The sequence below is a fragment of the Piliocolobus tephrosceles genome, chromosome 16 (genome assembly GCF_002776525.5).
Source record: "Piliocolobus tephrosceles isolate RC106 chromosome 16, ASM277652v3, whole genome shotgun sequence".
Classification (NCBI taxonomy): domain Eukaryota; kingdom Metazoa; phylum Chordata; class Mammalia; order Primates; family Cercopithecidae; genus Piliocolobus; species Piliocolobus tephrosceles.
Window position 1 is genome coordinate 26,712,487 of NC_045449.1, and position 70,718 is coordinate 26,783,204.

General features: G+C 47.3%; 2 protein-coding genes across 5 annotated transcripts in view; one reads left to right on the top strand and one right to left on the bottom strand.

The window, feature by feature from the left end:
- TEFM (transcription elongation factor, mitochondrial) overlaps positions 1-1,917 on the bottom strand; it is a 7,291-nt gene extending 5,374 nt beyond the window's left edge. Inside the window, exon 1 of the mRNA XM_023182858.2 lies at positions 1,270-1,917. Within this exon, the coding sequence (XP_023038626.1) occupies positions 1,270-1,300 (31 nt within the window). The 5' untranslated portion in view covers positions 1,301-1,917. The remainder of the gene's footprint in view (positions 1-1,269) is intronic.
- Positions 1,918-17,706: 15,789 nt separating this feature from the next.
- On the top strand, positions 17,707-54,952 carry ADAP2 (ArfGAP with dual PH domains 2). Of its 4 annotated transcripts, none has more exons than XM_023182859.1 (11): positions 17,707-17,930; positions 18,777-18,907; positions 22,942-23,033; positions 28,054-28,133; positions 30,362-30,474; positions 41,941-42,087; positions 45,935-46,018; positions 49,915-49,977; positions 51,110-51,187; positions 52,880-53,108; positions 54,474-54,952. In XM_023182859.1, the coding sequence occupies exons 1-11, from the start codon at positions 17,837-17,839 to the stop codon at positions 54,506-54,508; spliced, it is 1,146 nt and encodes a 381-aa protein (XP_023038627.1). In that variant the 5' UTR covers positions 17,707-17,836; the 3' UTR covers positions 54,509-54,952. The 4 variants fall into 4 exon arrangements, with proteins under 4 accessions (XP_023038627.1, XP_023038628.1, XP_023038629.1 ...); XM_023182862.1 differs by lacking the exon at positions 17,707-17,930 and adding an exon at positions 22,370-22,497 and having other exon boundaries at positions 18,779-18,907; XM_023182860.1 differs by lacking the exon at positions 51,110-51,187.
- The last annotated feature ends 15,766 nt before the right edge of the window (positions 54,953-70,718 follow it).

A 70,718-nucleotide genomic window follows, 5' to 3' on the forward strand; every position in this document is an offset into this window, starting at 1 on the left:
ATGCAGCAATATAAGTTGGATGTCCTACTTCCTTTAGTGTTAGTTGCAAGCTTGACTAGATCCTTTGCAAAGTCACAAAACTTTCCCGGAATTTAAGAACTAGTAGAGGACAATATTAAATTGTCCTGGAGAATCATCTTTAAAAGAGGATTAGTTTTTAAACTATATTACATAGTTTTAAATACAGCTTTTGTTGTTTTCAAGTTACGAGAGATGTCCGGATTTTTATGGATCAGTCCGAAGTTTTACTACCTAGAAAACTGTATTTTATACCCATTAGGAAGAAGGCAGTTGAAATAATTATTCCAACTGCTTAACGTTTTTGATATTTTTAATTTAGAGGAATCTTTTTGTAACTAATATTTCCTGTTAAGGTTTGTCTTAGGCCGGGCATGGTGGCTCACGCCTATAATCCCAGCACTTTGGGAGGCCGAGGTGGGAGGATCACCTGAGGTCGGGAGTTTGAGACCAGCCTGACCAACATGGAGAAACCCTGACTCTACTAAACATACAAAATTAGCCGGGCGTGGTGGCACATGCCTGTAATCCCAGCTACTCGAGAGGCTGAGGCAGGAGAATCGCTTTAACCCGGAAGGCAGAGGTTATGGTGAGCTGAGATCGCACCATTGCACTCCAGTTTGGGCAATATAAGTGAAATTCTTGTTTCAAAAAAAAAAAAAAAAAAGGTTTGTCTTCACTTCCATTTTCACATTTTAGTATCTCATCTGGTGGAACTGAATAAAATTAAATTTTATACGTTTATAAGAAATGTTTCAGCTAAGTGGTGGATTTAAGGGCAGTTTTATTTTTCTTCAGTACACTTTTCAAGATTTCTACCATGACATTTTTGCAAGTATGAGAAACACCATACAATGCATAACTTTGTAAAACCAGTGGGAAGTCACTCTAACATCGCAGCCACAGGAAAGTAATGCAGCCAGAGGTAAGCAAGCGGCTGTGAGAATCTGAACCATCCGCCCACACTGAGGAGCCACCCGTGGACCCTGAGGCCAGGGAAGCACAAGTGTTCTGAAAACCGCCCCGTCAACTAGGCTGGGGCTCCAAGGGAGGGGCCTGAACAAGGGACATGAGGAAGGAAACACGCTAGGACATGAGGGACATGAGGAAGGAAACACTCTAGGACACGAGGGACATGAGGAAGGAAACACTCCAGGTTCATCCAGAATACCTCCAGCCCTATTCCATTAGCCTCTAGGGTCAGAGGCTAGTGACAGACAGGAAACTACCCCAGTGTTCCAAGCACCCTACCTCCCGCCATGAAGAGGGTCGGGCCGCACATCCCCAAATCGAGTCAGTAGGTCCGGTCTTCCTCCATTGACTTCCGGTTCCTGCGTGCTGCGCCCAAAAGCGCTCGGCCTGCACTCGGCGGAAAGGTTGTTGTCCAAGCGGCGTTCCGGGGCAAGGCCGGAGGTCTGTCCCGCTGAGCAGTGGGTCGTCCGCTTCTGGGCTGCCGGCTTCCGAGCGGGCGCCTGCCGAGGCCCTGGCCCCGGATGCCGAGGCCCTGGCTGGCCCGCAGTCTTCTTCCACTGCACCGGGGAAACGTTCTTGCCCCTACCGACTCTTGAGAGCCGCTGGGCCGAATCTCCAGGAAGGCGATTCGGAGGCCAGTGTTAGTCTGTAGTGGGCAAAGTCCCTCCTTCGTGGAGACTCCCTGGGTTTCTCTTAGACACTTAGATTGAGGAGCTTCTGTTGGAGCCCAGCCTGTGGCGCCGGGAGCGGGATCTGGTGAGGGCAGCGTAGACAAGGTCCTCAAATAACCTTTTCACCAGGTAGGCTGGAATAATGGGGAGAGATGCGAAGTGTTTCAGGAGCTCAACAGGGAAACAGGGCAGGCAAGGGATTAGGGAAGGGCGAGGGAGGAGGAGATTGCGTTGGCGCTGGAGCGGTATTCCACTTAGAAGGGATAAAGGGAGATAGATGAATGTGGCGCCGAATTGAGTTGGTTCTTGTATGCTGGGGTGGAGCAGTTGAATACTCCACCAGGGAGGAAGAAGCCTGAAGTCCCCGAGGTTTATGATTTGCAGAGTCAGACTGGAGATGTGTTTCTAGAAAATTGGCCATATACTGTATACCGAATGTGAGGCTGGATTGGAGGTGAAGAGCCCGGGAGCAAAGAGAAGTTGGCTCTCCTCTTCCCAGGGGAGAGGCAACTGTAAGGATTTGTTTCTTTTTTTGGACAGTCTTGCTCTGTCGCCCAGGCTGGAGTGCAGTGGTGCGATCTCGACTCGCTGCAACCTCCGCCTCCCGATTTCAAGCGATTCTCGTGCCTCAGCCTCCCGCGTAGCTGGGATTACAGGCGCGCGCCATCACGCCAGGCTAATTTTTGTATTTTTAGTAGAGACGGGTTTCACCATGTTGACCAGGCTGGTCTTGACCTCCTGACCTCAAGTGATCCGCCCACGTCGGCCTCCCAAAGTGCTGGGATTACAGGCGTGAGCCACTGCGCCTGGCCAACTGTAAGGAATTGAACCTGGGAGATGTAAGGAGAGTGGAAAGAAAAGGATTATTTCTGGAAGATGGGGAGCCAGTTTTGTGAAAAACAGGGAATTCAGGAGGGAGGGAAGGGTGATGAATTTGTGTTTTTATGAGGCAGCAATGGATTGATTGTTTTGTGTCTGGAAGGCAGTGGGGATGTGGGGGAATCATAAGTATTAATAAAATGTGCTGGTTGGGAGCAGTGGCTCGAGTCTGTAATTCCAGCACTTTGGGAGGCCGAGACGGGCTGATCCCTTGAGCTCTCGAGTTCCAGACCACTCTGGGCAACATGGCGAAACCCCGTCTCTACTAAAAAATTAGCCGGGTGTGGTGGAGCACGCCTGTTATCCCAGCTACTGAGGAGGCTGAGGTGGGAGAATCACCTGAGCCTGGGAGGTAGAGGTTGCAGTGAGTGGAGATCGTGTCACCACACTCTAGCCTGGGGGACAGGGACCTTGTCTCAGAAAAAAAAAAAGAAAAGAAAAGAAAAAAATTGGGCCGGGCGCGGTGGCTCAAGCCTGTAATCCCAGCACTTTGGGAGGCCGAGACGGGCGGATCACGAGGTCAGGAGATCGAGACCATCCTGGCTAACACGGTGAAACCCCGTCTCTACTAAAAAATACAAAAAACTAGCCGGGCGAGGTGGCGGGCACCTGTAGTCCCAGCTACTCGGGAGGCTGAGGCAGGAGAATGGCGGGAACCCGGGAGGCGGAGCTTGCAGTGAGCTGAGATCTGGCCACTGCACTCCAGCCTGGGCGACAGAACGAGACTCTGTCTCAACAACAAAAAAAAAAAAAAAAAAAAAGAAAAGAAAGAAAAAAATTTTTCTCATAGGAAGTCTAGGTACCTTGGCAGTTTCTGGGGAACTTACGAATCTAACAAGAAATTACATCAACTTTTTCTGCAAAATCCTGCAAATCAGGAGGAAATAATTTCCTCAGCTGTACTTACTGAGATGTTATGATTGAATTGCATCCCTCAAAACAGATTTGTTGAAGTCTTAATCCCCACTACCTTATTTTTCCAAATAAGGTCATTGTAGATGTAACTAATTAAAATGAGGACACGCTGGACTGGGGCAGGGACTAATCCAACATGACTGCTGTTCTTATGAGAAGATGGTCCTGTGAATGCCATGTGAAGATGGAAGTGGAGATTGGAATGATGCATCTACAAGCCCAGGAAGGCCGAGTGTTGCCAGCAGTCACTAGAAACTAGGAGAGAGGCATGGGCCAGAGTCCCCTCAGAGTCCTTTGAAGGAACCAGCCCGGATAACACCTTGATTTTGGGCTTCCAGCTTCCTGAACTGGAGAGAGTAAATGTCTGTTGTTTTAAGCCACCCAGTTTGTGGTCATTTGTTACAGCAGCCCTAAGAAACTAATACATGAGGCCATAAGAAGTCCTGGTGATGCTTTCAAAGACAGTCTGATTTGCTAGCAAGACATAGTTTATCACTTACTAACTGCATCACCTTAGGCAGTTTCTTATCCTCTCTGAACCTCACCTTCCTCATTTGTAAAATAGAGTTAATGGTACCTACCTCACAGGGCTGCTTGGAGGATGAATGAGAAACTGGATGCAAAGGACCCAGCACAAGATAAGACTTCAATCAATGTGGTTTTCCCCAGTAAAGCATCCCACCTCTTCTTGAGAAATAATTATGAATGACCTATAGGGGAATCACCCTCCTTCCTGAAAGCATTTATTCAGAAATATGCTTTGACTAGAGCCAGAAATACAAAGGAAAGAGACAACTATTGCCTGATTTACTGTAAACCAGAACTGATGCCTCCAAAATGAAAGTCACCGTCTTCCCCCAGAAACTGGCTCCTTCTCGCGTCCCTGTTTTTGTCAAACAGATGCAGGTGTCTCTGGCTCCTCCTACTCCTTCCACCATTATGTCTAGCCTGTCATCTAGTTTCTGTGTTTTTAAAACTTTTGACTGTGATCCAGGATACACGTATGAAACAAAAGTTTGATTAAAAAAAAAAAAAGGCCAGGCGTGGTGGCTCACCATTTGTAATACCAGCACTTTGGGAGGGCAAGGCGGGCAGATTGATTGAGCCCAGGACCAGACTGGGAAACATAGCAAGACCCCATCTTTACCAAAAATTACAAAAAAGTTAGCATGGTGGTATGCACCTGTAGTTCCAGCTACAGGGAGGCTGAGGTGGGAGAATTCCTTGAGTCCGGGAGGTGGAGATCCTAGTAAGCAGAGATTACACCAGTGCACTCCAGCCTGGGTGGCAAAGCAAGACCTTGACTCAACGAAAAACAAAAACAACCTTTGTATTTTTGCATGTGATACACCCTGATACTTTCTATTTCCTTCTTTATTTTTTTTAAGTTGGGAGTGCAAAAGGTTTATTGAAAAAAAAAAACAAACACAAATCTGTTTTGAAGCCTGTAGGACTTTAGGGAGAGATCTCCAATAGATAGAGATGCATGTCTGAAGCTAAGGAGGAGCACTGAGCTGGGGTCTAGGTTTGGAGGCCGTCAGCCTGTAGAGATGGTACTTTACTCATGAGAACAGATGCGATGAGCCAGGGAGAGGGGGTAGGTGTGAGAAAAGCACAGTGAAATAAGGAGAGAACTCCTTGGGAACACCAGCATTAGATGTGGTTAGAGGATTCGGACTCCTAAGAAGATTGAGAAACAATGTTCAGATTTAAAAGGAAACAGGAGGCCAGGCCCTGTGGCACACGTCTGTAATCCCAGCACTTTGGGAGGCCAACGCAGGCGGATCACCTGAGGTCAGAAGTTTGAAATCAGCCTGGCCAACATGGTGAAACCCCATCTCTACTAAAAATACAAAAATTAGCCGGGCGTGGCGGTGGGCGCCTGTAATCGCAGCTACTTGAGAGGCTGAGGCAGGAGAATGGCCTGAACCCAGAGCCAGAGGTTGCGGTGAGCCGAGATTGCACCACTGCATTCCAGCCTGGGTGATAAGAGCGAGACTCTGTCTCAAAGAAAACCAAAAAACACCACCACATTGCAATACCACTACACACCCATGAGAATAGCTACTGGAAATCTCATACATTGCTGATGGGAGTGTGGGTTGGTTGAATCACTTTGAAAAACTGTTTGGCAATATCTACTAAAGCCGAAGATTTGTATATCCTATGGCCCTGCAGTCCAACCCCTGGGTGTATATCCAACAAAATGCAAACAGATGTGCACTAAAGGACATGCAACTGGTGGAGGTATATGTATAAAATGGCCAGTATTTGCCAGTTGTCTGTTTGCAAAAATGGCAATTTCACATGGTTAAACTTGATTACAAGAATGTTCATAGCAGCACTATTTGTATTAGCCAAAACCTGGAGTATCTCAATGGCAGATTATTGTGTATATATTGAATAAATGTTTTACCCAGTAACATGGGTAGATCTCACAAACATAGTGTTGAGTGAAAGAAGCCACACAGCTATATATAAAGTACAAAAACAAACCAGGTGCGGTGGCTCACGCCTGTAATCCTAGCACTTTGAGAGGCCAAGGCAGGCAGGTTGCCTGAGCTCAGGAGTTCAAGATCAGCCTGGGCAACATGGTGAAACCTGGACTCTACTAAAAATACAAAAAAATTAGCCAGGTATGGTGGTAGTCCCAGTTACTCGGGAGGCTGAGGCAGAAGAATTGCTTGAACCCAGGAGGTGGGGGTGGCAGTGAGCCAAGATTGAGATTGTGCCACTGCACTCCAGCCTGGGCGACAAAGTGAGACTCCGTCTCCAGGGAAAAAAAAAACCGACTAAACGAATCTGTCATGACAAACACGAGATTACCTTTGGGACTAGTCACTGAAGAGAGAATGGGAAAGTTTTGGGATGCTGGTTATCCTCTTTTTTTAGAAGCTCTGTATGCTAGTTAAACATGTGTGTGCACTTTATAAAATTCATGAAGCTGCATGCTTGTGATTTGTGCACTTTTCTGTATTTGTTATACTTCAGAAAAAGATTACTTAAAAGTTTAATTCTTGGATGAGCATGGTGGCTTACACCTGTAATCCTTGCACTTTGGGAGGCTGAGGTGGGAAAATTGCTTGAGACTAGGAGTTCGAGACCAGCCTGGGCAACATAGTGAGACACCGTCTCTACAGAAAAATTTAAAAATAGCCAGGTGTGGGCTGGGCATGGTGGCTCACACCTGTAATCCCAGTACTTTGGGAGACCAAGGCGGGCAGATCACGAGGTCAGGAGATCAAGACCATCCTGGCTGACATGGTGAAACCCCATCTCTATTAAAAATACAAAAAATTAGCCAGGCGTGGTGGCGGGCACCTGTAGTCCCAGCTACTCAGGAGTCTGAGGCAGGAGAATGGCATGAACCCGGGAGGCGGAGCTTGCAGTGAGCCAAGATTGCATTGCTGCACTTCAGCTTGGGTGATAAGAGCGATACTCCGTCTAAAAAAAAAAAAGCCAGGTGTGGTAGCATATGCCTGTAGTCCTACCTACTTGGGAGGCTGAGGTGAGAGGATACCTAAGCCCAGGATTTGAGGTTATAGTGAGCCATGACTATGCCACTGCACTCTAGCCTGGGTGACAGAGTGAGACCCTGTTTCCAAAAATAAAAAGTAAAAAAGTTGTCTGGGGATTGGTACAGTGGGTCACACCTGTAATCCCAGCACTTTGGGAGGCCGAGGTGGGCGGATCATTTGAGGCCAGGGTTTGAGACCAACCTGGTCAACATGGTGAAACACCGTCTCTACTAAAAATACAAAAATTACCCAGGCATGATGGTGCTCGCCTGTAGTCCCAGCTACTCAGGAGGCTGAGGTGGGAGGATTGCTTGAGCCCAGGAGATCAAGGCTGTAGTGAACCGAGACTGCGCCACTGCACTCCAGCTTGGGTAACGGAGCAAGACCCTATCTCAAAGAAATAAAAATAAAATAAAATAAAAAAGTTGTCTTCAAATTATTTTGAATTAGATATGCATCAGATAAGGTTTGAATGTTTATTTAGTGACATAGTCTATTTAGTTCTCAAAGTCATTAATCACCTTATATACAGACTCTCGAGAAAAGGGCTGCTGATTCTTGAATGGATAATTTGGAGTAGGCAGCACGTGATGTATTTCTCTGACTGTGCCACCTGCAAATCTCAGGGATATTTTGTAAAGGAAAGATAATTGTCCTACTAATCTTCGTCTGGGAAAAGTTTTGGATTTTTTCCCTGCTTTTATGTTACATTTTTAAATTATTTTTTCAGTATTATACACAACTAAAATTATTAGGCAAATGATCAAAATAAAAGACCTCTCTCACAATTTGAGACCCAGAATCAGAGACCCAGAATCAGAAAACTTGGCTCATGCTCCAATGTTGCTACATATTTCCTACGTATCTCAGTTTGTTTCTATAAGAGTAATTTTCTCTTTTGCAAGACAAAATTCAAAAGTACCACTCTTACCAGGTTGTTGTGGAAATAAAATGATGTAAAATAGAAACTCTTATACAATGAGAGATTTTTTTTTTTTTTTTTGACACAGAGTCTCACTCTGTCACCCAGGCTGGAGTGCAGTGACACCATCTCAGCTTATTGCAACCTCTGCCTCCCAGGTTCAAGCGATTCTTCTGCCTCAGCCTCCCAGGTAGCTGGGACTACAGGCACCTGCCACAATGCCCTGGCTAATTTTTGTATTTTTAGTAGAGACAGGATTTTACCATATTGGCCAGGCTGGTCTTGAACTCCTAACCTTGTGATCTGCCCTCCTCGGCCTCCCAAAGTGCTGGGATTATAGGCATGAACCATGGTTCCTGGGCAAGACATATTGTTAATTGGCAAATTGATTCTATATATTAAAATGAGGTGTGATTGGCCAGGTGCGGTGGCTTATGCCTGTAATCCCAGTACTTTGGAAGGCCGAGGTGGGTGCATCATCTGAGGTCAGGAGTTCGAGATCAGCCTGGCCAACATGGTGAAACCCTGTCTCTACTAAAAATACAAAAATAGGCCAGGCATGGTGGTGCATGCCTGCAATTCCAGCTACTCCCGGAAGTTGAGGCAGGAGAATTGCTTGAATCCGGGAGGCGGAGATTGCAGTGAGCTGAGATCACGCCATTGCACTACAGCCTGGACCCCAGAGCAAGACTTTGTCTTTAAAAAAAAAAAAAAAAAAAAAAAATGTGATTGTCTAGGAGGAAAATACCCAGATGCTTGATAAGACAATCCCTTAGATGATTACTTTTAGGTATAACTAAAGAACTTTTGGATTTTTTGTTTTTATTTTTATTTATTTATTTATTTAATTTTTTTTGAGACGGAGTCTCGCTCTGTCGCCGGGCCTGGAGTGCAGTGGCCGGATCTCAGCTCACTGCAAGCTCCACCTCCCAGGTTCCCGCCATTCTCCTGCCTCAGCCTCCCGAGTAGCTGGGACTACAGGCGCCCGCTACCTCGCCTGGCTAGATTTTTGTATTTTTTAGTAGAGACGGGGTTTCACCGTGTTAGCCAGGATGGTCTCGATCTCCTGACCTCGTGATCCGCCCGTCTCGGCCTCCCAAAGTGCTGGGATTACAGGCTTGAGCCACCGCGCCCGGCTATTTATTTATTTTTAATAGAAACAGAGTTTTGCCATGTTGCCCAGGCTGGTCTGGAACTCCTGGGATCAAGAGATCCTCCCTCCCTGGTCTCCCAAAGTGCTGAGATCATAGGTATGAGCCACCATGCCCAGTCAAATTTTTGTATTTTTAAACCCAGTTTTAAAATTCTACTTCCATAAAGGAGCACCCCAGTGTTCAAATCCAATTTCCAACAGGTGTCACTCTAACCCCTTCAATTATAGTTGTGCCTAAACCTCTATAACTAACTTCTCATTTAGTGTTGCAGGTAATGATGTAAAATGCAAATAATTATCTTGGGTCTGTTTAGGACCTCTTTTCTGGCTCTTCAGGTTTCACAAATGGATACTTCATCTCTCTGGATCTCTATTGGGTAATTGCATTTTATTCAGAATGCAAACTCCTACAAACTCCTGGACTGCCTGTGTAATGGGGTCTCAACTCCACTCAGTTCACCACCATTTAAAACATTGTTACAAAATCCACATAACAAAAAATTCATAATTTTAGAGTTCAATTCAGTGACATTTAGTACATTCACAATGTTGTGCAACTATCACCATTATCTAGTTCCAGATCTTTGCTTTTTTTTTTTTTTGAGACAGGGTCTCACTCAGTCGCCCAAGCTGGAGTGCAGTGTGGCATGATCCACCTTGTGGGTACAAGTGATTCTCCTGCTTCAGCCACCCGAGTAGCTGGGATTATAGGCATGCGCTACCATGCCTTGCTAATTTTTGTGTTTTTAGTAGAGATGGGGTTTCGCCATGTTGCCCAGGCAGGTCTCAAACTCCTGACCTCAAGTGATCTGCCTGCCTCGGCCTCCCAAAGTGTTGGGATTACAGGTGTGAGTCACCATGCCCAGCCCTAGTTCCAGAACATTTTTAACACCCTAAAAGGAAACCTCACCCATTACAGTCTCTCTCTAGTTCCTCTGCCCGCAACCCCACTCCCTCCAGCCCCTGGCAACCGCTAATCTACTTTCTGTCTGTATGGATTTGTCTGTTCTGGACATTTCATAAAACTGGATCAACCAAAATTTTTCAGGCCCAGCATTTGCTAGGCACCAAGGATACAAGGATGAATATGACAATCTGCTGTTAACCAAATCACTGCTGACTGGGATAAAACAAGTTAAAAAAAAAAAAACCATAGTCCAAGGTGATGATTATTGTAATGGAAATATGAACATTTTGGGAACATAGTTCGGGGGGACAAGGGCAAGCTGGAAGAAGTAAGATTTGTTTGAGGAGTCTCACTCTGTCACCCGGGCTGGAATGCAGTGAAGTAATCGCAGCCTACTGCAACCTCCACCTCCCGTGTTCAAGTGATTCTCATGCCTCAACCTCTCAAGTGGCTGGGACTACAGGCACCCGCCACCATGCCCAGCTAATTTTTCTATTTTTAGTAGAGACAGGGTCTCGCAATGTTGGCCACGCTGGTCTCGAACTTCTGACCTCAGGTGATCAGTCCACTTTAACCTCCCAAAGTGTTGGGATTACAGGCGTGAGCCACTGCACCCGGTCAAAAGTAAGACTTGAATTTAGGCTTGGAGGCAGGAGTTTGTTCCACCAACCAATGGAGGCTGGGCTGGAGGATGGTGTAGAGGAGAGAGCTGGGGTAGGAGCGGGGGCAGCGTGAGCGAGATACAATGGCATGGAGTTGGATAGCTCTGTGTTCAAAGGATGTGGACAGAGCACACACCAAGCACATCGCAGGGCCTTTGCCCTGGTTGTTCCCTTCCCCTAGGACACTCCTCTCTCAGATCGCTGCTGATTGGCTTGATCCCTTCCTGCAGATCTTTGCTTAAATGTTACCCGCTCAGAGAGGACTTCCTTGACCTCTCTATCGAAATAGCAACTTTCATTCCTCTCTATCCCCTCACTCTGTTTCTTTTTCTTTATAGCACGTATCACTCTTGCATTATATTGTATATATGTATGTTTGTTTCTCTGTTCATTTCCTGTCTCCCTAACTTGAAGGTAAGCTCCACAAAGGCAGCTATTTCCTCAGCTATGTGGCCATATCTCAGCACCCATAACAGTATCTGGCACATAGTAGGTGCCCCACAAATAATGAATGAATGAGCAAACCCTGAGGTGGTACTGCAGTGGAGAGTCCCTTTGAGATCTGAGTGGTTCCAGTTGCTGAAGACAGGTGATATTAAACACATAAGTATGTTGGTCAACTCAATCACCTTATTTACTCTGCATGGCTGTTTGTCAGCTGTTTCACTTGCCTTCAAAAGGAATTATTGCTTTCCTTCAAAAAGGAAAATACTTTGTGATCCCAAGTCCTCTCACTTTATTGATTATTATTTTTTTTTACCGATCCTCATTTCTTTATTTATTTAGCAAACACTTGTTGAATCCCTGCTATGTGGCATGCAGGGATATAACAGAGAATACAACTGACCCAAGCCCTGTCCTCATGAAGTGTAGAAGTGTGACAGACCAGTAAACCAGCAAGCAATTACAGTAGAGTAGTAGAGTATAATGCTTGAAAATACAGTTTTTTTGTTTTAGTTTGTTTTGGTTTTTGAGACAGAGTCTCACTCTGTTGCCTAGGGTGGAGTGCAGTGGCGTGACCTCGGCTCACTGCAACCTCTGCCTCCCAGGTTCAAGAGATTCTCCTGCCTCAGCCTCCCAAGTAGCTGGGATTACAGGCACACGCCAACATGCCCAGCTAATTTTCTTTGTTTTTTTTTTTTTTTTCAGTGGAGACCAGGTTTCACCATGTTGGCCAGGCTGATCTCGAACTCCTAGCCTCAGGTGATCTGCCTGCCTCAAACTCCCAAATTTCTGAGATTACAGGCATAAGCCACCATGCCTGGCCTTGTTTTTTTTGTTTTGTTTTGTTTTGTTTTTGAGACCCCCATCTCTACTAAAAACACAAAAATTAGCCGGGTGTGGTGGCGTGCGCCTGTAGTCCCAGCTACTTGGGAGGCGGAGGCAAGAGAATCACTTGAACCAGGGAGGCAGAGGTTGCAGTGAGCCGAGATCATGCCACTGCACTATAGCCTGGGAGACACAGCAAGACTCAGTCTCAAAAAAAAAAAAAAAGAGCCGGGCACGGTGGCTCAAGCCTGTAATCCCAGCACTTTGGGAGGCCGAGACGGGCGGATCACGAGGTCAGGAGATCGAGACCATCCTGGCTAACACGGTGAAACCCCGTCTCTACTAAAAATACAAAAAAACTAGCCGGGCGAGGTGGCGGGCGCCTGTAGTCCCAGCTACTCGGGAGGCTGAGGCAGAAGAATGGCGTAAACTCGGGAGGCGGAGCTTGCAGTGAGCTGAGATCTGGCCACTGCACTCCAGCCCGGGTGACAGAGCAAGACTCTGTCTCAAAAAAAAAAAAAAAAACAAACAAAAAAAAAAAAGGAAAGCAAAAAATGGGTATAAAGAGTTGTATGAAAAATGTAGTTCCAATCATATTTAAATATGCATAAACGAGCTGAAGGATATTCACAAAAATGTTCATGATAGTCAGCAGCAGTATTATTAAAAAGCGCAATGTTAGGGCCAGGCACGGTGTCTTACACCTATAATCCCAGCGCTTTGGGAGGCTGAGGCCAGCAGATCACTTGAGGCCAAGAATTTGAGACCAGCCTGACCAACATGGTAAAACCTCATCTCTACTAAAAATACAAAAATTAGCTGGGTGTGGTGGCACATGCCTGTAATCCCAGCTATTTGGGAGGCTGAGGCACGAGAATTGCTTGAACCTGGGAAGCAGAGGCTGCAGTGAACCAAGATCGTACCACTGCACTCCAGTCTGGGAGACTCTCTCTCTCAAAAAAAAAAAAGAAACATAATGTTAGGTTGAACTTTATGACATTTCCATCGCCATTTTTGTAAGTTAATTTCATATTGTTCAACCTAATATATTGGTGAAAAGAGTCCGAGGCAAACTTGGATTCAAATCCCAGCTTCAGTATGCATGATTCAGTATACAACATCTCAGTTGTGTAACCTTGGACAAATGTACTTACCCTCTCTCTGAGCCACAGTAGTCTCATCTGTAAAATGGACATAAACATAGTCTGTAACTCAGGGTTATGGCTAAAATTAAATGGAATAATGCAAGTAAGGGGTCTGGCACACTGCAATCCCAGAATAAATGGTGGCCATAATTGTGGGTGGTGGTTTTTTCTTTCTTTACTGTATTTTTCAAATTTCCTATAATATAGTTTTTTTTTTAATTCTAAAGCTAATAAACATAATTATTTAATTTTTTTGTTTGTTTTTTGAGATAGAGTCTCGCTCTGTCACCTAGGTTGGAGTGCAATGGCACAATCTCGGTTCACTGCCACCTCTACCTCCTGGGCTCAAGCAATTCTCCTGCCTCAGCCTCTGAAGTAGCTGGGATTATAGGCACCCACCACCACGCCTGGCTGATATTTGTATTTTTAGTAGAGATGGAGTTTCACTACGTTGGCCATGCTGGTCTTGAACTCCTAACCTCAGGTGATCTGCCCACCTCAGCTTCCCAAAGTGCTGGGATTACAGGCGTGAACCACCATGCCCAGGCAATTATTTAATTTTCAAAGGAATTGTGCTCTATTCCCTGAAGATCTTGAGTGGGGATCTTGAGGCTGTTCCTGGGAATGTGGTTGAGGGCTTTTTTCCAGCCCTGCTGTGGCTTGGCTTGGCTGGACAAAGACACTGACCTGAGAACAGGGCTAGAAGTTTCTGCTTGGTGGGACCCTGGGAGCTTTATTTACAGAGGACACTCTGTCCCACGGCCCAAACTGCTCCCTCACTCCAGCATCTGCTGTATTGACTGAACCCTTCAGAGAGGTTGCTTTGACCCATACTGTTCCTCAAACCCTGGTTCACAGTGCTCAGTGTCCGCCTTGGTCATGACAGCCTTTGGCATGGTCCTCTTTACTTAGAAGCAGCTTCTGGGTCCTGAGCACAGAAGCTGAGCTCAATTTTCATAATGTCCAGTACCCAGGAGTGGGCTACAGAATTTTGTTTTGTTTTTGAGACAGAGTCTTGCTTTGTCGCGCAGGCTGGAGTGCAATGGCGCGACATTGTGGATTGTGGCTCACTGCAACCTCTGCCTCCTGGACTCAAGCGATCATTCCACCTTAGCCTTCTGAGCAGCTGGGACTACAGGCATGCACCACCACAGCCAGCTAATTTTGGTAATTTTTGTAGAGACAAGGTTTCACCGTGTTGCCCAGACTGGGACTACAGTTTCTATGTGGAGGATGCAAAAGTTTTGGAAATAAATAGTGGAGGAAATATAGGGTACAAAGTTTCAGTTATAAGAATTCTGGGGATCTAAGGTGCAGTACGGATGGCGACGGATGTGTTCATTAATGTGATTGTGGGAATCATTGCACAATGTGCACATATGTCAAACCATGTACACACTGAATATATACAATCTTTTCTTTGTCAATTAAATATTTGTTAAAATAGTGGGGATACTTGCACAACATTGTGAATGTAATTGAATGCAATCGATGACATAGTATTGTATACTTAGAAATGATGAAGATGGGTGGGGCATGGTGGCTCATGCTTGTAATCCCAAAGCTTTGGGAGACTGAGGTTGGAGGATTGTTTGAAGCCAGAAGTTGGAGTCCAGCTTGGGCAACAAAGCAAGCCTCTATCTCTGTGAAAATAGAAAAATTAAAATTAGCCGGGTTTGGTGGTACGCTCCCATAGTCCCAGCTACTCAGGAGGCTGAAGCAGGAGGATCACTTGAGCCCAGGCATTCAAGGCTGCAGTGAGCTCTGATTGCACCACTGCACTTAAGTCTGAGTGACAAAGTGACACCCTTGTCCCTAAAGAAAAAAAATGGTTAAAATGGCAACTTTTGTGTTAAGATTTTTTCACAACGTTTTAATTTATATTTTTCTTTCTTTTTTCAATGTTTTAATTTATATTTTTCTTTCTTTTTCCTTTTCTTTCTTTCTTTCTTTCGTTTTTTTTTGGAGCAACCTTATTAACTGAACCACAATTTAAGTAAAAAAAGAAAAAAAAGGCCGGGCGCGGTGGCTCAAGCCTGTAATCCCAGCACTTTGGGAGGTCGAGATGGGCGGATCACGAGGTCAGGAGATCGAGACCATCCTGGCTAACATGGTGAAACCCCGTCTCTACTAAAAAATACAAAACAACTAGCCGGGCGAGGTGGTGGGCGCCTGTACTCCCAGCTACTCGGGAGGCTGAGGCAGGAGAATGGCGTGAACCCGGGAGGCGGAGCTTGCAGTGAGCTGAGATCCGGCCACCGCACTCCAGTCTGGGTGACAGAGCAAGACTCCATCTCAAAAAAAGAAAAAAAAAAAAAGTCCAGAATGCACTAAAGGGAGAAGGTTTCAAATCACCTGGGGCTGACTGAGCCACAGTAGGAGATCTGGATTTAGGCCCTGTTCCGCTTCTTATTTGGTTCCATGACCTTGGGTAACTTAACTCTTCTGAGGCTCAGCTTTCTCTTCTGCAAAGTGGCCTGATATGATGCTGCCCTCTGAGGGTGTCATGGAGCTCATACATGATCAAATGTGTGAAACTCTTTTGTTCATTAGCATTGTCCTACCACCACCATCAAAGAGAAAAAAAAAGAAAAAAGAAAAGAAAAGAAAGAAAGGAAAAGAAAAGAAAGCATTATAAACAAAATACCAGAGTACATTGTGTTGCTCTGAGGATGCCTGAAATGCCACATTAAGGCTGTTCGATGGGAACTTCCAGAAAGAAGGGAAGGAAGAGGGGAAACTAAAGGAATCCGTCAATCTCTGGCTCCTCACCATGAATGAGATACTATATTTTCTCTTGGATTGGCTATTTTTTTCTTTTTCTTTTTTATTTTTTTTAATTTCTAAAATTCAACCAGAGCTTACTTAGAACTGGGTTGGCTTTTGTGGGACCTGCAGGGAGGTGACAGTGAGACTTAAGGTGTCAGAGGAGCGAAGGAGCACAGACTGGGGAAGGCTGGGGTGCCGAGGAAGCACCCCCAACATCACAATTTTGCCCCAGTGTTGGGCGGAGGAGAAATGTCCTTAGCTCGTCTCCTCTTCTCCCTCTCTCCCTCTTTCCTCTGCCTTCATACCTTAAGTTGCCTTTCCCATCTTTCTCCTGGGAGTTTTATTTCTGTCCCTTTTTTCATCTAAAGCAACGGAAATGAATCATCTTTCAGCCTGTTTAATAAACAGCTCCATGCCCCCTGACCCCAGCTGACTCTCTCACTGGTTCCTCTGTGGCTGCTCCTGGGCTAGGCCTCACCCCCTCACAGGCAAGACCCCCTCATGGCTGGCTATTCTTGGTAATGTTCTCCACCCTCCCTTCCCACTCAGTCCTGGCAGCTTGACCTCCTCCACCCCAGGGATGATGGGAATCACACACAGCATTCCAAGTGACAATTGCACAAGCTGCCCATAGGGGCAGGGGAAGCAAGGAGGCCACCATGTTTGAAGGGTTTCTTTGTGCCATCTCAGTGACCCTATTAGTGGATCTTACAGTCTCCATTTTACAGTTGAGGGTTCGGAGGCTCAGAGAAGTGAAGGAACTTGCCCAGAGACGAACAGTTGGGAAACGTGGAAATGAAGGAGTCAACGTTTAAAGCCTGAATTTCTGGATTCCTGAATTCATTCCATTACACCATACTGCTGTGCATGTGTGTGCACGTGTGTGCTTGTGCCTGCATGTATGTTGAATGGGAGTGTGGGCAGGTCAGCTAGAACATCAGCTGCAATTCACCAGGATGGAAACCTGATTTTATGCTGAAGGTTAACACCTGTCTATCATAGGCATATGGCTTAATGCACACAGATGCATTAAGCCATATGCCTATGATAGACAGGTATTAACCTACAGAGGAGATGGCAAGTATGTGCAGTATGTATTTCACCAGGAGGCCCATGAGTCACTGAAGATGATGTCAAGGATTAACAAAGATGGGGGAGAGGGAAACAGGATTAATGAAATGCCGGGATTTAAGACCACCTATAACCTGCCTTCGTCTCACGGTGATGGAACTTCACAGGTTAAAGTGCTTGGCTGTGTCCACCTTGGTGAAACTACACTTTTCTGGTGAACAAAATCATGCGACTATTAGTTGGACTTCTAAAAATGTGCAGGTATCATTTATAGGAGCCATATGGAATACAGACATAAAACTGCTGACGTCAAGCTCCCTGGTGTGGGCATGTGTATGTGTCTGGGGTCAGAGAGTGGAATTAACACAAGTATATAAATAACCGTGATGCAAGGTAGATAGAAAGTGCTCAGGGCCAAAAGAAATTGACAGATACTACAACAGTTTTCTTGGAGGCCCAGAGGCTGGAGAGATTACTCCAGGCTGGGTTATCACAGAGGGCTTCCTGAGGAGGTGGCATTTGCGTATAAATACGTCTCCAAATAGACGTAAGATCTTACATTAACAGAACGTTTTAACAGAAGTTAGATTCTGGTTGATTTTCCAAGAAGCGCTGAGATGCAGACATATGCCCTTGTTCCTCTTTCCTAGACGTGGAAACTGAGACCCAGAGAGGTTGAATAGGTTTCCACAGTCTCGCAGCTACCAAGTGACAGGCCACGATTTGATCTCGGGCCAGTGTGTTAGACTCCAAGTTGCGTGCTCCTGTCCCTCCCCGCGCGTCGGCGGAGCTCGGGGCCGGACTGGACCCGCTGAGGGAGGGGCGGACAGTCCTGACGGGGCGGGGCGGGGCGGGGCTGGCGGCCTCCCGGGCCTGGCTGAGGCGCTGCGGCCGGGTCTCTCTCCACCTGCCGGGCAGAGCGCACGGGCCATGGGCTGAGCCCCGCTGAGCCCGCCGGGCCGGCCATGGGCGACCGCGAGCCCAACAAGAAGCGGCTGCTGGAGCTGCTGCGGGCGCCGGACACAGGCAACGCGCACTGCGCCGACTGCGGGGCGGCAGGTAACGGCGCGGCAGCGCGGGCAGCGCGAGACCCCCGACCGGACCCCTGGCCCATCCGACTCCTCCCCTCGGCACCACCGGGTCCCGCCCTCGGCCCCCGCTGGACCCAGACGTGGGACCTGCGGGCCCAGACCCCTCACACCCACATCGTGAACCTCTCACGCGAGCCCCGAGGGCCGTCTCCGCACCCGGCCCCGGCCCCTCCGAGCCTAGGCTCTGCTCCACTCGCGGGACCAGACGCGGATCTTCCCACGTGCTTGGACCCCGACACGAAAGCTGACAGCCGGGAGCCCTGGCGGTCCCACTCTCTTCCATGGCCAGGCACGCGACCACCCGGGTCCGGGCGCTCGGTGTCTGCGCACCCAGGCGCGCCCCCAGCCCTCGGACTCAGACATCCCAGCTAGGGCTAGAGGTCGGGCCCAGGCCCCCTACCGTCCTGTGCCCCCTGCCCGCTCCCGGACGCCCCCCGAAGGACTCCCCAGCGCCCCACCCCGCTGACGCCGAGGGCCCCTGACAGCCTCCCAACAGCAGCCCCTGCAGCCTCCCTGCAGCTCCGCGCTGAGCCGCTTGGTGCGTCCCCCGCTCTCTCCTCTCCGTTCCCTCTGAGTCCCGTCACTTCCACGTCGCGCCACCTCAGACTCTCTCCCCGGGCCCTGGACTGCTTCCAGGATCTTCACCCCGGTCGCCGCGCAGCGGCCGGCGGGCTAACCAGAAAGTGCAGGCTGGCCGCTTAGTTCTCCTTAGGTGGGAGAAGGGGCGCCCCGCCTGCCCCAAGCGCCCCGATCCCAGCCCTGGTTTTTTCGCCGCGCTTTCCGCTCAGCTCCTCTCCTACCTCTCCCCCTGCAGATCCCGACTGGGCCTCTTACAAGCTGGGGATCTTCATCTGTCTCAACTGCTGCGGTGTCCACCGTAACTTCCCTGACATCAGCAGAGTTAAATCCGTGCGACTTGACTTCTGGGACGACAGTATTGTGGAGGTAGAAAGGCATGCCCGTGGAGAGCCGTGGAACTGCGGAGCTGGAGTGGAGCCAATGGGCAGGGGGCTCCCGTTCTACCAAGCGGGAAACTGAGATCCAGAGAGGGGCAAATCTAGCCAGAGGAAACACAGCCTATAAGATGGCAGCTTAGACAGAGGCCTTGAGTTCAAATTCTGGTTCCATCATGTGCTTACTTTTTTTTTCTTTTTTTTTTGAGACAGAGTCTTACTGTGTTGTCCAGGCTGGAGTGCAGTGGAGCAATCTTGGCTCCCTGCAACTGCCGCCTCCTGGGTTCAAGTAATTCTCCTGCCACAGCTTCTCAAACAGCTGGGATTACAGGCGCGTGCCACCATGCCCGGCTAATTTTTTTGTATTTAGTAGAGATGGTGTTTCACCATGTTGGTCATGCTGGTCTCGAACTCCTGACCTCAGGTGATCCACCACCTCAGCCTCCCAAAGTGCAGGGATTACAGGCCTGAGCCACTGCTCCTGGCCATCATTTGCTTACCTGTAAACTGAGAGACCCTGAGCTAGACACTTAGACCTAGCTGTGGACCCTCAGTTTCCACATCTGTATTCAAGGGATACCACCACCATTTCTCTTTTTTTCTTTCTTCCTTTTTTTTTTTTTTTTTTTTGAGACGGAGTTTCGCTCTTGTCGCCCAGGCTGGAGTGGTGCAATGGCGCAATCTCAGCTCAATGCATCCTCTGCCTCTGGGGTTCAAGCGATTCTCCTGCCTCAGCCTTCTGAGTAGCTGGGATTACAGGCACCCACCACCATGCCCAGCTAATTTTTGTATTAATTTTTAGTAGAGACGGGGGGTTTTGCCATGTTGGTCAGGCTGGTCTCGAACTCCTGACCTTGGGTAATCCACCCACTCGGCCTCCCAAAGTGCTGGGATTACAGGCATGAGCCACTGCGCCTGGCCACCACCACCAATTTCACAGCACTGCTGTGAAGATGATTGTAGGCTCAGTCCAGACACAGAGAAAGTAGTCAGTTAACAGTTGCTGTTGGACGGGTGTGGTGGCTCACACCTATAATCCCAGCATTTTGGAGGCTGAGGCTGGTTGATGGCTTGAGCCTAGAAGTTCAAGGGCAGCCTGGGCAACATGGTGAAGCCTTGTCTTTACAAAAAATATAAAAATTAGCTGGGTGTGGTGGCATGTGCCTGTCATCCCAGATACTTGGGAGGCTGGGGTGGGAAAATCACCTGAGCCTATGAGGGTGTGGCTGCAGTGAGCCAAGATCGCACCACTGCACTCCAGCCTGGGTGAGAGTGAGACCCTGCCTCAAAAAACAAACAAACAAACAAACAAAAAAGTTATGATTAGTGAAGTCTTGCACTGGGGGAAGGGAAATAACCTGATTCGTGGTCTAAAGTCCTCCTCCTTTCCCCCTAGGCAGAAAGAGGACCACTTTGCTCTTCTGCCCTCTGGGGGTGGAAGATACCCTCAGCCTGCATGGGAATTCCATTTTGGTCAGAAAACCTCCAGAGAGCAGGCAGTTTTGCACTGTGCGGGTTGGCTGAGGGTTTCCAGGACTTTTGGGGAAGCAGGCTGACATTTACTGAGTGCCCACTCTGTGCCAGGTACTGTGCTAGACAGCACTGGACTGGAGGCTTTAGTGTGACCTTACTATGTACTGGGTCTTGGGAGAGAACAATGAACAAGAGAAGGTCCTTGGCCATACAGAGCTTACATTCTAGTGCGGGAGAAAGGCTGGAAGCCAGTAAACCAGCACATAAACCTGAAGGATTTTATTTGCACCTTATAACTCCCATATTATATTTTCTCCTTCCTTCCTTCCTTCCTTCCTTCCTTCCTTCCTTCCTTCCTTCCTTCCTTCCTTCCTTCCTTCCTTCCTTCCTTTCTTTCTTTCTTTCTTTCTTTCTTTCTTTCTTTCTTTCTTTCTTTCTTTCTTTCTTTCTTTCTTTCTTTCTTTCTTTCTTTCTTTCTTTCTTTCTTTCCTTTTTTGAGACGGAGTTTCACTCTTGTTGCCCAGGCTGGAGTGCAATGGTGCGATCTTGGATCACTGCAACCTCTGCCTCTGGGGTTCAAGTGATTCTTGTGCCTCAGCCTCCTGAGTAGCTAGGATTATAGGCATGCACCACCATGCTTGGCTAATTTTGCATTTTTAGTAGAATTTTTACTAGAGACAGGGTTTCACTCTGTTGGTCAGGCTGGTCTCAAACTCCTGACCTTAGGTGATCCGCCTGCTTTGGCCTCCCAAAGTGCTGGGATTACAGGCGTGAGCCACCGCGCCCAGCATTTTGTTTTGTTTTGTTTTGTTTTTTGAGATGGCGTCTCACTCTGTCACCCAGGCTGGAGTGCAGTGAGTGGCGCAATCTCAGCTCACTGCAATCTCCACCTCCCGGGTTCAAGTGATTCTCCTGCCTCAGCCTCCTGAGTAGCTGGGATTACAGGCGCCTGCCACCATGCCTGGCTAATTTTTTGTATTTTTAGTAGAGATGGGGTTTCACCATGTTGGCCAGGCTGGTCTCGAACTCCTGACCTGAGGTGATCCACCTGCCTCAGCCTCCCAAAGTGCTGGGATTACAGGCATGAGCCACAGCGCCCAACTCCCTGTTATTTTTTCTCCTCCTCCTCCTCTTCCTCCTTCCTCCTCCTCGTCTTCTTCTTCCCCTCCTCCTCCTCCTCCTTCTTCTTCTTTTTCTTCTTCTTCTTCTTTCTCCTCCTTCTCCTCCTTCTCCTCCTCCTCCTTCTTCTTCTTCTTCTTATTCCTCCTCCTCCTCCTCTTCTTTTCTTTTCTTTCTTTCTTTTTTCTTTCTTTTCTTTTCTTTTTTTTTTTGAGACAGAGTCTTACTCACTCTGTTGCCCAGGTTGGAGTGCAGTGGTGTGATCTTGGCTTACTGCAACCTCCTCCTCCCAGGTTCAAGCAATTCTTGTGCCTCAGCCTCCCGAATAGTTAGGATTACAGGTGTGCACCACCACACCTGGATAATTTATTTATTTATTTGAGACAGAGTCTTGGCTTGAGGGCAGTGACATGCCTAGGCTTGAGGGCAGTGCCACGGTTTTGGCTCATTGCAACCTCTGCCTCCCGGGTTCAAGCAATTATCCTGCCTCACCCTTCTGTGTCCTGGCTAATTTTTGTATTTTTTTAGTAGAGACAAGGTTTCACCATGTTGGTCAGGCTAGTCTCAAACTGCTGACCTCAAGTGATCCCCAGCCTGGGCCTCCCACAGTGCTGGGATTATAGATGTGAGCCACTGTACCTGGCCGTTTTCTTCATTTTTATAGGTGAGATTCTCAGGGTCGCTTATCAAATAAATGGCAGTCAGGATTTGAATCCTGCTCTGTTGGGATCCAAAGCTGGCGATACAGCCTAGCAGCCCCTGCAGAGGAAAAGAGGAGCAATGCTCCTCTCCTGCAAAGGAGATGCCCAAGCCATGTGAATTAAACACCTGGTGTTTCTTCCCACTTCTGCCCTCATATTAGCTATGCCACTGCTGCCAGGGTCACTTTTGGTGCATCAGCCTCTGGGTCTCTTGGGTGCCAAAGGGCCCTACTAATCATCCTGACCTACGCACTCCATGAAGCCAGCACCCACTTCTTCTGTCCTCCAGGTACATTTATCTCCTGTAGACTTTCAGGGCTGCTATGGGTCCTGGCCATCTGTGGAAGGCATGATAGGAAGAATGTGAGCTTTGGAGTCAGGTCTGGGTTCAAATCCCAGTTCTCCACTTATAGTTGTGTTTCCTTGAACAAGTAACCAAACCTGTTTGAGCCTCAGTTGACTCGTCTGTAAAATGGGTACAGTGATATGAAAATGGCTGAGAGGACCCAGTGAGCTGATGTGTGAGTACTGTGGAGTCCTGTGCCCATAGGAGGCATGGTTATATCTGCCTGTGATTGTTACAGGCTGGGGCTTCCCAGCAGTATGGATGACCAAGCTCAGTGGGACATCTTGGAGGCAGTTTCTTCTGACTCAGCCTAAGTCAGCGGCCTCATAGTTTCATTTCACGTTTTGTCAAGGTCTAATATTACCTCAAGTTGCTGTTGTCTTGCAGTTTATGACCCACAATGGAAACCTCCGTGTGAAGGCCAAGTTCGAAGCCAGAGTCCCAGCTTTCTACTACATCCCCCAGGCCAACGACTGCCTGTGAGTGGGTGATTCCTTAGGGACTGGGTAAGGGGGCTGTCCTGGTTCCACCTCCTCCCCCTCTCCATCTTTGATGTCTTTATCTGTGGTGGTCTCTTCTATGGGCCTGGTGTGCAGGTAGATGCAGGAAAGCACTGGATACCATCACACAGAGCACATGGGAAGACTAGTATAAGCCTCTTTCTGCCTCTATTGCTTGGGCGTGTCTCTTCCTTTCTCTGGCTCTCAGTTTCCACAGCTCTTAAATGGAGGATTTTTCTCTATGAGTTCTATGATTTTTCTCTATAATCTCTGCCTGTGACATTCTTGTAGCTTACAGATGGTGACTAACTTGATAGAGGGGATAAACACTAGTATCTTACTAGACCAAGTGTGTTTCAGCTACTTTCTTTAGAGAAATATATCTAGGGCTGGTCAGGCACGGTGGCTCAAGCCTGTAATCCCAGCACTTTGGGAGGCCGAGGCAGGCGGATCACGAGGTCAGGAGATAGAGACCATCCTAGCTAACACGGTGAAACCCTGTCTCTACTAAAAATACAAAAAAAAATTTAGCTGGGTGTGGTGGCAGGCGCCTATAGTCCCAGCTACTGGGAGGCTAAGGCAGGAGAATGGTGTGAACCCAGGAGGCAGAGCTTGCAGTGAGCCGAGATGGCACCACTGCACTCCAGTCTGGGCAACACAGCGAGACTCTGTCTCAAAAAAAAAAAAAAAAAAGTGAGAAATATGTCCAGGGCTCTGCCACCTCAGCTCAGGTTGGCTCTGAACAACTTGCCTGAGCTGTAGATCCCTAAATAATAACCATAAAAATAAGAATAATAGCCATACACAATGGCCAGTGCCTGTAATCCTAGCACTTTGGGAGGCTGAGGTGGGAGGATCGCTTGAAGACAGGAGTTCAATGCCAGCCTGAGTAATATAACAAGACCCTTTCTCTACAAAAAATAAAATAAAATAAACTTAGCCAGGGCATAGTGGCACATGGCTATAGTCTGAGCTACTAAGAAGATTGAGGTAGGGGGATTGCTTGAGCCCAGAGCAGTGAGCTAGGATCACATGTGTCACTGCCCTCTAGTGTGAGTGACAGAGTGAGACCTAGCATTTAAAAAAAAAAAAAAAAAAAGTAGCTACTGGCTGGATGCAGTGGCTCATGCCTGTCATGCCTGTAGTTCCAGCTACTCGGGAGGCTAAGGCACGAGAATTGTTTGAACCTGGAGGCGGAGGGTGCATTGAGCCAAGATCGCTCCACTGCACTCCAGCCTGGGCAACAGAACGAGACTCTGTCTCAAAAAAAAAAAAAAAAAAAAAAAGGCCGGGTGTGGTGGCTCACACCTGTAATCCCAGCACTTTGGGAGGCCAAGGCGGGCAGATCGCTTGAGGCCAGGAGTTCAAGACCAGCCTGGCCAACATAGTGAAACCCCGTCTCTACTAAAAATAAAAAAATTAACTGGGCATGGTGGCGTGTGCCTATAGTCCCAGCTACTCGGGAGGCTAAGGCAGGAGAATCGCTTGAATCCGGGAGGTGGAGGTTGCAGTGAGCAGAGATCACTCTACTGCACTCCAGCTTGGGCAACAGAGTGAGACTTTGTCTCAAAAGAAAAAAAAGCTACTAATATTATTGAGCTTTGCTTAAGTACTAGGTCCTATGCAAAATGCTTATGTGCATGTGTTTGTTTAATTCTCTCAACAACCCTACAAATACTGCTATTATCCTTATGCTATAGATGAAAAAATCTGAGGTTTGTGGAGGCAGAACTGGTCTAGCCTGTCTGACAGCAGGGCCTGTGTGACTGTGTCATGGCATTGGGAGAATTCAATATAAGAGGGGCACTTTGAAGCAGCAGGAGGGTTCAGGTCTCCTGGAGGTGAGGGTTAGTGTGGCACTGGTACCTAGTGGCCCTGGACTTCTGCAGATCTGACTGCCTAAGCCTCAGACTCCTTCCCAGGGACTTAGACTCGCCCCCAGGGCTGCTAGACAGTGCCTTGTGTAAATGGGGAGAAGGAATCCCTTTAGGCTGACCCAGCCTCATAGGGGGTATGTCTGGCAAACAGAAAGCAGCTGCATTTCAGCTGCCAAGCCTCAGCAAGGTAATTTTGGGCAGCACACAGACTATATAACCATATCTAGTGGTCTTGTAATTCCTCAGTGCTTAGACAATTAAGAGCTAGTAACGTACTCTGGAGTGGCTGGAGAAGAACAGCTTTCTACTTGGAAGACCTCAGTTTTGTTTCCCAGCTCTACTGTGACCTAGCTGTGAGGACGTGGGCAAGTCAGCAAATCTCTCTGTCAACATCCTCATCTCTGAAATGTAGACAATGATGCCTGCATCATAGCATAGTTGTAGAGATTACATGAGATAACTTACGTCGAACCTTTCACATGCCACCCGACACGCTGGTTTGAATCCGTTTCACCGTGTCTGCTTCAGAATGCTACCTGTCCATGGCCAGTTGTGGGGTGTGCTGGCTCAACTTGAGAGGGCCTGTCTCATCTTGGCTCGCTGCTGCCACTCTGCCCTTTGCTCCAACCGCTCAGTAAACAGCTGCTCTGTGCTAGGCTTCCTGCCGGCACTACACAGACATTACTCGCCATGACTCCAGCAGCAGCCCTGCACTTTAACCCTTTTTATCTGAGTACTAATGGCTACCTCCAGGACCAAAATGGGTGGCCCTTGGTCTCCATTCCTTCTCTCAGCTCTGATCTTGTGTCCAGGTTTCCACCCTCATGGTGGGCCAGGTGATTCTCCTCAATGATCTGTGGGCTGTGCACTAGGAAGGACTCTCTCTTTCTTTCCTTCTTTCCCTCTTTCCCTCCTTCCCTCTTTCCCTCCTTCCCTCCTTCCCTTCTTCCCTTCTTCCCTCCTTCCTTCCTTCTTTCTTTTATATAGAGACACAGTTTCACTCTGTTGCCCAGGCTGGAGTTCAGTGGCACAATCATGGCTCACTGCAGCCCCGACCTCCTCGGCTCAAGTGCTCCTCCCACCTCAGCCACCCAAGTAGCTGGGACTACAGGTGCATGCCACCACGCCCGGTTAATTTTTGTATTTTTGTGTTTTTATTTTTGTAGAGATGAGGTTTCATCATGTTGCCCAGGCTGGTCTCAAACTCCTGAGCTGAGCTGAAGCCATCTGCCTGCCTTGGCCTCCCAAAGTGCTGGGATTACAGGCATGAGTTACCATGCCCAGCCTGGACTCTTGATTATAAGTATTAGAAACTTTATTTATTTGTGTATTTATTTATTTTTGAGACAAAGTTGTGCTCTTCCACCCAGGCTGGAGTGCAGTGGCATAGTCTCAGCTTACTGCAACCTCTGCCTTGTGGGTTCAAGCAATTCTCCTGTGTCAGCTTCCCAAGTAGCTGGGATTACAGGCACGTGCCACCACGCCCAGCTAATTTCTGTATTTTTGGTAGAGCCGGAGTTTCACTATGTTGGCCGGGCTGGTCTTGAACTGCTGACCTCAAGTGATCTGCCCGCCTTGGCCTCCCAAAGTGCTGGGATTACAAGTGTGAGCCACTGCGCCTGGGCAGAAACCCAATTTAAACCAGCATAAGAAAAAGATGATTTTGTGGGTTCTGGGGATCAGACTACCAGAAGGACAGTGGTGGAGCTGGCCTCAGGAAGGACCGAGTCAGGAGCTCCAACACCTTCAGGTCTCTTACACTCTCTCTGGCTCTCCTTCTCTCAGCCAGGCTTCCTTCACACAGCTGGCAGCAAGGCCACAAGCAGGTGCCAGGCTATACCTTCCAGCGTGGCTCTGGAGAAAGCTCCATCATTGTCTCCTTCACTTTTGACCCTCTCGGTCCACACAGCCCAGAGCAGCAAAGAGCTCTGACCTACCAGGTTGGGCCAGATGCCCAGCTCTAGGTCATTCTTGTGGTTATGGGGTAAGGTCATATACACCTTGGAACATTTCCCTGGAAAAAGTGAGCGGGAACCAAACAATTAAAATAACTTCACTCTCGGCTGCATGGTTTTTCTGCAGGACTCATGGATGACAATTTCTGATTGAGGTCACATTAAACACCTACTATGTGCTGAGTAGGTGCTAGGCCCTTTATATACATTTAAACCTCTCAACAACCCTGAGGGCTAAGTGATTATAACAATAGTGGCCCGTTCCCCAAATTCAGAGAAGTTGGGTAACTTGCTCATGGTCACATGGTGGATAAATGATAGAGTGAGACCAGGTCCCAGGTGGTCGGATCCTAAGACGACTGCTCTGTCCAGTGTAGCCTGCTCAGACTTCATGGGAGCAGGAAGAGGCGCCTGGACTCTCCTGCCTAAGCTCATGAACACGCAGTGGGAGCAGGTGGTGTCGATGGTCCAGGGGAGCCAGTATCTGTTTCATTGACCTAGAGAGCTGATACTGGGATTGGAACAGCTCAGTGGTTCTCATATGGCCCACTGGGAGAAATAATTCCCCCAGAGGACATTTGGCAATGCCTGGAGACATTTTTGGGTACCACAGCTGGGGAGGGGTTCTACTGGCATCTAATGGGTAGAGGCCAGAAATGCTGCTAAACATTCTACGGAGCATGGGACAACCCACAGGACAGCACAACAAGGAATTCTCCAACCCCGAATGTTAATAGTACGGAGGCTGAGGAATCCTAGGTAGCTGGAGCAGGCAGTGAGGCACTGCTGTGATGTACCCACCCTCAACTGCAAGGTCTTGGAAAAGAATGCATCAGTCCAGGCATGGTGGTAATCCCAGCACTTTGGGAGGCTGAGGCAGAAGGATCGCTTGAGCCCTGGAGTACAAGACCAACTTAGGCAGTATAGGGAGACCCCCATCTCTACAAAAATTTAAAAATTAGCCGGGTGTGGTGGCACATGCTTGTGGTCCCAGCTACTTAAGAGGCTGAGGTGGGAGGATCACCTGGGTCTAGGAGATCTAGGCTGCAGTGAGCCATGATCACACCACTGCACTCCAGCCTGGGCAACAGAGTGAGACCCTGTCTCAAAAAAAAAAAAAAAAGAGAATGCATCAAACGCAGCTGACCACAGGCTCTCTCTTTTTAGGGTCTTAAAGGAACAATGGATTCGAGCTAAGTACGAGAGACGGGAATTTACGGCTGACGGGGAAACCATCTCACTCCTAGGTAAAGTTATTTCCACCATCTTTTGAAATCTATGTTTTAATGAGCTCTAGAAAGACAAAGTGCCTAAATATTAGGAGCAGGATCCATCCAAGAGATGCCTGCTGTCCTCACTCTGGCCACAGAGGCCAAGGTGTGGGTTCTTCTGACTTTGAAATAATAACACATCAGCTCATGGGGCTTTATGCTCTGAGTAGCAGAGAAACATGTTTGTCTCAGGTCTTTGCAGGATCACAAGTGTGTACAGACTCTTTTTTTTTTTTTGAGACAGGGTCTTACTCTGTTGTCCAGCCTGGAGTGCAGTGGCACGATCACAGCTCACTGCAGCTTCAATCTCCCAGGCTCACATGATCCTCCCACCTCAGCCTCCCAAATAGCTGGGACTACAGGCGCATGCCAGCAGACCTGGCAAATTTTTGTGAGTTTTTTTTTTTTTTTTTTTGGTAGAGATGGGGTTTCACCATGTTGCCCAGGCTGGTCTTGAACTCCCGAACTCAAGTGATCCTCCCACTTTGGCCTCCCAAAGTGCTGAGATTACAGGCGTGAGCCACTGTGCCCAGCCAGACTCTTTTTCTTTTCTTTCTTTCTTTTTTTTTTTTTTTTTTGAGATGGAGTCATGCTCTTGTTGCCCAGGGTGGAGTGCAGTGGCATGATCTTAGCTCACTGCAGCCTCTGCCTCCCGGATTCAAATGATTCTCCTGCCTCAACCTCCTGAGTAGCTGGAATTACAGCATCATGCTTGACTAGTTTTTGTATTTTTAGTAGAAATGGGGTTTCACCATGTTGGCCAGGCTGGTCTTGAACTCCTGACCTCATGATCTGCCCACCTCAGCCTCCCAAAGTTCTGGGATTACAGGTGTGAGCCACCGCGCCCAGTGTCAGACTCTTAATATAAATTGCAGGAAGACTCCTCCACTGGATAAACCAATTAGGAAAAGATGTCCCTGCTCCTGGTGAACTTTGTTCCTAGTGCAGCTCAAGCCTTGGTGAGGAGCATGGGCTTAAATCCAGCCTCCCTTTCGACCATTGTGCAGGGAACAACCTCTTCTGTGGCCTTGGATCTGTGGCAGTTTCACCCCTCCTGTCCTGAGTCCAAGCTGACTCTGACCCAGACAGTAAAGTATACAAAACCGTTCTTAGAGGGCCAGAGGCAGTGCTCAGCTCTCCTGGCTACCAGGACCACAGATGATTCTATTTATTATGTATTTATTTATTGAGTCAGAGTCTCACTCCGTTACCCAGGCTGGAGTGCAGTGGCATGATCTCGGCTCACTGCAACTTCCACATCCCAGGTTCAAGTGATTCTCGTACCTCAGTCTCCCGAGTAGCTGGGAACAGGCACGCACCACCACACCTGGCTAATTTTTATATTTTTAGGAGAGACAGGGTTTTGCCATGTTGGCCAGGCTGATCTCGAATTCCGACTTCAAATGATCTGTCTGTCTTGGCCTCCCAAAGTGTCAAGATTACAGGCGTGAGCCGTTGCACCCAGCCCATAAATTATTCTTCAAACCAGCAGATGCCTGGAGGGCACTCATTGTTTCTTTCTTTTCTTTTTTTTTTTCCGAGATGGAGTCTCACTCTGTCACCCAGACTGGAGTGCAGTGGCGCAATCTTGGCTCACTGCAATCTCCCCCTCCCGGGTTCAAGTGATTCTCCTGCCTCAGTCTCCTGAGTAGCTGGGATTACAGGCATGTACCACCAAGCCCAGCTAATTTTTGTATTTTTAGTAGAGACGGGGTTTCATCATGTTGGTCAGGCTGGTCTTGAACTCCTGACTTCGTGATCCGTCCGCCTCGGCCTCCCAAAGTGCTGGGATTACAGGGGTGAGCCACCGCCCGGCCTTATTTCTAAAGTCTCATTAGGTTGATGTCAACGAGAAGTTAGGCAGGACCATATGTATTGAGTATGTATTTAGGTGTCTTTCAGAATCAGTCCAGTAACTCAGGACTTTGTCTTCTTAAGGGTCTTCTTATGAGACAGCCTGATACACAGAAGTTCAAGGAAGGAAGGTTTTAGGCAGGGGAAGTGCCCCTGAAGTGAGAAGACATCACAAAATTGGCCCCAGATGGGATCCTCGTGTACTGCAGCTGAAATAGGGAAGTTTGAGTGGAGATATTTTGGCAGCAGATGGAAGGCTCATTCCACCCTTGAGAACCTCAGAGATTCCTGAGCTGCTTGTGCATCTTAAGGTCACATGTGTTCACTCTTTGTCATCCTTGCTGCTTAAGGTAACCGAGAAGGATTCCTGTGGAAGCGAGGAAGGGACAACTCACAGTTTCTGAGAAGGAGGTTTGTACTTCTGGCAAGAGAAGGCCTCCTGAAGTACTACACAAAAGAAGGGGTAAGATGCCAGACCAACGAGAGCAGGTGCCTTCCTGAGCACTCTCACTCAACTAAGGTCTACATTCTAATCAGTGGTGCCTTTTCTTGTAGATAATCTCAGCCCCTGAGAGTTAGGCACAACATTTGGCTACTTTTCCTTGGTTATACAGTAAACCAGCCCACTAAAAATCACAATTTCTGTCCACCTAGAATTGGCTTAGACAGGTCCATGTTTAAGCCTTTGATGACCACTTGGTTTTGCTTCATTTATTCATTCACTTAAGAAACATTCATTGAGTATTTACTGTGTGCTAGACATTATTCTAGGCACTGAGGATACAGCAGGGAACTGAACAAAACTCTTGTTCTCAGGGAGCTTTCAGTCTAGTGAAAGGAAAGAACTCCATAATCAAAACATCAATATATAATATACCAGGAGGCAATAGTTTTATAAAGTAAAATAGAAGTGGCTGCACACAGTAGCTCACACCTGTAATCCTAGCACTTTAGGAAGAGGTTGAGGCAGGGGGATTTCTTGAGTTCAGGAGTTTGAGATCAGCCTGGGCAACATGGTGAAACCCCATCTCTACAAAAAATACAAACATTAGCTGGGTCAAGCACATGCACTTTTGTATGGTGGCGCATGCCTGTAGTCCCAGCTACTAGGGAGTCTGAGGTGGGAGAATTGCTTGAGCATGGGAGGTCGAGGCTGCATTGAGCTGAGACTGTGCCACTGTACTCTAGCTTGGGTGACAGAGTGAGACCGTGTCTCAAAAAAAAAAAAAAAAAAAAAAAGGTAAAAAAGCAGAGAGTGAGAAGATAGAGAACAATGAAAGTGTGTCAGGGAGTCAGGGAGTGCTGCCGCAGAGTGATCACGGAAGGCCTCTCTGGTGACATTTGAACAGATAACTGAACAAATGTGAGCATTGAGTGACATGGCTCTGTGGAGGAAGAGTAGAAGTGGGAGCAACAGTATGTGCAGAAGCCCTGAGCACATGTATGGTCAAACACCTACACCTTTGTACCGATTTGAGAAAGATGATCCCTGCAAGAGGGTGCAGCCCCTGGGGCCCAGTCTCAAAAATCAGAAGCCTGGTTTGCAGTTACCAGTCAGCTAGGAGCTTTTTACACAGTGCACAAACTACTTAACCATAAGCTGCAGCCCCGGCGCTGAGCTAGAAGTGTGTTTGTTGGGTATAGGGCATCAAGGAGGGCAGAGTAACTTGTGTAGAGTGAGCAAGGAAAAGGGTGGAGGGAGATGAAGTCACATGGTGGAGGGCCTTGTAGGTCACAGCAAGACGGGATTTCTTTTGGTGACAGTTTATTGAGATATAATTCACATACCATATAATTCACCCATTTAAAGTATGCAGTCAATTGACTTTTAGTATATTCACAGAGTAGTACAACTATCACCACAATTCAGTTAAAAACTTTAAACCCCTTATCCCTTAGCTATAATCCCCTGCCTCACCCCACCACTAGCTCTAGGCAACCAACAACCTACTTTCTATCTCTATGGATTTGCCTAATCTGGTTTATTTTATTTTATTTTATTATTTTATTTTATTTATTTTTTTAGAGACAGGGTCTTCCTCTGTTGACCAGGAACATTCATAGTGGTACATTCATAGCTCACTGCAACCTTAAATTATTGGCTTCAAGTTCTCCTCCTGCTCCGGGCTCTCAAAGCACTGGGATTGCAGATGCATACCACTCCACCCAGCTAATTTTTATTTACTTATTTATTTTTGTAGAGATAGGGTTTTGCTTTGTTGCCTAGGCTGTTCTCAAACTCCTGGCTTCAAGCAATCCTCCGCCTCAGCCTCCCAAAGTACTAGGATTATAGGTGTGAGCCGCTGCACCAGGCCCATATCTGTTTTTTTATTATAGCCATCTTCGTTGGTATGAAGTCGTATCTCACTGTGGTTTTGACTGGTGTTTCCCACATGGAAAATGATGTTGAGCATCTTTTTAATGTGCTTATTGGCCATTTGTATATCTTATTTGTAGAAATGTCTATTCAGGTCCTTTCCCCATATTGGTCGGGCGCGGTGGCTCATGCCTGTAATTCCAGCACTTTTGGAGGCTGAAGTGGGTAGATCACGAGGTCAGGAGATCGAGACTGTCCTAGCCACCACAGATCTTTTCCCCATATTTTAATTAGGTTATTTGCCTTTTTATTATTAAATTGTAATAGTTCTTTATATATTCTAGATGCAAGTCACTTACACACGTATGATTTGCAAAAATTTGGGCTTTTGGATTTTACTGAGTGAGATGGGAAACAATTGGAGGATTTTGAGCTGAGAAGTGATATTATTTGACTTAAGCTTTTGATTGATTAATTGATTGATTTGAGATGGAGTCTCGCTCTGTCGCCTAGTGCAGAGTGCAGTGGCGCGATCTCGGCTCATTGCAACCTCTGCCTCCCGGGTTCAAGCAATTCTTTGCCTCAGCCTCTTGAGTAGCTGGGATTACAGGCGCCCGCCACCATGCCCGGCTAGTTTTTGTATTTTTAGTACACAGGGTTCCACCATCTTGGCCAGGCTGGTCTTGAATTCTTGACCTTGTGATCCACCCGCCTTACCCTCCCAAAGTGCTGGGATTACAGGCGTGAGCCACCGTGCCCGGCCTATTTATTTATTTTTTGAGATGGGATTTCACTCTGTCGCTCAGATTGGAGTGCAATGGTGTGATCTCTGCTCACTGTGACCTCCGCCTTCTGGGTTCAAGTGATTCTCCTGCCTCAACCTCCCCAGTAGCTGGGACTACAGGCGTGCACCACCACACCTGGCTAATTTTTGTATTTTTAGTAGAGACAGGGTTTCACCATGTTTACCAGGCTGATTTAGAACTCCTGACCTCATGTGATCTGCCTGCCTCAGCCTCCCAAAATGCTGGGATTACAGGCATGAGCCACTGTGCCCAGCCTGACTTAAGCTTTTTATTTATTTTATTTTATTTTATTTTTTTTGAGACGGAGTCTTGCTCTGTCGCCCGGGCTGGAGTGCAGTGGCCGGATCTCAGCTCACTGCAAGCTCTGCCTCCCAGGTTTACGCCATTCTCCTGCCTCAGCCTCCCGAGTAGCTGGGACTACAGGCGCCCACCACCTTGCCCGGCTAGTTTTTTTTTTTGTATTTTTTTAGTAGAGACGGGGTTTCACCATGTTAGCCAGGATGGTCTCGATCTCCTGACCTCGTGATCAGCCCGTCTCGGCCTCCAAAAGTGCTGGGATTACAGGCTTGAGCCACCGCGCCCGGCTGGCAGCTGCTAGGGTGAGTAGGAAGGAAGGAGGCCAGAGTGGAGGCAGAGAAATTAGTCAGGAAGCTATTGCAGTAACCCACATGAAGAAGAGTGGTGGATCTGACGAGGGTGGTTAGAAGTGGTCAGATTCTGGATATATTTTGGAAGTAGAGGCAATAGAATGTATTGAAGGATTGGATGTGGGGTGTGAGAGTAAGAGGAATCAAGGATGATTCCCAGATTTTTGCTCTACAAAACTACAGGAATAGATTTGCTATTTACTAAGGTGGCAAAGACTTAGACCCCTAAGGAGATGCTCAAAAGTCCTTTTTATTTTGAGATGCCTATTAGTCATCCAGTAGAGACATGGGTAAAGAAGTTGGATGTATGTTTCCTGAATTCTAAATCCAAGTGACAGAAGTTGGATGTATGATTTGGAGGCTTGGAGAGAGTTTGGAACTGGAGTCGTCAGCATGTAGACTGGTTTAGTAATGGGACTGGCTAGGATCACCTCAGCAGGAAAAAGGTGTTCAAGGACTGAGTATTTTGGTTATTTGTTGCTGAGTAACAAACCATCCTAAAACTTAATGGCTTAAAATATCAATTTACTATTTCTCACAGTCCCATGGGTCAGGAATTTGAGCAGGCCTCGGCTGTTCTGGTGTACTCCACATGGCATCAGCTGGGCTACTCTGCTGCCCTTAGCTGGCCAGAGATCCAAAGAAGCTTTCACTAATGTCTGGTGCCTTGGTGTGCTCTATATGGTTGCTTTCTCTTCCTCATTCAGGAGTCTAGCTCAAGCTTTCTTGTGGTTTGGCTGCTGACTTCCCTAAACAAAAGTGGATGCTAGCAGACCTCTGGAAGGCTAACCAGGAGCTGCATTCTATTGGTCAAAGCAAGTCATGCAACAAGCCCTGATTCAAGGGGAGGGGAAATAGATTCAACCTCTTCATGGATAGAGTGTAATATACACACTGGGAGGGAAAGACTTGGTGAACGCCATCTTTGGAGACCATCTAGCCCATTGAGCCCTGGGGCATTCCAGTATTTAAAGGACAGAAAGATAAGAAGTTTTCAGCAAAGAGAATGTGAAATTGTGGCCAACAAAGTAAGCGAAGGATAAGCTCTGAGCACTTTAGCCTTCACCTTACTCTATTTCCTATATGTAGAATTATTATATATTTCCCCTGTTGCTTTTCTAAGCAGACCAGAGTAATGCTAAAAGGTCTGTCTATGGGGAGGAGAAGGGAGGATGAAGAGAAGTGGGTTAAAGGGTACAAACATATTGTAAGATGGAAGGAGTAAATTTAATATTTGATGCCAGAGTGGGATAACTATACTTAACAAAAATCCTCAGGTGACCAACACCCTAAATATCCTGACTTGATCACTACACATTATATGCATGTAGCAAAATTTCACATGTACCCCATAAATTTGCACAAATAACAATAAAAAAATCTGTCCAATGTGGCCACAGTCTAGGACCAAGTGAAAAATGTTAAGGGCTAAAGAATCTTTACCTTCCAAGTTAGAGGAAGAATTTTTTCTCAGTCTTCAATGTAAAGCACTGAAGAATGTGGCTTTTTCAACATTTTTGCTGAAATGGTACAAAAGGCAGGAAGAGAAAGTGCTACTGCAGTTAGGAAAGGTCACCAAACCCCAGCAGCTGCTGTGAGTTGGCCTCTCGGACAGGGCCTCATCACTGGTTGAAAAAAGTTGATCTGGTTTTCAGTCCTACACCAGTTTAGTCCAGAATAGTCCAAAAATAGGATAGGCTCCCTGTGTTCTTATTTATTTATTTCCCAGAGTGGATATTTTAAAATCATAAAGGTAACTAATTTTAAGGTGAAACTTTTGGATAATACAAAAAAGGAAATGAAGTATAAAGAAAGTGAAACTCAAAAAAAAAAAAAAAAAAAAAAAAAAAGCCTGAAGCTCTATACAGAGCACTTAAAAAAGTCCTTGGAGGCCAGGCTCGGTAGCTCACACCTGTAATTCCAGCACTTTGAGAGACTGAGTCAATTGGATCAATTGAGGTCCGGAGTTCATGAGCAGCCTGGCCAACATGGCGAAACTCCATCTCTACTAAAAATACAAAGCTTTGCTGGGTGTGGTGGTGCATGTCTGTAATCCCAGCTACTGGAGAACCTGAGGCACAAGAATTGCTTGAACCTGGGAGGCTGGAGGTTGTGGTGAGCTAAGATTGCATCACTGCACTCCAGCCTGGGTGAAAGAGCAAGACTCCATTTGAAAAAAAAAAAAAAATTGGCTGGGGGCAGTGGCTCGCACCTGTAATCCCAGCACTTTGGGAGGTCAAGGCGGGCAGATCATGAGGTCAGGAGATCGAGACCATCTTGGCTAACATGGTGAAACCCTGTCACTACTAAAAATACAAAAAATTAGCTGGGCGTGGTGGTGGGCGCCTGTAGTCCCAGCTATTCTGGAGGCTGAGGCAGGAGAATGACGTGAACCCAGGAGGCGGAGCTTGCAGTGAGCAGAGATTGCACCACTGCACTCTAGCCTGGGTGACAGAGCAAGACTCTGTCTCAAAATAAATAAATAAAAATAATAATAAAAATAAACAAATAAAAATATAAACTTTATTTCTCAACATAAGCTCCATCAAGGTCAAGACACTTTTATAAGTGATGACACCAGCCATTTAGTCCACCCCAAGCAATTGAGGGTCCTGGAAATTTAACCATGCCAATGCAGTCTTTTTTACATTTTGTTTTTTATGCTGTTGTTTGAGACAGGGTCTTGCTGTTTTACCAAGGCTGGAGTGCAGTGGTACAATTCTAGCTCACAGCAGCCTCAACCTCCCAGGCTCAAGCGATCCTTCCAACTCAGCCTCCTGAGTAGCTGGGATTTCAGGCACACACCACCATGCCTGGCTAATTTTTGTATTTTTTGGCAGAGACAGGGTTTCGTCATGTTGCCCAGGTTAGTCTTGAACTCCTGAACTCAAGCAATCTACCAACCTTAGCCTCCCAAAGTGCTAGGATAACAGACATGAGCCACCACGCCTGGCCTTTTTTTTTTTTTTTTTTTTAACACTTTTACCTGAAGAAAGTTTGGTTCCCTTTACACATTTTGTTTTTTTTGTTTTTTTTTTTGAGATGAGGTCTCGCTTCGTCACCCAGGCTGGAGTACAGTGGCATAATCTTGGCTCACTGCAACCTTTGCCTCCCAGGTTCAAGTGATTGTCCTGCCTCAGCCTCCCCAGCAGCTGGGATTATAGGCATCCGCCACCACGCTGTGCTAATTTTTGTATTTTTAGTAGAGACGGGGTTTCACCATGTTGGCCAGGCTGGACTTAAACTCCTGACCTCAAGTGATTCACCCACCTCGGCCTCCCAGAGTGCTGGGATTACAGGCATGAGCCACCACACTCGGCCGCCTTTACAGATTTTTTAAGACTAGAAAACGAAAAAAAGTTAGAAGAAGCCAAATTTGGACGGTAAGATGGATGCATAATGACTTCCCATTGAAACTCTCACAAAATTGCCCTTGTTTGATGAGAGAAATGTAGCTGAAGCATTGTTGTGGGGGAGAAGGACTCTGGTGAAGCTTTCTCAGATGTTTTTCTGCTGAAGCTTTGGCTAACTTTCTCAAAACACTCTCATAATGAGCAGATGTTATTGTTCTTTGGCCCTCTAGAAAGTCAACAAGCAAAATGCCTTGAGCATCCCCCAGAAAACTGTTGCCATGGCCTTTGTTCTTGACTGGTCTGCTTTTGCTATGACAGGACCATTTCCACCTCTCAGTAACCATTCTTTGATTGTGCTTTGTCTTCAGGATCATACTGGTAAAGCCATTTTTCATCTCCTGTTACAATTCTTCAAAGAAATGCCTCAGGATCTTGATCTCACTTGTTTACAATTTCCATTGAAAACTCTGCTCTTGTCTGCAACTGATCTGGGTGCAATGGCATTGGCACCCATTGAGTGGAAAGTTTGTCCAACTTTAATTTTTCAGTCAGATTTGTGTGAGCTGCATCAGTTGAGATGTCTGTGGTGTTAGCTATTGTTTGTGCTGTTAATTTTTGCTTCTCTTCAATTAGGGCATGAACAAGATGATTTTTTTCCTTGCAAACTGATGTAGATGGTCTGCTGCTGCAGGCGCCATCTTCCACATCATCTTGTCCCTCCTTAACAAGTTATCCATTTGTAAACTGCTAATTTCTTTGGGGATTTGTCCCCATAAACTTTTCTGAAAGCATCAGTGATTTCACCATTCTTCCATCTAAGCTTCACCATAAATGTTGACGTTTCTTCTTGCTTCAATTTTAGCAGAATTCACATTGCTCTGAGAGGGACTGTTTTCAAGTTGATGTCTTACCCTTCTTAGTGCCTCAAATGAAATCCCATTCAGACATGTTATAACAAGTTAGTATGAGTTTATTTTGGTGCAAAACAATTTGAAATTCATGCATAGTTTTTTCATACTATTTGTTTTCCATGAACTTTTCTAAGTCCCCTTGTATAAGAGTATTATATGATCTCATTTATATGAAATTTTAGAACAGGCAAAACTATACTGATAGAAGACAAGTAAGTGGTTATCTGGTGTTGGAATGGAGGTAGAGATTCTGCGAAGGGGGATGAGTGAACTATTTTGGAGTGATATTTAGGATGATTAATAATGTTTTATATCTTGATTGTTGTGGTGGATACATGGGTATATACATTTGTCAAAAATCAAACTATATTCTTTTCTTTTTCCGAGACGGAGTCTTGCTCTGTCACCAGGCTAGAGTGCAGTGGAACGATCTTGGCTCACTGCGACCTCTGCCTTCCGGATTCAAGGATTCTCCTTCCTCACTAGTAGCTGGGACTACAGGCATGTACCACCACGCCCAGCGAATTTTTGTATTTTTAGTAGAGACAGAGTTTCACCCTGTTGGCCAGGATGGTCTCGATCTCTTAACCTTGTGATTCACCCACCTCAGCCTCCCAAAGTGCTGGGATAACAGGTGTGAGCCACTGTGCCTGGCTCAAACTATACTCTTTCTTTTTTTTTTTTTTTTGAGACAGAGTCTCGCTCTGTCGCCCAGACTGGAGTGCAATGACGTGATCTCGGCTCACTGCAAGCTCCGCCTCCCGGGTTCACGCCATTCTCCTGCCCCAGCCTCCCGAGTGGCTGGGACTACAGGTGCCCGCCACCACGCCCAGCTAATTTTTTGTATTTTTAGTAGAGACGGGGTTTCACCGTGTTAGCCAGGTTGGTCTCGATCTACTGACCTTGTGATCCACCTACCTTGGCCTCCCAAAGTGCTGGGATTCAAACTATACTCTTAATATGAGTACAGTTTATTGTTTCTTTCTTTTTTTTTTTTTTTTTTTGAGACGGAGTCTCGCTGTGTCTCCCAGGCTGGAGTGCAGTGGCCAGATCTCAGCTCACTGCAAGCTCCACCTCCCGGGTTTATGCCATTCTCCTGCCTCAGCCTCCCGAGTAGCTGGGACCACAGGCGCCCACCACCTCGCCCGGCTAGTTTTTTGTATTTTTTAGTAGAGATGGGGTTTCACCGTGTTAGCCAGGATGGTCTCGATCTCCTGACCTCGTGATCCGCCCGTCTCGGCCTCCCAAAGTGCTGGGATTACAGGCTTGAGCCACCGCGCCCGGCCCAGTTTATTGTTTCTAAACTACACCTCAATAAATGTTGATTAAGTGAAAATTAATAATGAGATACAATTCCATACCCATCATATTGGCAAAAATTTTGTAATCTGGTAGTGTCAAGTGTTGGTGAGTAAATGGGGAAAGGGGAACTATTCTATTTCATTGATGGAAGCAAATATTGGTATAATCACTGTTGAACCATTCAGCAGAATAATTTGTCAGTCTCTAGTAAGTGAAGATGTATATAACTGTAATCTAGCAATTCCATTTCTAAGCATACACTGTGACCCACAGATACACTCACATATGTGTACCAGGGCACAAACTGACTGCAACATTACTTATAGCAAAAAATCAGGAACAATCTCAATATATCTATTAACAGAAGATAGATTGATAACTTTTGGTATAGTCATTTATAAGAGAAAACTAGACTGGTGTATCTCAGCATGGGTAGACCTCAAACATACAATGTTGAAAGCAAAAAACAACCTCATTAAAATGGGCAAAAGATGTGTACAGACACTTCTCCCAAGAAGACATACACGTGGCCAACAAGCAAATGAAAAAATGTTCAACATCACTAATTAGAGAAATGTAAGTCAAAACCACACTGAGATACCATCTATACCAGTCAGAATGGCTATTATCAGAAAGTAAAAAAGTAACAGATACTGGTGAGGTTGTGGAGCAAAGGAAATGTTTACACAGTTGTGGCAGGGATGTAAATTAGTTCAGCCACTGTGGAAAGCAGTTTGGAGATTTCTCAAAGAACTTAAAACAGAACTAACATTTGACCCAGCAATCCCATTACTGGGTATATACCCAAAGCAATAGAAATAATTGTACTATAGGCCAGATGCGGTGGCTCACGCCTGTAATCCTAGCAATTTGGGAGGCAGAGGCCAGTGGATCACCTGAGGTCGGGAGTTCGAGATCAGACTGACCAACATGGAGAAACCCTGTCTCTACTAAAAATACAAAATTAGCCAGGCATGGTGGCACATCTCTGTAATCTCAGTGACTTGGGAGGCTGAGGCAGGAGAATTGCTTGAACCTGGGAGGTGGAGGTTGCAGTGAGCCAAGATCACTCCATTGTAGTCCAGCCTGGGCAACAACAGTGAAACTCCATCTCAAAAAAAAAAAAAAGAAGAAAAAGAAAGAAAAGAAAAAAGAGATAATTCTACTATAAAGACACATGTACACATATGCTCATCACAGCACTATTTAAAATAACAAAAACATGGAATCAGCCTAGGTGCCCATCAATGGTGGACTGGATAATGGAAATGTGGTACATAGAATACTACACAACCATAAAAAAGAACGAGATTGGCCAGGCACGGTGGGTCATGCCTGTAATCCCAGCATTTGGGAGGCTGACGCAGGTAGATCACGAGGTCAGGAGTTTGAGACCAGCCTGGTCAACATGGTCAAACCCCATCTCTACTAAAAATACAAAAATTAGCCAGGCGTGGTGGCGCACACCTATAATCCCAGCTACTCAGGAGGCTGAGGCAGGAGAATTGTTAGAATCTGGGAGGTAGAGGTTGCAATGAGCCGAGATTACGCCTTTGCACTTCAACCTGGGCAACAGAGCGAGACTCTATCTCAAAAATAAATAAATAAAAAGAACGAGATTGGTTAGGGGTGATGGCTCACGCCTGTAATCCCAGCACTTTGGGAGGCTGAGGCGGGCAGATCACCTGAGATCAGGAGTTTGAGACCAGCCTGGCTAACATAGTGAAACCCCATTTCTACTAAAAATACAAAAAATTAGCTGGGTGTGGTGGCACGTGTCTGTAATCCCAGCTACTTGGGAGGCTGAGGCAGGAGAATCCCTTGAACCTGGGAGATGGAGGTTACAGCGAGCCAAGATCATGCCACTGCACTCCAGCCTGGGCAACAAGAGTGAAAAAAACAAAGATAAAAACAAAGAAAAGAATGAGATCATGTTCTTTGCAGCAACATGGATTGATCTGGAGAACATTATCTTAAGTAACTAACAAAGGAACAGAAAACCAAATGTTCTAACTTATAAATGGAAGCTAAACATTGAGTACCCATGGACACAAAGAAGGGAACGATAGGCTTGCACAGTGGCTCATACCTATGATTCCAGCACTTTGGTAGGCCAAGGCGGGTGGATCACCTGAGGTCAGGAGTTCATGAGCAGTCTGGCCAACATAGCGAAAACCCGTCTGGGCATGGTGGCAGGCGCCTGCAGTCCAGCGACTCCGGAGACTGAGGCAAGAGAGTGGTTTGAACCTGGGAGGTGGAGGTTGCAGTGAGCTGAGATTGTGCCACTGCACTCTAGCCACCACACCTGGCTAATTTTTGTATTTTTGGTAGAGACAGGGTTTTACCAAGTTGGCCAGGCTGGTCTCGAACTCCTGACCTCGTGATCCGCCTGCCTTGGTCTCCCAAAGTACTGGGATTACAGGTGTGAGCCACCGCGTCCGGCCAGTATCTGTGAATTTTGATATGAGAGCAAGAACATTTAAAACCGATATATTTACAAATTGATGTTTGTTTGCATGAAGGCCTTGGTGAAACTTGAACAAAAGTCACCCTGTGGACTGTCAGCATCTTTCTTTCTCTCTCTCTCTTTCAGGGTAAAAGCCCCAAAGCTGTCATCAGCATTAAGGACTTGAATGCCACCTTCCAGACAGAGAAGATAGGGCACCCCCACGGGATGCAGATCACCTACAGGAGAGATGGCCACATCAGGAACCTGTTTGTGTATCATGAAAGTGGGAAGGTGAGAAGACTGGAGTTGCCACCTCCACCTCCAGCTCGCACCCCAGGACTCGGCAGGTGCAGCTCACCACTTCCCCTGCTCACTGGTGCTGTGCTCAGCTGCCTCTTGAGATTTTCTGCTACCATTTGCCTTAATCTATCGTCACTTCCCAGTCTGAGACAAAGATATGAGGAAAGCAGGGTGAGATCAGGGAGAGGAACCTGGCAAGTACCAGGTGGCAGTGCACCCCAGGACGCTGCTTCTCAACATGTGATCCTGGCCCAACAGCATTGGCATCACCCAGGAGCTTGTTAAAAATAGAGTCTCAAGGCTCAGCATGGTAGCTTTTGCCTGTAATCCCAGAACTTTAGGAGGCCAAGGCAGATGGATCACTTGAACCCAGGAGTTTGAGACCAGCCTCAACTGGTGGGGAGGCGGCTGTAATCCCAGCACTTTGGGAGGCTGAGGTGGGCGGATCATGATGTCAGGAGATTAAGACTATCCTGGCTAACACGGTGAAACCCTGTCTCTACTAAAAATACAAAAAAATTAGCTGAGCATGGGGGCGGGCACCTGTAGTCCCAGCTACTCAGGAGGCTGAGGCAGGAGAATGACATGAACCTGGGAGATGGAGCTTACAGTGAGCTGAGATGGCACCACTGCACTCCAGCCTGGGTGACAGAGCAAGAGTCCGTCTCAAAAAAAAAAAAAAAAAAGAAAAAAGAAAAAGAAACTGCATTTTAACAGGATCCCAGGTGAGTCTTGTCCACATTTAAGTTTGAGAAGCACTATTTTTTTTTCCTTTGGAGACAGAACTCACTCTATTGCCCAGGCTGGAGTACAGCGGCGCGATTTCAACTCACTGCAACCTCCATCTTCAGGGTTCAAGCGATCCTCCTGCCTCAGCCTCCTGAGTAGCTGAGATCACACTCAGCAAAAAATTTTTTTTTTTTCTTGTATTTTTAGTAGACACAGGGTTTCACCATGTTGGCCGGGCTGGTCTTGAATTCCTGACCTCAAGTGATCTGCCCACCTCGGCCTCCCAAAGTGCTGGAATTACAGGCGTGAGCCACTGAGAAGCACTATTTAATAGTCCAGGAAATCAGCCCAGACAGAGATGAGCAGGCCAATATAAGAGGATAAGCTGGGTCAGGTCCTGAGCAGGGTCTCAGGACTAGGCAGGGGACAGAGATGCTAAGTGGGGGTGGATGAAGGTGGGTGCTGACATTTTGTGACCATCTATTAACTCCCCTGGGCACTGCTTTTGGTGATTGCTGTCCATCATTTCTTAATTCTCAAAATAAGCCCCACATTACCGAGTCATGGACATGTTAGTAACTTGCTAGGGGTCACAACCAATGGTGCCTGAGCCCTGCACCCACTTTACCCGCCATGTGTCTCTGCTATAGGGAGGACCCTTGGCAGCAGGAGCCAGGAACCAGATGCAGGGACTAGACCTTCCCAAGGGGCCCTAGCACCACGGCCCTAGCCCCCTCTCCATGCCAATCACTGCCACAAGGACTTTTACTGAGGCACCCAAGGTCTCTGGCACTTAGGATACCCAACTCCCTCCTATCTGCCCAGTATGGTGCATCTGACAACCTGGGTCTGGCCGTTCTTCTCTTTTGCTTGATGCCCCAGCCTGTCTGTTAGATGGGCATAAATGAGGACTCCAGATTCCTGTCTGCAGGAGTCAGGGGGTGATTTAAAAACTAAGTGGACAGGCATAAGGGGTGGGGAGGGGGCTGTGGCAAACAGGAAAACCTGCATGGAGGATTGAAACAAACAAAACTTCAGGAGCCAAACAAACAGGTATGCAGGTTGGACTTGGCACCAGGATCACCAGATTGTGACCAAAGAGACCTTCCAATGTGAAGGCCTAGGCATGTCTTTTCTGGGCTGGCCCCATTCCCTTAGTGCCTGAGACCTAAGAAGGTTCTTTTTTTTTTTTGAGAAGGAGTCTTGCTCTGTCGCCCAGACTGGAGTGCAGTGGCACAATCTCAGCTCACTGCAACCTCTGCCTCCCGGGTTCAAGCAATTCTCCAGCCTCAGCCTCTCGAGTAGCTGGGATTATAGGCATGCACCACCATACCTGGCTAATTTTGTATTTTTAGTAGAGATGGGGTTTCACCATGTTGGTCAGGCTGGTCTCAAACTCCTGACCTCAGGTGATCCACCAGCCTCAGCCGCCCAGACTGCTGGGATTACAGGCATGAGTCACCGCACCTGGCCAGAGGGTCCTTAATGAACCCCGGGACAAGAGAGCACAGACCCCTGGAATCCTAGGCCTGTGTGCTTCACCTATGAGAGAGAAAGGGAAATGGTTTCATTCCTTTGAAACCATATTCAAATGACTTTCTCAATCATCATATTATATCAAAGTCACAAACTACCACTATTTGAACAAGCCTTTTAGTCTTCCAATTCCAAATTCCTGGGAGAAGGAATCTGATAAGCCCAGTCCAGCCTCTGTATTGGTCCAGGCCTGGTCCAGTTGCTGTGGTTAAGCAGGGGCGGGATCACAGCAGTAAATGGGGCTGCACCTGGGGTTGGGTGAAGATAGGTGGGGTAGTTCTCGCAGAAGCAGAGCTTAGGCTGAGCAAGCACCGAAAATCTATCTATTACAATATCAAAACTAACCTGTGGGAGAAGTAGAATGTTTTACGTAAAAAGTGTGTGTGGGATGGAGCGGGCTAAGCAGAATGTCCCAAGAGGAAGGAACAGTAGGTGTTGTGAGAATTGCAAATAGTTTTGCATGGAAGGAGCTCAGACAGCAGTCATAGTAAAGAACTTAAGACATTTTTTTTTTTTTTTTCTGAGGGTAGTAGACAGGACTCCAAGTCAGACTGATTAGATTTGTAATTAGAAAATCATTCTGGCTGCAGGCCGGGCACGGTGGCTCATGCCTGTAATCCCAGCACTTTGGGAGGCCGAGGCAGGAGGATCACGAGGTCAGGAGATTGAGACCATCCTGGCCAATATGGTGAAACCCTGTCTCTACTAAAAATACAAAAATTAGCTAGACATGGTGGCAGGTGCCTGCAGTCCCAGCTACTCAGGAGGCTGAGGCAGGAGAATGGCGTGAACCTGGGAGGTGGAGGTCACAGTGAGCTGGGATCATGCCACTGCACTCCAGCCTGGGCAACAGAGCGAGACTCCATCTAAAAAAAAAAAAAAAATCACTCTGGTTGCAATGAGAGGGTCAATCGGAGAGCAGCCGATCAAGGCCAGCTAGATATGTGTCTAGGTGGGAGATGAAGGTGGCCCAGGCTGCTGAGGGACATGTTCTCTCAGAGTGACAGCAGAAGGGACCAAGCCAGCTTTGGCCTAAGTTGCCATGAGCATCCTCATCAGCGGAGCATCCCCAGGCACACCTGCTCCCCACCCAAATGCCAATCTTTGACATCTGAGGACAACGATTTCCTAGAACCTTGCTTCTTAGAGTGTATTCCACTGACTAGCAGCATCTTATCACCTGAGAGCGTGTTAGGAATGCAGAGTCTTGGGCCCCATTCCAAACCTACTGCATATGCCTCTGCATTTTAACAAGAGCCTCAGGAGATTTTGTATGCATTAGAAGGTGAAAAGCACTGTCTGAGGCCATTGCAGAACTCCTGTGCAGTTCACCCGATCCTTTTCCGGGGCTCTGGGGTTATCCCTGTCAGAGGCTTCCTGTTTGCTCAGGTTAGCCCACAAGGCTCTGACACAGTCCTCCCTGGATGCCCCTGAGCTGAGCTGTGGGGTGTGTGCAGGCGCTGAATACATGCGCCCCACATGCAATGCCCAGCTAGCTTCCCTCCACCAGATGCAGCCTCCCACCCACCCCATCTCACTGCTGTGTGTGTGTCCTATGCACTTCTCTCGGCAGGAGATAGTGGACTGGTTCAATGCCCTGCGTGCAGCCCGTCTGCAGTATCTAAAAATGGCTTTTCCTGAACTCCCGGAGTCTGAGGTGAGCTAAATGTGGACCCCAATTTCTGAATCTCCTCTCGGCCATCTCCTTCTTTCCCTGTCTGTTGACCTCGAAGACACTCAGAAGCCAGACTAGGACTGGGCATGGTGGCTCACGCCTGTAATCCCAGCACTTTGGGAGGCCGAGGCGGGAGGATCACGAGGTCAGGAGATCGAGACCATCCTGGCTAGCATGGTGAAACCTCGTCTCTACTAAAAATACAAAAAAATTGGCTGGATGTGGTGGCGGGCACCTGTAATTCCAGCTACTTGGGAGGTGGAGGCAGGAGAATGGCATGAACCTGGGAGGTGGAGCTTGCAGTGAGCCGAGATGGCACCACTACACTCCAGCCTGGGTGACAGAGCAAGACTCCGTCTCAAAAAAAAAAAAAAAAAAAGAAACCAAAGAAGCCAGACTAGGTTTGTTTGCAGGCAAGACCTCGAGGTTGAGGGCTGGGTAGCTCAGAGGGAAACCCAAGGCATTCTCCAAGGGAGCCTGGGGGGTTACAGCCTCACATATGACAAGGCAGCCTCCCAAAAGCAGGTCAGTTTCTCCCCTTCAGAGGAGTGTCAAGGGGCTCAGCATTTGGTCATCTCTTTCTGACCCCTTCTCCCTCTAAAATGTACAAATGATCCCTAACATACTGCTTACAGAGTGCTGTGAGCCTGTTTTGTCTTGTGAAATGGCAGCCGGGCAGGGGTGATTATTTCCATTTCACTGATGTGATATACAGTCCCAGGAAGGGCAGGTGAATAACCAAAGGTGCGCTTCCCCTTCTAATATCCCCGCTTTGCTCTGTGATGCTCTGGGCTTGGGAAAGCCTGGGATCCTCCCCATTACAATTGTAACAGGAGCAGATATGCCCTTCGTGGCCAACATGATGGGGAGCCAAGAACTTCATTTTGATTGTCTCCAGACTTCTGGGGCCTTCATTTCCCTATTTCAGGCTGGGCCAGGGAGGCCCGCATGGTGTGGGGCAGAGGATGCTGCCTTGAGCCAGGAAGCCTGGGCTCTCAGGGATGCTCTATTGCTCACTTTCTATGTGACCCCTGCAGGTCCTGGCACCTCTCTGAGCTTCTGTTTCCATATTGGTAAGATGGCAGTTAGTCCAGGTCATCTTCAGGGTCCCTTCCGGCTCTGAGATTGTATACTCTGGTCCTCTTCAAGAGGCTCCCCTCTAAGAGGATTTTGTAAGTGATGGGGGTGGAAAACCATTTTAATGCTGGGATTTTCTTAATCACAACCATTAGAGCTTCCTTTTTATTTTTGAGACGGAGTCTCACTCTTTCGCCCAGGCTGAAGTGCAGTGGCGCAATCTCCACTCACTGCAAGCTCCCCTGCCTCCCGGGTTCATGCCATTCTCCTGCCTCAGCCTCCCTAGAAGCTGGGACTACAGGCACCCACCACCACGCCCGGCTAATTTTTTTGTATTTTTAGTAGAGACGGGGTTTCACCGTGTTCGCCAGGGTGGTCTCGATCCCCTGACCTCGTGATCCACCCGCCTTGGCCTCCCAAAGTGCTGGGATTACAGGCTTGAGTCACCGCGCCCGGCCTAGAGCTTCCTTGAAAGCCTAAATGCTCCTTAATTCCAAGGTTTGTAGGGAGCCAGTTGTCTGGAATAGGGTCCCCTCCAGGCCCAAGGATGTGCTGAGGTGGCAGCTGTCTGGGAGCAATTCCAGTAAGGCCCGAGTCACAGCCCTTGAGTCAGTCTGCTGAGTTTGCACCCAGAACTGGTTAATGCTGGCTCCCATGGGCGGGGAGTGGAGGGTGCTGACTGCTGACTATGAGGAGGGAGGACAAAATGCAGATGCTCAGCCTTATTTAATCTGGGCAAGTTGCCCATCTTTGCTGACATGTGTAAAGGAAATTGCTCTTCGGTCAACATCCTCAATGTTCCCCTGCCTCTCTCATCCACTGTCAGTACCCGATATCCATCCCGTGTCTTTCTTCCCATTTAATGTCTGTGTATGGTGTGAGGTTCTGAGCAATCACCAGGCCTGGCTCAAGCTTTAGGGTCCACATGTTGGAAACCCAGGGTATCCCAGTGGGGTCTGTGGTCCTGTAATAAGTGCATATGGTCTTTTGGACTTCAGAGAAAGTAGGTATTGTTGCCATGGTGACAGATAATCCAGGCCCAGAGAGGTGAGGTGACTTGCCTAGGTGATAGTAGCTACTTTCTAGGGCTGTTGTGAGACTCCAGCGAGCCAAGGCATCTGAAGTACAGGAAGCAGTGCTCCAGCCATGTGATTTTCCTTTTTCTCCCAATGGTTTCCCTAGGCCTCTGCTTGCTCTGTGCTGACTCAAATTCAGAATATTGAGCAGTTCGGGACTCCATCTGTTTTCTCCAAATGGAAGAATTAAAGCGTAGTGAATGTATTTTAGGAGGAGGGGAGTAGTACAGTTTATATTTTCTTTCTTACATTTAAAAAAATTTTTTGTTTTTTGTAGAGATGATATCTCACTTATGTTGCCCGGGCTGGTCTCGAACTTCTGGCCTCAAGCAATTCTCCTACCTCGGCCTCCCAAAGTGCTAGGACTACAGGTGTGAGCCACTGCATCTGACCTATATTTTCATTTTTGGCTCACAACTTTCCCCCTTTTAAACTTCCCGTAGCTGTTCCTCAGACCTCACTTCCCCTGTGCCTCTACCCTGGGCCCTGGAGCTCTGGAGAAGCCTCTCTGTTCTTTGAAGCCTGGACTGTCATTTGAAGCTCTAGACTTTCCAGGTTGATGCCTGGGAGCATAGGAGGGCATCATCAACCCCTGGAAACATCTCTGAGTATAGGCTGAGAGGCTGGAAGGGGTTCTGGGGATCACATGATCCAGGTTGTTTATCACACAGGGGAGACATAAGGCCTCATGAGACAGAAGGTCTTACAAAGGTAATGCAACTGGTGGAGGCCAGAACTGGAGTTAGAACCAGGTCTCCCGACTTCTGCTTCAGAACTTTCTCTGTCCACTCTGGCATCATTTTCTTTTCTTTCTTTATTTTTTTGTTTTTTGAGACGGAGTCTCCCTCTGTCACCCAGACTGGAGTGCAGTGGCACTATCTCAGCTCACTGCAACCTCTGCCTCCCAGGTTCAAGGGATTCTTTTGCCTCAGCCTACTGAGTAGCTGGGATAACAAGTGCGTGCCACCGTGCCCAGCTAATTTTTGTATTTATAGTAGAGATGGGGTTTCACCACGTTGGCCAGGCTAGTCTCAAACTCCTGGCCACAAGTGATCCACCTGCCTTGGCCTCCCAAAGTGCTGGGATTACAGACATGAGCCACCACGCCCAGCCTCTGGCGTCATTTTCTTGTTGCTCTGTGTCAGAACTCTGACCAATGACCATGCCTTTCCCAAGGTCCTGCTCAGAGGGCCCTGGCATGTTTACACTTCAGCACCCTAGTGTAGTGGTAGGAGTACAGTCTAGTGTCATCGGCCCTGGGCATGAATCTCAGCTCTTCGCGCTACCAGTGATGTGACTTTAGGAAAATCCCCAGCCCCTTCTCTGTGGCCTGGTTTTTCAGATGTGTAATGACGCTGGTGATACCCACCTCGCAGGGTGATTAAGAATTGCAACCAGAGCCTGACGCAAAGTGGACCCTCAGAACATGTTCCCTGACACCAAGAGGGTCTCTTCAGAGCCTTGCCTATGTCCATACCCTGGGGTTACTGAAGGAGTCCTTAAACCAAAACTTGGCCGTGCCACTAAGTTCTGCAAACATCTGGGGTACTGTCGACTGGCTCTGTGAAATATTAATATTATATCCATTGCACTTTCCAAATATAATACCATGAGCCATGAGCATACATCCTTCCCCATTTCAAACTTCCCCTTTGTCGGGAGCCAGGCGGGAAGCTGGAGCTTTGGGGTGTGAGTTGGGGGTCAGTGTCTGTCTCTCTTCCACAGCTCGTGCCATTCCTCACCAGGAACTACCTCAAACAAGGCTTCATGGAAAAGACTGGGCCAAAGGTACCTTCTACCACTCCCTGGGGGACTTATGTGGTTTAATGTATACAAAAGGTTTAATGTGTTTATGGGATGACTGTTAAGAGAACAGTGAAAGGTGTTAGGCCAAGCTTGTCCAACCAACAGCCCATGGGCCGCATGCTGCCCAGGACAGCTTGGAATGAGGCCCAACACAACTTTCTTTTTTTAATTTTTTTGAGACAGAGTCTTGCACTGTCACCCAGGCGGAGTGCAGTGGTGTGATCTTGGCTCACTGCAACCTCCACCTCCCGGATTCCAGCGATTCTCCTGCCTCAGACTCCTGAGTAGCTGGGATTACAGGTGCCCGCCGCCATGACTGGCTAATTTTTGTAATTTTAGTAGAGACGGGGTTTCACCATGTTGGCCAGGCTGGTCTCGAACTCCCGACCTCAAGCGATCTGCCCACCTCAGACTCCCAAAGTGCTGGGATTACAGGCATGAGTCACCATGCCCAGCCAAATTCGTGAACTTTCTTAAAACATTATGAGATATTTTTGCGATTTTGTTTTTTAAGCTCATCAGCTGTCATTAGTTTAGTGTATTTTATGTGTGGCCCAAGACAATTCTTACAGTGTGGCCCAGGGAAGGCAAAAGATTGGATACCCTTGTGTTAGGCAGTCGTGAAAGCAAGCCTTGGGCAGGTGGAAAAAGTAGTCAAAGGGTTGTTTTCAGAGAGGCACAGCCCCTCCGCGTGCTTCTTGTTGCCGGGCTTTCTCTCCCTGACCTAGGTTAGAATTTGGCCAAGGCCAGCACTTTCAGCCTTGCCAAGCAGTAACCACTTCTGATTTTCCCCAACTTCCTTTTTCTCTGGCTTCTTTGTCCACCGCCTGAGAAAGAGGAAAGTGCCTCTTCCAAGTCAAGGCAGCACCTGGAGGCAGCAGGGTGAAGCTGGTAGAGGGTATGATGGGGTTAGAAGGGTAATGGGCAGAACCTTCAATGCCTGAGGGCTCCTGTCCAGGCCCCAGGGAGAAGGACTAGGATGTCTGACTGAGGAGGCTGGGCTGGAGAACCAGTGGGACTGGCCAGCTCCCTTGGTTTGGCCTGGGCTGGCCCCTGATCTCTATCCTCAGAAACCGACTTGGTCATCCATGGTAAGAGGTTCCCTCTTTTGCAGCAGAGAGAACCTTTCAAGAAAAGGTGGTTCGCCCTGGATTGCCATGAGCGGAGGCTGCTCTATTACAAGAACCCACTGGTAAGAGCCACTCCTGCTCCCTCCCCAGGGCTTCCTCAGACAGAACTGGGTAGTGCTTGTCTGAAACTATGTGAAAGCTATGGATAAACACATCTCCCAGAGCCCCAGAGCTAGAGAAACCCTGAGAGGAAAACCTCTACCCCTTGTTTTTGTTGCTCTTGAAGCTTGTGGCATGAAGCTTCTTTCTCCTTGCTTTCAGGAAGTCCATTATGAGTATCCAAAATGCTGTCCGTGGTAGTTAAATAAGGTGTATTTCTTCCTCTAGTCTCCAGGGCTCACTTCTAACCAAGAGGCCGTGATGTGTAGTGGTTAGGAGTGTGGTGGACTCTAGAACCCGGCTGTCTGGGTTCTGGTCTCAGCCCTGCTACTTGTAGTAGTGTTGCCTTGAGCTGAGTACTTAGCTCTCTGTGCCTTAGTTTCCTCCTCTGAAAAACAGGCTTAATAAGAATGTCTTCCCCAGAGGTTGCCATGATGGTTATTTAAGTTACTATAAAGCATTGTAATTCCTGATGCTGATTTTAATAGGTTCTCCATAAATGTTAGGTATCATTTATTAATTTTTTTAGAGACAGAGTCTCTGTCTGTCACCCAGGCTGGAATGCAGTGGCACAATCACAGCTCATTGCAACCTTGAACTTCTGGGCCCAAGTTATCTTCCTGCCTCAGCCTCCCGAGTAGCTCAGAATACAGGCATGCACCACCATGCCCAGCTAATTAAAAAAAAAAAAAAAAAAAAAAAGTAGGGCTGGGTGCTCTGACTCTTGCCTGTAATCCTAGCACTTTGGGAGGCTGAGGCAGGAGGATCACTTGAGCCCAGAAGTTCGACACCAGCCTGCGCAACATAATGAGATCCCATCTCTACAAGAAACTTAAGGCCGGGCATGGTGGCTCACGTCTGTAAACCCAGCACTTTGGGAGGCCGAGGCGGGCGGATCACGAGGTCAGGAGTTCAAGACCAGCCTGACCAACATGGTGAAACCCCATCTCTACTGAAAATACAAAAATTAGTCAGACACGGTGGTGCGTGCCTGTAATCCCAGTTACTCAGGAGGCTGAGGCAGGAGAATCACTTGAACCTGGAGGCAGAGGGTGCAGTGAGCCAAGATCACGCCATTGTATTCCAGCCTGGGTGCAGAGTGAGACTCTGTCTCAAAAAAAAAAAAAAAAAGAAAAAGAAAAGAATCTTAAAAATTAGCCAGGTGTGGTGGTGCATGCCTGTAGTCCTAGCTGCTTGGGAGGCTGAGGTGGGAGGATCGCCCGAGCCTGGGAGGTTGAGGCTGGGATGAGCCATGATTGTGCCACTGCACTTCCAGCCTGGGTGACAGAGTGAGACCCTGTCTCCAAAAACAATTCATAATAATAATTAATTAATTTTTTTTGCAGAGAAGGGGTCTCACTATGTTGCCCAGGTTTGTCTCATATTCCTGGCCTCAAACAATCCTCTGCCTTGGCTTCCCAAAGTGCTAGGATTACAGGCATGAACTACCAGGCCCACCCTCAGTATCTTTTCAACAGATGATGTGTATGATTTATTTTAGGGTTTTGATCTTTCAAATTCTGGGTCCCACTCAGCAGAAATCCCAACAGGGACCTCATACCCCCTTCCCAAAACAGAGCTTGGAGGCTGTCAGGGCTGCAGGGCCCCTCTGCCCTGGGGGCACCCTCTGATGACCCTGTACCCTCCATTTTCAGGATGCCTTTGAGCAGGGCCAGGTTTTTCTTGGGAACAAGGAGCAGGGATATGAAGTCTATGAAGACCTGCCCAAGGGCATCCGAGGAAATCGCTGGAAAGCCGGACTCACCATTGTCACCCCAGAGCGGAGATATGTCCTCACTTGCCCCAACGAGAAGGAGCAGCAGGAATGGCTGGAAAGTTTGCGGGGTGTCCTGTCCAGCCCCTTGACGCTCCTCAACCGCCTTAGTAAGAAGCAGGAACTGAAGGGTGTTCTTTTGGCCAAGGGCAGAGGGCAGAAAGGTGCTTTTTCACTTAGGTTCAGCTGTGATGCCACAAAAGATTCCTGATTCCTGACTATGCTCTTTTCACTGTCTTCTCTTCCTGAGAAAGAAAAGCACAGACATGCCATTATTGCCAAACAGTCTACTCTGTCCACCCTGGGTTCCCGTAACAGAGCCCTTCCCCAGGAGCTTTTAGAGGAGTTTGGCCCTGGCAGAACCCCTGGGTGCCGTCTGTACCCCTCGCGGTGTGGGGGCTGAGCAACTTCTCTTTCCCCCCACCCTCCTCTATGCTGATCCTTTTTCTCGTGAGAAAACCCTGGCCTGTTATTATTAGCTAAGGTCACACCCGCTGGGCAGCTCCTGGGATTTTTGGATTCCTCCCCACTCCAGAGGGAAGGCTATTTCTAGTGGCTTCTTTTCTCTGAGTCCTCCCTTCTGTCTGCCTCTCTCCTGCTCCTCTTTACCAGTAGGCCTTCCTCAGTGCTGACAGCCCTGTGAAAAAGGAGGAGACATGCCGAGCTCCGGCAGGAAACTGCTGGCCCAGGGCCTGGCTTCTGGGTCACAAAGGAGAATTTCTGTGTTTGGAAAAGTACAGACTGAGCAGGTGACCCCCACACAGCCCCTTGGGGGAAACACTTGTGCCCTTTGAGTCTGACCGATATAAACACAGACTCTCTTGACTGTCCCACAAAGGCCAAAGCCAGAGAACCTCAGAAAGGGACTTGCAAATTGTGAGTGAGGCATATCAGCTGGTGCTTTCTTTTCTCTGTGGGCTGCCATTTATGAGTCTCTTGGTGTTTCTCTGTCTCTGTCCCTCCACTTTTCTCTCCTTTGCTGGTGTGTGCATCCCCTCTGATGCCCTGGCCCTTACTCTTTCATTCTGTTTTTTATTCAGAGGCTCCCTCTGTCTTTGTGTTATTTTTTTTTAATTATCTTTTTTTGAGACGGGATCTTGCACTGTCACCCAGGCTGAAGTGCAGTGGTGCAATCTCAGCTCACTGCAATCTCCGCTTCCTGGGCTCAGGCAATCCTCTCACCTCAGCCTCCCAAGTAGCTGGGACTACAGGCTCGTGACACCACGTCCAGCTAATTAATTTTGTATTTTTGGTAGAGACAGAGTTTCACCATGTTGCCCAGGCTGGTCTCGAACTCCTGAGCTCAAGTGATCCACCTGCCTCGGCCTCCCAAAGTGCTGGGATTACAGGCGTGAGCCACTGCGCCCGGCCATGGCTCCCTCTCTCTTTGTATACCTGTCCCTTTGCTGTCCCTCTCCTCCACAGAACAGCATTGGCATGGCCACCTCCCTCAGCCCTCTTCATTTCCCTTGTAGCTGCATCAACAGAGAGTGGCCGCAGCAGCAGGTGACCCATTAACTGAGGAACTGGCTGCCACTGAACACCTGGAGCGCCTTGCGGGAAGGAGAAGTTCGCACCTCGACCCTGGCTGCCCGCCATCAGTGCCCCACAGTCAGCAGCCATCCCTGACAGTGAACTCTGCCAGGACTGAAGCTGTGGCTTTATCCATCAGCTCCCTGAGCCTTCCCCACAATCCACCCCAGGGATCTGAGGATCTGGTACATAGATGAACATCTATCCCCTCCTCCCCGATACACACCCAGGCTTGAAATGCCCTATAGGCCCAGAACTTTCTCACATCTGAAATGGAGGCATTGCATTGAAAAGGCACCCACAGCATCATCCAAGTGGCATCTTGTTAAAAAAAAAAAGTTTAATCTGAATCTAACCATGAGGAAATAATCAGACAAATCCACATTAGGGGCATTCTGCTAAACATCTGACCCAGACTCTTCAGAAATGAAGCGTGAAAGATAAAGTACTCAATGGCTAGGTGCAGTGGCTCACACCTGCAATCCCAGCACTTTGGGAGGCCGAGTTGGACGGATCGTGAGGTCAGGAGATCAAGACCATCCTGGCCAACATGGTGAAACTCCATCTCTACTGAAAATACAAAAATTAGCTGGATGTGGTGGTGCACTCCTGTAGTCCCAGCTACTTGGGAGGCTGAGGCAGGAGAATCGTTTGAATCCGGGGGTGGAGGTTGCAGTGAGCCAAGATTGCACCACTGCACTCCAGCCTGGTAACAGAGCAAGACTCCATCTCAAAAAAAAAAAAAAAAAAAAAAGAAAGTAGTCAATATTGTGAAAGATAAAGTAGTCTGAGAACTGTTCTATATTAAAGGAGATTAGGCCAGGTGCAGTGACTCCAGGTGCAGTGACTCAAGCCTGTAATCCCAGCATTTTGGGAGGCGTAGGTGGGCGAATCACTTGAGGTCAGGAGTTCGAGACCAGCCTGGCCAACATGGTGAAACCCTGTCTCTACTAAAAATACAAAAATTAGCTGGGCTTGGTGGTGCATGCCTGTAATCCCAGCTACTCAGGAGGCTGAGGCAGGAGAATCATTTGAGCTTAGGAGGCCAAGGTTGCAGTGAGCCAAGATCATGCCACTGCACTTTTTTTGAGACTGTGCCTCAAAAAAAGAAAAAAAGGAGACTAAGATATGGCAACCAAAAGCAATTCATGGTTCTTGATTGGTCCCGGAAAAAAAAAAATAGCTGAAAAGGACATAATTGAGATAACTGGGAAATTTGAATATGAATGTGTATATTAATAGTATTGTAATGTTGTGATAATTGCGCTGTATTTGTATAGGAGAATGTTCTTTTTCTTAGGAGATACACACTGAAATATTTAGGGATAAAATGTGAATGCAATTGATTCTTTTTTTTGTTTGTTTGTTTTGAGATGGAGTCTTGCTCTTTCGCCCAGGCGGGAGTACAATGATGCGATCTCGGCTCACTGCAACCTCTGCCTCCCAGTTTTGAGCCATCCTCGTCCCTCAGCCTTCCGAGTAGCTGGGACTACAGGCACATGCCACCACGCCTGGTTAATTTTTGTATTTTTAGTAGAGACCAGGTTTCATCATGTTGTCCAGGCTGGTCTCAAACTCCTGACCTCAAGTGATCCACCCGCCTCGGCCTCCCAAAGTGCTGGGATTACAGGTGTGAGCCACCGTGCCTGGTCTACAATTAATTTTTAAATGGTTCAGCAAAAAATAAGTATATGTGTGTATGTATATATATATAGTGTGTGTGTGTGTGTGTGTGTAGAGAGAGAGAAAAAAGAAGCAGAGAGAGAGAGAACCACTGTGCAAAATGTTAGCAACTGATGAATCCATTTGAAGTATAGATGGGCATTTATTGTCCTATTCATGCAATTTTGTATAGATTTGAAAGTTTTCAAATTAAAAAGTTGGGGGGAAATGGCCGGGTGTGGAGGTTCATTCCTGTAATCCCAGCACTTTGGGAGGCCGAGGCGGGTGGATTACTTGAGGACAGGAGTTCCAGACCAGCCTGGCCAATATGGTGAAACCCCATCTCCACTAAAAAAATACAAAAATTAGCCAGGCATGGTGGCACGCACCTGTAGTCCCAGGTACTCGGGAGGCTGAGGCAGGAGAATTGCTTTAACTGAGGAGACGGAGGTTGTGGTGAGTCAAGATCACGCCACTTCACTCCAGCCTAGGTGACAGAACTAGACTCCATCTGAAAAAAAAAAAAAAAGTGAACCGTGATTGTGCCACTGCACTCCAACCTAAGTGACAGCACAAGACCCTGTCTCAAAACCAAAAACAAAAAACTGAAGAGATACAGTGCTATTGGATACAGGGCAGAGAGGGATCCAGCCCAGGCTCTGAGTGCGGCCCTGCAACCAACTCGAAGCCACTGGAATATTCACTTCCCACCTCTGTGCCTTGATTTTTCTATTTAAAATGAAGTTACACTAACTATTGAAATTAAAAGTAATAACAAGTATTTCTGACTACCTCTCAGGTGCCAGGCTCTGTGCCAGGCCCTGTGAATAGGCAAGAGATGACATGGTCCCTGCTGTGACAGACCGCAGAGCGCTGGGGAGGCAGCCTCTTAACAGGCAGCACAGTGAAGTGAGTGTTCAGAAAGGGGAAGAGCAAGCTGCTGTGGGGCTGTGTGGTGATGGGGCTTAGCCTAGTTCGCGGGAGAGGGAAGCCTCCTTCCTCTCCTGAAAGTGACATGTAAGTGGAAACCTTCGAGCTGTTTATAGAGGTTAGTCTAAAGGAAGAGGGTGAGGAAGCACTCTAAGCAGAGGAAATGAAATGCTCAAAGGTCCCAAGATGGAAAAAAGCAACTGAATGAGGCCGGGTGCAGTGGCTCACACCTGTAATCTCAGCACTTTGGGAGGCCAAGGCAGGCGGATCATGAGGTCAGAAGTTCAAGACCAGCCTGACCAACATGGTGAAACCCCGTTTCTACTAAAAACACAAAAATTAGCTGGGCATGGTGGTGGGTGCCTATAATCCCAGCTACTCAGGAGGCTGAGGCAGGAGAATCGCTTGAATGTGGGAGGTGGAGGTTGCAGTGAGCCGAGATTGTGCCATGGCACTTCAGCCTGGGTGACAGAGTGAGACTCCATATCAAAAAAAAAAAAAAAAAAAAAAGGAACGGAATGAAATCTCAAACGGCTGAAATGTTAGAGAAACAGAGTGCCAAGGCCCCTGTGCTGTGACTTGTTGTTCCTTTCCTCTGTCTTCAAGCAACACGCAGAAATACACTGGATGTTCTCTCTTCGCTTCAGTGGAGACCCAAGGAGCTGGGAGGGTCTCTAAGAGACTCTCTGTGGCTGGGTGTGATGGTTTATGCCCATAATCCCAGCCCTTTGGGAGGCTGAGGCAAGTGGATTGAGACCCAGCGTTCGAGAGCAGCCTGGGCAACATAGTGAGATCCCATCTCTACAAAGAAAAAAAAATTAGCTGGACGTGGTAGTGCATGCCTGTAATCCCAGCTACTCAGGACACTGATGTAAGAGGATCACTTGAGCCAGGGAGGTCATGGCTACAGTGACCCCTGATTGCACCACTGCACTCAGCCTGGGTGACAGAGTGAGACCCTGTGTCAAATAAATAAATAAATAAATATGCATTTTATGAGACTTCCCTTTGGATCCCCCAATCAAAGGATAAGCAATGCATCAGCCTGTGTCCTTCCTGAAGCTTCTCGACTGCCCAGATAGGGAGGTGAGTCCTCTCTATCTCCTCTGGCTCTGGAAGCACCTTGAAAATGTGCATTTTCAAGGACACTTGCTGGGTTGTGCATTAAGGGCCAGTTTACTTGCCTTCCTCTTTCACCACCTGTAAACTCTGTTGGGCGTACTCTGCTAAGTTCTGGGGATGAGGAAATTAATAAAGGCACGGTCCTGCCCTCGAGGAACTTATGGTCTAGAGGAGAAGAATGAGAGGTATACAGGCAGTAACAAAGCTACTTGAAGCAGCAAACTGGGATTCTAAGGGTGGGAAAGAACAGACACAAGAGATAAAGTCCCAGTGAAATGGAGTGCTTAGTTTTGGATGATTTCTTCCTCAAGGAAGAGTATACTTCTATACTCTTATATTAAATCCCTTTTTCCCTTTTTGGCTTGTTAGTGCAAGGAAGTTTCTATTACTTGAATCAGTCCCGACAGATAAAAGTTCTGTAAAAGAGATGATGCCTCTGCTGAATCCTGAAGAATGAGTAGAAGATACTTAGGTTGGGGTGGGAGGAGGCAGAGAAAGAAGCATGTGTAAAGGCTCAGAGATATCAGGTATGCACGGGCCTGTAGTCTCAGCTACTGGGGAGGGTGAGGTGGGAGGATCATTTGAGTCCAGGAGCTCTGGGCTTTAGTGCACTATGCTAATTGGGTGTCCACACCAAATTCTGCATCAATATGGTGACCTCCAGGGAGTGAGGAACCACCAGTTTGCCTAAGGAGGGGTGAACTGGCCCAGATCAGAAATGAAGCACTTCCATGCTGATCAGTAGAGGGATCATGCCTGTGAATAGCCATTGCACTGCAGCCTGGGCAACAAGAGTGAAACTCTGTCTCAAAAAAAAAAAAAAAAAGTAGCCAGGCACGAGCACTGTAGTGCAATGCCTGTAATCTCAGCTACTCAGGAGGCAGAGGTGGGAGGCTTGCTTGGGCCTGGCGGGTTGCCTGGGTGACAGAGTGAGACTCTGTCAAAAAAAAAAATAAAGAAAGAAAAAGAAAACAAAATTTGAAACACACTTCACTTGTATTAGGGTTCTCCAGAGAAATAGAACCAATGAGAGAGAGAGAGCGCGCGAGAAAGAGACAGAGAGCTATAGAAAGAAATTTATCATGAAGCATTGGCTCGGGTGAAGCTGGAGGCCCCGGAAAACTGGTGGTGTAGTTTCAGTCCAAGCCTGAACCAGGAGTGCTAATGTCTAAAGTAGTCTTTAGACATGGATGTCGTAGCTCAAGCAGAAGGAATGAATTCACGCTTCTCCACCATTTTAACTTATTTGGACCTTCAGTGGATTAGATGATGCCCACCCACATTGGTGGGGGCAATCTTCTTCAGTCTACCAATTCAAATGCCAATCTCTTCCAGAAAGCCCTCCCAGATACACCCAGAAATAATGGGTTATATAGGCATCCCTCAGCCCAGTCAAGCTGACACAAAAATTAACCATTACAATTCTCAAGAGAAAAATAAATGAATAGAGAAGGATTCTAAGATATTTCAGATGTTAGAATTAATGGGGTTTTACCATGTTTGCTAGGCTGGTCTTGAACTCCTGACCTCGAGAGATCCACTTGCCTTGGCCTCCCAAAGTTCCGGGATTACAGGCATGAGCCACCACATCTGGCTGGTACTGAAAATTTTAAATTACAAATATGGTGCCACATTATATTTCTATAGGGTAGCACCGAGTTAAGGTTCCACTTTGATAAGGCAGAAAAAGGGTAAAGTAAACCCAATGTAAGTAGAAGCAGAAATCAATGACATAGAAAACGGCAAAGGAAAAAATAAGCAAAACCAGAGTGAGTTTTTTTTTTTTTTTTTTGAGATGGAGTCTTGCTCTGTCACCCAGGCTGGAGTGCAGTGGCCGGATCTCAGCTCACTGCAACCTCCGCCTCCCGGGTTCATGCGATTCTCCCACCTCAGCCTCCTGAGTAGCTGGGACCACAGGTGCCCGCCACCTCGCCCGGCTAATTTTTTGTATTTTTAGTAGAGACAGGGTTTCGCCGTGTTAGCCAGGATGGTCTCGATCTCCTGACCTCGTGATCCGCCTGTCTCGGCCTCCCAAAGTGCTGGGATTACAGGCTTGAGCCACCGCGCCCCGCCCAGAGTGAGTTTTTGATTTTTTATTATTGTTATTTGGGTTTTTGTTTTGTTTTGTTTTTGAGATAGGGTCTTGCTCTGTTGCCCTAGCTGGAGTGCAGCAGCATGATCACAGCTCACTACAGCCTCTACCTCCTGGGCTCCAGCGATCCTCCTATCTCAGCCTCCCAAGTAGCTGGGACTCTAGGCGTGTGCCACCATGCCCGGCTAATTTTTGTATTTTTTGTAGAGATAGGGTTTCGCCTTGTTGTCCAGGCTGGTCTCAAACTCCTGGACTCAAGCAATCCACCCGTCTCAGCCTCCCAAAGTGCTAGGATTACAGGTGTGAGCCACCATGCCCAGCCAATTTTTTTTTTTTTTTGAGATGGACTCTCGCTTTGTCGCCCAGGCTGGAGTGGCCTTCCGGGTTTATGCCATTCTGCTGCCTCAGCCTCCCAAGTAGCTGGGACTACAGGCGCTCGCCACCTCACCCGGCTAGTTTTTTTTGTATTTTTTAGTAGAGACGGGGTTTCACTGTGTTAGCCAGGATGGTCTCGATCTCCTGACCTCGTGATCTGCCCATCTCGGCCTCCCAAAGTGCTGGGATTACAGGCTTGAGCCACCGCACCTGGCCCATTTTTTTTTTTAAATCAATAAAAAGGATCTTAGCTATACTGATCAAACAAAAGAGAGAAGAGACGGGGTTACAGATGACCTTGAAGTGGCTGGCAGAAGATCATGCAGGACTTTATAAACTATTTTTTTTGTTTGTTTGAGACAGTGTTTCGCTCTTGTCCGCCAGGCTGGAGTGCAATGGTGCGATCTCGGCTCACTGCAACCTCTGCCTCCCAGGTTGAAGCAATTCTCCTGCCTCAGCCTCCCGAGTAGCTGGGATTACAGGCCCACACCACCATGCTCGGCTAATTTTTTGTATTTTCAGTAGAGATGAGGTTTTGCCACGTTGGCCAGGCTTGTCTCAAACTCCTGGCCTCAGGTGATCTGCCCGCCTCAGCCTCCCAAAGTGTTGGGATTACAGGCATGAGCCACTGCGCCTTTATAAACTATTTTAAGGTATTTAGATTTCCAGCACGAAGGCAGTAAATGGGGGAGGGACGTAATCAGGTTTGAATTGAAAAAAAAAACCAGCAATCTAGAGTATAAGTATGAAACATACCAATTGACAGGTCATTTCAATAACTCACAGACGCCATAGTAATATGTAATTGTAGGCCCACATCTGAGGCGTCATACCAGCTCTCCTTTCCCATTGCTTTCCTACACATTCTTCACCTATTTAGAAGAAAAAGGCATACTTCTCACCCATCTCAAATCACATTAGGACATAAAAATATCTGGGATGTCAAGTAAATAAATAATTTGAAATATTAATGGCAATTAAGCCTTCTTTTTAAATTTTTATTTTTAAAATTATATAGTGAAGTTGAGTTTTTCTTTCTTTGTACTGTTCTGAGTTTTAACACATATATGGATCCATATAACCACCACCACAATCAGAGTAAAGAACAGGCCAGGCTGGGCGCAGTGGCTCAAGCCTGTAATCCCAGCACTTTGGGAGGCCGAGATGGGTGGATCACGAGGTCAGGAGATCGAGACCATCCTGGCTAACACGGTGAAACCCCGTCTCTACTAAAAAAAATACAAACAATTAGCCGGGCAAGGTGGCGGGCGCCTGTAGTCCCAGCTACTCGGGAGGCTGAGGCAGGAGAATGGCGTGAACCCGGGAGGCGGAGCTTGCAGTGAGCTGAGATCCGGCCACCGCACTCCAGCCTGGGCGACAGAGCAAGACTCCGTCTCAAAAAAAAAAAAAAAAAGAACAGGCCAGGCGCGGTGGCTCACACCTGTAATCCCAGCACTTTGGGAGGCCAAGGCGGGCAGATCATGCGGTCAGGAAATCAAGACCATCCTGGCCAACATGGTGAAACCCCATCTCTACTAAAAATACAAAAATTAGCTGAGCGTGGTGGTGCATGCCTGTAGTCCCAGCTACTCAGGAAGCTGAGGGAGGAGAATCACTTGAACCCAGGAGGCGGAGGTTGCAGTGAGCCGAGATTGCACCACTGCACTCCAGCCTGGCAACAGAGCGAGACTCTGTCTCAAAAAAATAAAAAATAAAAATAGCCAGGCATGGTGGCATGTGCCTGTAGTCCTAGCTACTCAAGAGGCTGAACTCCCACTTAAGCCTGGGAATTCAAGGCTGCAGTGAGCTATGGTCTCACCACTGCACTCCAGCCTGGGTGACAAAGTGAGACCCTGCTTCAGCAAAGACCAGTTTATTTCACACCCAAAAACTCCCTTATAGCCACACCTTTCCCCTGCCCCGTGGCAACCATTGATCTGTTCCTCATTATAGACTGTATTTTCGAAAATTCCATATAAATGGAATCATTTAATATGTAATTTTTAAAGACTGGATTCTTTCACAGCACATGATACCTTTGAGATTTATCCAAGTCACTGCATGTGTCAATACATCTTTCCTTATTGCTAAGTAGTATTCCACTGTATGAATGTACTATAGCTTGTTTATCCAATGGAATGCTGCTTAGCACTAAAAAGGAACAAATTATTCATATATACCACAGTCTCCAGGTATGGGACTTCTGTTTCATATTGATGCGGGGTAGGTAGTCAAGGAAGTAACCATGTTCTCAGGACATAGCAATCGTGGTGACCATTCAGTCAACGCAATAAGCCTCAGCATTCGCAATGTAATTGAGCTTATTCAAACAAAGCTATCTGCAGTAGGGAATTTCTCATGTAGACAGCATGCACACTTTGGGTTTTTTGTGTGTGTGTGTTTCTTTTCTTTTTCTGAGATGGAGTCTTGCTCTGTCACCCAGGCTGGAGTGCAGTGGTGTCATCCCGGCTCACTGCAACCTCTGCCTTCCAGGTTCAAGCCATTCTTCTGCCTCAGCCTCCTGGGTAGCTGGGTCCACAGGTGCGTGCCACCATGTCCAGATAATTTTTGTATTTTTAGTAGAGACGGGGTTTCACCATGTTGGCTGGGCTGGTCTCAAACTCCTGACCTTGGGTGATCCACCCACCTCGGCCTCCCAAAGTGCTGGAATTACAGGTGTGAGCCACCGCGCTCAGCCCTGAGAGCATGCACACTTTGATTTTACCTGGTCTCAAACTGACCCTTTGCTCATTTTAATCGTAAAAAATACACCCCCAGGTGGACATTTAAGATGGTAATGAAACGTGATGTACAGACAAGCATGTAAACTACTGTGCATGTGCACCCAGAAGACCACCCAGAACATGCTTACTAGTAACGCCTCTTTCCACTTCCTTACGAATAATCACGTAAGACTCCCATAAAGGGAGTGTCCTTAGTGCCAGTTTTTGCTGTCTCATCCTTAAACGAGCAGCCTGCCCTGAATCCTCTCTCTCTCAGAGTGTGCTGTCCATTCTGCCCTTAACTTTCTTTTTTTTTTTTTTTTTTTTTTGAGACGGTGTCTCGCTCTGTGGCCCAGGCTGGAGTGCAGTGGCCGGATCTCAGCTCACTGCAAGCTCCACCTCCCGGGTTTACGCCATTCTCCTGCCTCAGCCTCCCGAGTAGCTGGGACTACAGGCGCCCGCCACCTCGCCCGGCTAGTTTTTTGTATTTTTTTAGTAGAGACGGGGTTTCACCGTGTTAGCCAGGATGGTCTTGATCTCCTGACCTCGTGATCCGCCCTTCTCGGCCTCCCAAAGTGCTGGGATTACAGGCTTGAGCCACCGCGCCCGGCCCTGCCCTTAACTTTCAAAATACTCTTTCTCCTTTACAGTAAATTACTCTTACTCTATGCTGCACTTTTTTCTTTCCCCAAGACGGAGTCTTGCTCTGTTGCCCAGGCTGGAGCGGAGTGGAGTGATCTTGGTTCGCTGAAACCTCCGACTCCCTCGTTCAAGCAATTCTCCTGCCTCAGCCTCCCAAGTAGCTGGGACTACAGGCGCCCATCACCATGTCCAGCTAATTTTTTGTGTTTTTATAGAGACGGGGTTTCACCATGTTGGCCAGGATGATCTTGAACTCCTGACCTCATGATCCGCCCGCCTCGGCCTCCCAAAGTGCTGGGATTACAGGTGTGAGCCACTGCGCCCGGCCTATGCTGCACTTCTTTTGCTGTGTGTCTCTTGTTTAAATTCTTTTTCTTTTTCTTTTTCTTTTTTTTTTTTTTTTTGAGACAGAGTCTCGTTCTGTCACCCAGGCTGGAATGCAGTGGCGCAATCTCGGCTCACTGCAAGCTCCGCCTCCTGGGTTCATGCCATTCTTCTGCCTCAGCCCCCTGTGTAGCTGGGACTACAGGCGCCCGCCACCACGCCCGGCTAATTTATTGTATTTTTAGTAGAGATGAGGTTTCACCGTGTTAGCCAGGATGGTCTTGATCTCCTGACCTCGTGATCCGCCTGCCTCGGCGTCGCAAAGTGCTGGGATTACAGGCATGAGCCACCGTGTCAGGTCTAAATTATTTTAAACTAAGAAGATAAGAACCGAGGTATCACAATAGGCATCAACATTTGGTTAGATACATGCTTAATTTTGTAACAAACGTTCCCAGTGGCTGTACTACTTTACATTTCACTAGCAATGTATGAGAGTTCCAGTTACTCTATCACCAACAGTTGGTGTTGTCAGTATTTTTTATTTTAACTGTTCTGATAGGTATGGCGTGGTATTTTATTATGGTTCTAATATGCATTTCCCTAGTGGTTGATAATCTCGAAGACCTATTATGTGCTTACTGGCCAATCTTGTATCTTCTTTGATGAAGTGACCATTCAATTCTCTAACTTTTTTTTTTTTTTTTTGAGATCTGGTCTCACTATGTTGCCCAGGTTGGAGCACAGTGGCTATTCACAGATGTGATCATGGCATACTACACCCACAGACCCCTCGCCTCAGCAGATCCTTCTGCCTCAGCCTCCTGAATAGCTGAAACTACAGGCGTGTGACACAGTGCCTTGCTTGCCTTTTTAAAAAATTGGGTGGTTTGGGTCAGGCACGGTGGCTTATGCCTGTAATCCCAGCACTTTGGGAGGCTGAAGTGGGAGGATCATGAGGTCAGGAGATTGAGACTATCCTGGCTAACATGGTGAAACACTGTCTCTACTAAAAATGCAAAAAATTAGCCGGGTGTGGTGGTGTGTGCCTGTAGTCTCAGCTACTCGGGAGGCTGAGGCAGGAGAATGGCATGAACCTGAGAGGCAGAGCTTACAGTGAGCCGAGATCGTGCCACTGCACTTCAGCCTGGGTGACACAGCGAGACTCCGTCTCAAAAAAAAAAAAAAAGAATTGGATGGTTTGTTTTTCCTACTGTTGAATTTTGAGAGTTCTTCATATATCCTGGATACTATGAATACAGACATGGATTTGCAAATATTTTCTCCCAGTCCATAGTTTTTCATTCAGTAGCAGTGTCAGTGAAGGCTTCTTTAATCAAGGCATTAAGATTAGGGTTTATGACTTTCTTTGTTTTTTGTTGACTTTTGTTGCTGACAAAGTATGGCATTAATAATGGCGTGAGAAAAAAATGGGGTGAGGCCAGATATGATGGCTCACATCTGTGATCCCAGCACTTTGGAGGCCACGAAGGGAGGATCGCTTGAGGCCAGGAGTTTGAGGCCAGCCTGGACAGCATAGCATTCAAGATAGTCTCTACAAAAAAAAATTGTTTTAAGTGGTGTTTTGGCTTATGTTTGGGCGTTTGAATTCATTTATTATGATGTGGAGTGGAAGTAAGAATGATGGAAAGTTAATGATCTCTTCTGTCCCTTGACAAAAAGTGCTTTGTCCCTGAAAATATTTAGTAAAAACAGAGAAAAGAAACTGATAGGACATGTTAGGCTGAGCGTGGTGGTCCACGCCTGTAATCCCAGCACTTTGGAAAGTTGAGGCATAAGACCGCTTAAGCCCAAGAGGCAGAGTTTGCAGTGAGCCAAGATTGTGCCAGTGCACTCCAGCCTGGGCAACAGAGCGAGACTGTCTCAAAACAAACAAACAAACAAACAAACAAACAAACAAGCACATGTTAATGGCAGTGTGCCTTATTTCATCCAGCACACAAACTCAAGCGCCTCATCATTTCTTATCCTTTTTTTTTTTTTTTAGACAGTCTTGCTTTGTCACCCAGGCTCGAGTACAGTGGTGCAGTCTTGGCTCACTGCAACCTCCACCTCCCAGGTTCAAGCAATTCTCCTGCCTCAGCCTCCCAAGTAGCTGGGATTACAGGTGTGTGCCACCACGCCCGGCTAATTTTTGTGTTTTTAGTAGAGATGAGGTTTACCATGTTGGCAAGGCTGGTCTTAAACTCCTGGCCTCAGGTGATCTGTCCGCTTCAGCCTCCCAAAATGCTGGGATTACAGGTGTGAGGCATTGCCCCTGGCTCTGAATTTTTTAATCTAATTTAGCATTGGAACCTAGTGTCACAGGGATGGGTGTTAACAGATGTACTTGAATAGAAAAATTTCAGGGCTAGGCCTGGTGACTCAAGCCTGTAATCCCAGCCCTTTGGGAGGCCAAGGTGGAAGAATTGCTTGAGTCTGGAGTTTGAGATCAGCCTGGGCAACATGGTAAAACCTGGCCTCTACAAAAAAAAATACAATAACAGAGCCAGGCGTGGTGGCTCACGCCTGTAATCCCAGCACTTTGGGAGGCCGAGGCAGGCGGATCACCTGAGGTTGGGAGTTCGAGACCATGCTTACCAATATGGAGAAACCCCGTCTCTACTAAAAATACAAAATTAGCCAGGTATGATGGCACATGCCTGTAATCCCAGCTGCTTGGGAGGCTGAGGCAGGAGACTTGCTTGAACCCAGGAGGCGGAGGTTGCGGTGAGCCGGAGATCGCACCATTGCACACTAGCCTGGGCAACAAGAGCGAAACTCCGTCTCAAAAAAAAAAAAAAAAAAAAAAAATACAATAACAGGGCATGGTGGCATATGCTTGTAGTCCCAGCTATTTGTGGGACTGAAGTGATGGCTTGAGCCTGGGAGCTCCAGGCTGCAGTAAGCAGAGATCACACCACTGCACTCCAGCCTGGGCAACAGAGACCCTGTCTCAAAAAACAAAAAAAAACCCAACAAAACAAAACAAAAAAATACATATATATATGTATACATATATGTATGTGTGTATATATATTTCAAATACATAACATAAAAACACCTTTCCAAAAAATATTAGATTGACAATGATGTATTAAAATAAACAATATTTTAATTTTCCCAGTCCTTTCTGAGTATATCAGTAAACACGGTGTCTCTTTTTTTTTTTTTTTTTTTGAGACGGAGTCTCGCTCTGTCACCCAAGCTGGAGTGCAGTGGCCAGACCTCAGCTCACTGCAAGCTCCGCCTCCCGGGTTTACACCATTCTCCTGCCTCAGCCTCCCGAGTAGCTGGGACTACAGGCGCCCGCCACCTCGCCCGGCTAGTTTTTGTATTTTTTAGTAGAGACGGGGTTTCACCGTGTTAGCCAGGATGGTCTCGATCTCCTGACCTTGTGATCCGCCCGCCTCAGCCTCCCAAAGTGCTGGGATTACAGGCTTGAGCCACCGCGCCCGGCCAAACACGGTGTCTCTTAAGTTAAATTGTAATTACTTTTAATTGATAGTCATTTGCTAAACCTTGGCAAAGTCTTTTTGGCATACTGTAAGCACCCAACGGGTTCTTCCTGCCCACTGCACAGGCAAAACAGTAAAGAAAGAGTTTAATTAACATTAAGGTGAGGTTGGCCTTGTGGGAGAAGTGGAGTTATCAGTTATCAGTCTCCCCAAAGGCTGGAGGTTATGGTTTTTCAGTTTGGTGGGCAGGGGACTAGGGGATGGATGCTGCTGATTGACTGGGGATGCAGTCATTAGGGATGTGGAGAATAGTCCTCATGAACTGAGTCCACTTCTGGGTGAGGCTGCAGGGCCAACTGAGTCACAAGTCACTAGCCCTGGTGGTGTAAGTCTGGAAAACATCTCCAATGACCAATCTTAGATTCTACAATAGTGATGTTATCTATAGGGGCAATTGAAGAAGCCACAAATCTTGTGACTTCTGGCTACATAACTCCTGAATGTCAGGGATTATAGAAATCAATCAACATGTCAGCAGAACTCAGGCCCCTCCCATAAACTTAATTTTGTGGCCTCTCAATAGTTTTACAAACGTGGTTTCAGCCCCCTCAATAAGGAGAGGATTAGTTTTAGGGAGGGACTATTATCATCCTGACTTCTAAGTTAAACTGTAAACTAAATTCCTTCCACGGTTAGCATGGCCTACCCCAAGAATGAGCGAAGACAGCAGCCTGTGAGGCTAGCAGCAAGATGGAGTCAGCCACGTTACAATACCACCCAGAAAATGAGAAAGGGAATACTTCTAATGACTTTTGTAACACAAGTGTTTCAAATTCTTGCTTTAAACAAAAAATTAAAGAAAAATCAAATCAAGTTGTCAGGTGAGAGATTATCACTATGTGACTTTTTTGCAGATATCTCAAAAAATATGAAAATGAATGACAATTTTGTCATCTATTTTTACATGTGAACAAAGTTTCTAGGCACACGCATAAAAACATAAAGGAAATAGAATTTATTACGAAACCTTGTCTAATTCTATCATTAAATAATGTTCATTCACAGATAAATGCTTTTTTTGACAGAGTCTTGCTCTGTCGCCCAGACTGGAGTGCAATGGTGCCATCTCAGCTTACTACAACCTCCATCTCCTGGGTTCCAGCGATTCTCCTGCCTCAGCCTCCAGAGTAGCTGGGACCTCAGGCCACCATGCCCAGCTAATTTTTGTAGTTTTTGGTAGAGGCAGCGTTTCACCAGGTTGGCCAGGCTGGTTTCAAACTCCTGACCTCAAGTGATCTGCTTGCCTTAGCCTCTCAAAGTGCTGGGATTACAGATTTGAGCCACCGTGCCTGGGCATAAATGCGTTTTTGAAAGAAACGAGCCCATCTGTCTTAGTAATAGCTATCATTCCAATAAAATGTTTACTCTCTTTAAAAGTTATTTATATAAATTGCAGCATACTTTTCTTTTGTTTGACTGCTAATAGTAATTATATTGATAATTCAATCCAGGGGAAAACATTTAACGAGAGGCTTTTTGTCATAGGAAGTTAAAAAGAATTAAAAGTTTAATACATATACATACTTTTGTTGCAGAGAAGTATTACAAAGTGATAAACACACTTTCATACATGAAATATATTGCTTTGGAATGTAATTCTGTGGAGAAAATGGAATGGAAATACAAGTTCAGAAAGATAAAAGAATGACAACATTTCTTTGTTTTTTTCTTGAGACAGAGTCTCGCCCTGTTGCCCAGGTTGGAGTGTATTGGCGCCATCTCGGCTCATGGCAACTTCCGCCTCCTGGGTTCAAACGATTCTCCTGCCTCAGCCTCCTGAATAGCTGAGATTACAGGTGCCCGCAACCATGCCCAGCTAATTTTTTTTTTTTTTTTTTTTTTTGTATTTTTAGAACTCCTGACCTCATGATCTGCCTGCCTCGGCCTCCGAAAGTCCTGTGATTACAGGCGTGAGCCACCACACCCGGCCAAAAATGACAAAATTTCTGATGTAGGCTGGGTGCAGTGGCTCACGCCTGTAATCCTAGCACTTGGGAAGATGAGGTGGGCGGACCACCTGAGGTCAAGAGTTCAAGACAAGTGTGGCCAACATGGAGAAACCCCATCAACATGGGGAAACCCCATCTCTACTAAAAATACAAAACCGGGCATGGTGGTGAGTGCCTGTAATCCCAGCTATTCCAGAGGCTGAGGCAGGAGAATGGTTTGAACCTGTGTGGTGGAGGTTGCAGTGAGACAAGATTGCGCCACTCCACTCCACTCCAGCCTGGGCAACAAAGTGAGACTCCATCTCAAAAAAAAAAAAAAAAAAAAAAAATCTGGTGTAAATGAAGAATTTGCTAATATGTTTTTACTACCAGAGCTGACCACTCTTCCCTTCCCCCTTTCTTATAACCATTGCATGATTTTGCATAAAACTTTTAGGGAGTGTCCAAGAAAAAATGTTTGAAAACTACGGGTTAACCCACTCTTTACAGGAACTTGGCTGTGAAATGGAAAAGAGGAGAGCTGGCTCCAGGGAGGCTTAGGTGAAAGGTGATTTTATTCTATTTTATTTTATTTTATTTTTTGAGACGGAGTCTCGCTCTGTCGCCCAGGCTGGAGTGCAGTAGCTGGATCTCAGCTCACTGCAAGCTCCGCCTCCCGGGTTTAGGCCATTCTCCTGCCTCAGCCTCCCGAGTAGCTGGGACTACAGGCGCCCGCCACCTCACCCGGCTAGTTTTTTTGTATTTTTTAGTAGAGACGGGGTTTCACCGTGTTAGCCAGGATGGTCTCGATCTCCTGACCTCGTGATCCGCCCGTCTCGGCCTCCCAAAGTGCTGGGATTACAGGCGTGAG

What these genes read in the sequence shown, in the direction of transcription:
- ADAP2 (XM_023182859.1), top strand. Translation starts at nt 17,837, where the DNA reads ATGGGCGACCGCGAGCCCAACAAGAAGCGGCTGCTGGAGCTGCTGCGG. An exon ending in TCTATTACAAGAACCCACTG is followed by an intron (nt 51,188 to 52,879) that starts GTAAGAGCCACT and finishes CTCCATTTTCAG; the next exon opens with GATGCCTTTGAGCAGGGCCA. An exon ending in GACGCTCCTCAACCGCCTTA is followed by an intron (nt 53,109 to 54,473) that starts GTAAGAAGCAGG and finishes TTTCCCTTGTAG; the next exon opens with CTGCATCAACAGAGAGTGGC.